Source organism: Juglans microcarpa x Juglans regia, chromosome 6D (assembly GCF_004785595.1).
Source record: "Juglans microcarpa x Juglans regia isolate MS1-56 chromosome 6D, Jm3101_v1.0, whole genome shotgun sequence".
NCBI lineage: Eukaryota > Viridiplantae > Streptophyta > Magnoliopsida > Fagales > Juglandaceae > Juglans > Juglans microcarpa x Juglans regia.
In genome coordinates, this window is record NC_054604.1 from 27901475 (window position 1) to 27970700 (window position 69226).

The 69226-nt window shown below is 36.1% G+C and overlaps 8 protein-coding genes across 15 annotated transcripts; 5 read left to right on the top strand and 3 right to left on the bottom strand.

Moving 5' to 3' along the window:
* Positions 1 to 3541: 3541 nt before the first annotated feature.
* LOC121236147 (granule-bound starch synthase 1, chloroplastic/amyloplastic-like) lies at positions 3542 to 7608 on the top strand. Of its 4 annotated transcripts, none has more exons than XM_041132662.1 (13): positions 3542 to 3693; positions 3887 to 4292; positions 4436 to 4516; positions 4798 to 4887; positions 5412 to 5475; positions 5562 to 5662; positions 5758 to 5867; positions 5976 to 6219; positions 6302 to 6475; positions 6566 to 6757; positions 6888 to 6931; positions 7093 to 7222; positions 7399 to 7608. In XM_041132662.1, the coding sequence occupies exons 2-13, from the start codon at positions 4113 to 4115 to the stop codon at positions 7513 to 7515; spliced, it is 1527 nt and encodes a 508-aa protein (XP_040988596.1). In that variant the 5' UTR covers positions 3542 to 3693; positions 3887 to 4112; the 3' UTR covers positions 7516 to 7608. The 4 variants fall into 4 exon arrangements, with proteins under 4 accessions (XP_040988596.1, XP_040988597.1, XP_040988598.1 ...); XM_041132665.1 differs by lacking the exon at positions 3542 to 3693 and adding an exon at positions 4603 to 4694 and having other exon boundaries at positions 4263 to 4292; XM_041132663.1 differs by having other exon boundaries at positions 3631 to 4292.
* Positions 7609 to 10323: 2715 nt separating this feature from the next.
* Positions 10324 to 13979, top strand: LOC121236017 (glucan endo-1,3-beta-glucosidase 11-like). 2 transcript variants are annotated; one of them, XR_005934639.1, is made up of 4 exons: positions 10324 to 10744; positions 10874 to 11988; positions 13011 to 13255; positions 13789 to 13979. XR_005934639.1 is itself a non-coding variant. In XM_041132506.1 (3 exons), the coding sequence occupies exons 1-3, from the start codon at positions 10690 to 10692 to the stop codon at positions 13083 to 13085; spliced, it is 1245 nt and encodes a 414-aa protein (XP_040988440.1). In that variant the 5' UTR covers positions 10324 to 10689; the 3' UTR covers positions 13086 to 13336. The 2 variants fall into 2 exon arrangements, 1 of the variants encoding a protein (XP_040988440.1); XM_041132506.1 differs by lacking the exon at positions 13789 to 13979 and having other exon boundaries at positions 13011 to 13336.
* A 247-nt stretch (positions 13980 to 14226) lies between these two features.
* On the bottom strand, positions 14227 to 24011 carry LOC121236016 (ubiquitin carboxyl-terminal hydrolase 9-like). The gene is made up of 15 exons (XM_041132505.1): positions 23898 to 24011; positions 23760 to 23804; positions 23479 to 23645; positions 22469 to 22723; positions 21770 to 21914; positions 20495 to 20554; positions 20298 to 20393; positions 18941 to 19336; positions 18670 to 18810; positions 17893 to 18063; positions 16982 to 17239; positions 16721 to 16878; positions 15555 to 16115; positions 15164 to 15434; positions 14227 to 14998 (listed from the first exon to the last, which is right to left on the bottom strand). Exons 3-15 carry the CDS (start codon positions 23628 to 23630, stop codon positions 14834 to 14836), a joined length of 2829 nt encoding a protein of 942 aa, XP_040988439.1. The 5' UTR covers positions 23631 to 23645; positions 23760 to 23804; positions 23898 to 24011; the 3' UTR covers positions 14227 to 14833.
* A 1158-nt stretch (positions 24012 to 25169) lies between these two features.
* On the bottom strand, positions 25170 to 33038 carry LOC121234098 (flocculation protein FLO11). 2 transcript variants are annotated; one of them, XM_041129911.1, is made up of 9 exons: positions 32828 to 33038; positions 31629 to 32556; positions 31061 to 31422; positions 27669 to 28811; positions 27418 to 27576; positions 26934 to 27285; positions 26724 to 26794; positions 26470 to 26592; positions 25170 to 25879 (listed from the first exon to the last, which is right to left on the bottom strand). In XM_041129911.1, exons 2-9 carry the CDS (start codon positions 32530 to 32532, stop codon positions 25529 to 25531), a joined length of 3465 nt encoding a protein of 1154 aa, XP_040985845.1. In that variant the 5' UTR covers positions 32533 to 32556; positions 32828 to 33038; the 3' UTR covers positions 25170 to 25528. The 2 variants fall into 2 exon arrangements, with proteins under 2 accessions (XP_040985845.1, XP_040985844.1); XM_041129910.1 differs by having other exon boundaries at positions 31629 to 32751.
* Positions 33039 to 40112: 7074 nt separating this feature from the next.
* On the top strand, positions 40113 to 41015 carry LOC121235500. Its single transcript, XM_041131847.1, has one exon. It carries the CDS (start codon positions 40113 to 40115, stop codon positions 41013 to 41015), a length of 903 nt encoding a protein of 300 aa, XP_040987781.1.
* Positions 41016 to 41256: 241 nt separating this feature from the next.
* LOC121235501 lies at positions 41257 to 42483 on the top strand. The gene is made up of 3 exons (XM_041131849.1): positions 41257 to 41787; positions 41855 to 41888; positions 41933 to 42483. The coding sequence occupies exons 1-3, from the start codon at positions 41257 to 41259 to the stop codon at positions 42481 to 42483; spliced, it is 1116 nt and encodes a 371-aa protein (XP_040987783.1).
* A 496-nt stretch (positions 42484 to 42979) lies between these two features.
* Positions 42980 to 49651, top strand: LOC121234950 (polyadenylate-binding protein-interacting protein 11-like). 3 transcript variants are annotated; one of them, XM_041131107.1, is made up of 11 exons: positions 42980 to 43246; positions 43408 to 43985; positions 44236 to 44343; positions 44460 to 44504; positions 44588 to 44660; positions 44785 to 44897; positions 44986 to 45045; positions 45137 to 45184; positions 45304 to 45372; positions 49197 to 49258; positions 49351 to 49651. In XM_041131107.1, exons 2-11 carry the CDS (start codon positions 43452 to 43454, stop codon positions 49406 to 49408), a joined length of 1170 nt encoding a protein of 389 aa, XP_040987041.1. In that variant the 5' UTR covers positions 42980 to 43246; positions 43408 to 43451; the 3' UTR covers positions 49409 to 49651. The 3 variants fall into 3 exon arrangements, 2 of the variants coding, with proteins under 2 accessions (XP_040987041.1, XP_040987040.1); XR_005934476.1 differs by lacking the exon at positions 49351 to 49651 and adding an exon at positions 45615 to 45790 and having other exon boundaries at positions 43006 to 43194; XM_041131106.1 differs by having other exon boundaries at positions 43007 to 43194.
* A 428-nt stretch (positions 49652 to 50079) lies between these two features.
* On the bottom strand, positions 50080 to 53139 carry LOC121234949 (alcohol dehydrogenase-like 4). The gene is made up of 10 exons (XM_041131105.1): positions 52894 to 53139; positions 52619 to 52755; positions 52455 to 52504; positions 51982 to 52313; positions 51313 to 51395; positions 51152 to 51227; positions 50937 to 50998; positions 50763 to 50858; positions 50504 to 50665; positions 50080 to 50406 (listed from the first exon to the last, which is right to left on the bottom strand). The coding sequence occupies exons 1-10, from the start codon at positions 52970 to 52972 to the stop codon at positions 50296 to 50298; spliced, it is 1188 nt and encodes a 395-aa protein (XP_040987039.1). The 5' UTR covers positions 52973 to 53139; the 3' UTR covers positions 50080 to 50295.
* Positions 53140 to 69226: the final 16087 nt, after the last annotated feature.

Consider the following 69226-nt stretch of genomic DNA (forward strand, 5'->3'; position numbering starts at 1 on the left):
TGAATAACATTATTGCTACTACCGTTGCAGAGAACACGACAGATTTGTGGCATTGCAAGCTTGGTCATATGAGTCAGAAGGGCATGAAAGAACTTCTATGTAGAGGCAAGCTACCAGAACTGAAGTCAGTTGATCTCAGTATGTGTGAGAGTTGCATTATGGGAAAACAGAAGAAGGTCAGTTTCTTGAAGAGTGGTAAAACACTGAAGTTAGGGATACTAGATTTTGTGCACACTTATGTGTGGGGACCTTTCTTAGTGACATCTCTTGGAGGTTCTCGTTATTATGTCACATTTATTGATGACTATAGCATGAAGGTATGGGTCTATTTTTTGAAGCATAAATCTGATGTATTTAATGTGTTCAAAATTTGGAAGGCCATGGTTGAGACAGAGTCAGATTTGAAATTGAAATGCTTGAGGTCTGATAATGGTGGTGAGTATATTGATGGTGGGTTCAAGGAGTATTGTGCAACTCAGGGTATCAGAATGGAGAAGATCATTCCTGGGACACCACAACAAAATGGAGTTGTTGAACGCATAAACAGAACCATAAATGAGCGTGCTAGAAGCATGAGACTGCACGCTGGGCTACCACCTACTTTCTGGGCAGATGCAGTTAGCACTGCAGTATATTTGATGAACAGAGGGCCATCAGTTCCATTGGATTATGGATTACCTGAGGAGGCTTAGAGAGGGAAAGAGATCAAATTTTCTCATCTTAAAACTTTTTGGTTATCTTTCTTATGTTCTTATTGATTCTGATGCTCGTAGAAAACTTGAGGTTAAGTCAAGGAAATTTTTTTTCATTGGCTACAGAGACAAGGCATTAGGCTATCTTTTTTGGGATAATCAGGGTCGAAAGATTATAAGAAGTAGGAATGTGATTTTCAATGAGAAGATTGTATACAAGGACAAGTCTAGTACAGTTACTGAAGCAGCTCCTCAGGAGTCTGAGTTTGTGAGTTTGGATGACCTACCAGAGGCCACAGTGCAGTGTAGAGAAATGAGTGACGGGGAGAGTGGGTCCAGTACACCCATTTCTATTATTCCGCAGTCAGATCCAGAGCCATCCACTCCTACAGCTGCAGTTCGCAGGTCAGTTAGAACTATGCGTCCTCCACAACGTTTCTGACTCACTTTGAATTATATTCTATTGACAGATGGTGGAGAACTGCAGAGTTATCAAGAAACCTTATAAGATGAAAATTCTAGCAAGTAGAAGCTGGTCATGAAGGATGAGATGAATTCCTTGTTAGGGAATCAGACGTGGTAGTTGACAGAACTTCCATCAGGGAAGAAGGTATTACACAACAAGTGGGTGTACCGGGTGAAAACTAAGCATGATGGCAGTATGAGGTACACGGCCAGACTTCTTGTAAAAGGCTTTCAGCATAAACAAGGCATTGATTACTCTGAGATCTTCTTATCTGTGGTAAAGATCACAACCATCAAGTTAGTTTTGGCTATGGTTGCTACTGAAGATTTATTTCTTGAACAGTTAGATGTGAAGACAGCTTTTCTTCATGAAGATCTTGAAGAAGACATCTACATGCACCAACCTGAAGAGTTTGTGGTATAGGGAAAAGAAGGTTCAGTTTGCAAACTGAAAAAGAACTTGTATGGTCTGAAGCAAGCTCCTAGACAGTGGTACAAGAAATTTGACAACTTCATGTGCAGTGTAGGGTACATCAGATGTCAGGCAGATCACTGCTTCTATGTCAAGCAGTTTGACAATTCTTACATTATTTTGTTGTTATATGTGGATGATATGCTTATTGCAGCGGCTAGTATTGATGAGATCAATAATCTGAAGAAGTAGATGTCAGAGCACTTTGCAATGAAAGATTTGAGAACTGCAAAGCAAATCCTTGACATGAGAATTGTCAAAGATAGAGTCAGAAACACATTGAGACTCTCACAGGCTGAGTATGTGAAAAAGGTACTCAGTAGGTTCAATATGGACAAGGCCAAGATAGTTGGTACACCCTTGGATAGTCACTTCAGACTCAGCAAAGATCAAGCACCAAAGTCAGAAGAGGAACAAGAATATATGAGTAAGGTTCCTGATGCTTTAGCTATTGGTTCACTTATGTATGTTATGGTTTGCACTAAACCAAATATTGCACATGCAGTATGAGTTGTGAGTAGATACATGAGTAACCCTGAAAACAACATTGGAAAGTAATAAAGTGGATTTTGAGGTACCTAAAAGGCTCCTCAGAAACATGCTTGTGTTTCTCAGGAGAGAGCTTAGAGGTGCAGGGCTATGTTGATGCTGATTTAGCTGGAGATACTGATAGCAGAAACAGTACCACAGGGTTTGTTTACACTCTGGGTGGTACTGTAGTTTCATGGGATTCCAATTTATAGAAGACAGTTTCTTGGTCTACTACAAAAGCTGAGTATATTGCAGTTTCAGAAGCTGCAAAGGAGACGGTTTGGTTACAGGACTTCTTGGACGAATTGGGTAAAAAGAATCAGAATGAAACTCTCTAAAGTGACAGTCAGAGTGCCATATTCCTTGCCAAGAACCCAGCGTTTCATTCCAGGACTAAGCACATTCAGATCAGGTATCACTTTATACGATCATTGTTAGATGACAAACAATTGTTACTTGAGAAAATTTGTGAAAGTAAGAACCTTGCAACAAAGGGTGTTACACTTGAGAAACTGAAGTTGTGCGCAACTTCAGTTGGTCTTCTAGCATGAAGACAGGGGCAGTTAGTTGCAGAGGTGGAGGATATCATGTTTGAGGTAGAGGGCGATACTGTGGGTGTACCAGTCTCCAAGTGGGAGAATTATTGAGTATTGTGGAGTCTGGTCCACACCGCTCGAGTGGAGTCTCTAGCCACTAGAACAAAGACAAGTCAGAGAGTTCACTCAAGATAGCTCGACAGACCACTCGAGCAAATGTAAGTCAGAGAGTTCACTCGACACCGCTCTACAAACTGCTCGAGCAGAGAGAAGTCGAAGAGTTCGCTTGAGAGCCGCTCGACACACCGCTTGAGTGATTGCGGGAAACATGTTCGCTCGATGCGGGCTCGACACGCCGCTTGAGCAAACATGACTATTTCTGAAGTTTTTAGGGTTTCCGCCGCATAATGTATTTAAATGAATTGTTTTTTACTTTTGATGTATCAAAGTGAATAGTAGTTGTCTCATATATTGTATTGTGATTCCTCAAGAAATAAAAATCATTTGCAGCTTTCGTGGACGTAGGTAATTTGCCGAACCATGTAAATACTGTATCGTGTGTGATTGCTTGTTTTTCCCGTATTTGCTTTTACTTAATTGTCATCGTTTTTCACAACAATCAGCTGAAGTGTTTTTTCTTTTGTTGTCGTTTTAAAGTCAGAAACTTAGTTGGTTATGAACTTATGATAGAATAGCAGTCTTCTTAAAGTTAAGATTCTAAATTTGTCTTCTTTGTTGAAAGATGCAACCTCTGAATTGACCTGAAAATCCCAACTTTGCCTTGTCTATTACAATAATGTTTTTTGTTTGTTACAAGCAGTTTCTGATTAATCTAATTACTCAATAAAACTATGCTGCAAGGGCTTCTTGTTTACGGTAATGAGAACATTTGGCACGAGTTTTTTAATTGAAAGGCCGATAACTGAATGTGGTTGATTGGCTGTGAGAAGATAGTAGCAAGAATGATTGAATGGAAGTGACCTAATTGCCTAACTGGGTAAGGCCAAGTCCTTTACCAAAGTTGTTTATCTCTATCAACTAGAATCTGACAGTTCGCTGCTGTGAAAGTTATGGGTTATCAGATCTAGATCCCCTGCATCACTATCTAGTTGGATGAAATCATCTGAATTTGATCGTAATTTTCCATTATATGGATTAGCATGTGCCTGAAATTTTTATTTATTATGCAGAAGGTTTCGTGAACTTCTTTGGCTATTCGCTTCAGACCAAGTGCATTATTGATGGCCACTGTGACCACCTCCCACTTTGTATCAAGAACTTCCCATGTCAACTGTCATGGAAGTTCAACATCAGAAACTAAAGCAAACTAGGCACAGATGGGCCTTAGGAGCCAAGCGATGACCCATAATGGGTTAAGATCTTTGAACAAGTCGGATATGCTACAGATGAGAACAGATGCAAAAGCAATTGCCAGGCAAGCAAGAAGCAAAGTTAGGAACACTGAACGATAGGCCTGCTGGGAATATTATATGTGGACAAGGAATGAACTTGATCTTTGTAGGAGCTGAGGTAGGTCCATGGAGCAAAACCGGTGGACTGGGTGATGTTCTTGGAGGTCTGCCACCAGCTATGGCGGTAAGCAGATCAGTTCTCTTTTACCTTTTTTACTCTTATCATTGCTTGATTTGCAGTTGTAACTTGTAGCTTTTCATCTATAAGTGGGGATGTATGGTTGGATGAGTATGTTTGACGAATTATTATGACTAATTAATGTCTAGGCTAAGGGGCACCGAGTTATGACTGTCTCTCCACGCTATGACCAGTACAAAGATGCATGGGACACTAATGTTCTAGTTGAGGTAAATTAGAGTAATGGTTTTGGAGAATCTTCCTATTCAGAGGGATAGGAATTCAAACTGATTTTTTTGTCATATGCAGATAAAAGTTGGGGATAGGATTGAAACTGTTCGCTTCTTTCATTGCTACAAACGAGGTGTTGACCGAGTATTTGTGGATCACCCAATGTTCCTTGAGAAGGTTAAAATTTGTTTGTTTTCTTAGGAACCAAAATCTTGAGTATAAGCCATGCTATTAGAATAGTGGAATACTCGTATGATGTTTGACTTTCTGTAAACTCAAGGTATGGGGCAAAACTGGATCCAAAATCTATGGCCCTAGGGCTGGAATGGATTACCTGGATAACCAACTTCGTTTCGGCTTGTTGTGCCAGGTAACTTATCCTTTGTTCCCCTTATTTAGTTTGCTATTTTCAATCTCAGCCACTGGATTTTGATGAACATTGAAAAACGCATTAAAATTGACTTTTCATACAGCAAAGTGAGCTTGGCATTCCATTGCAGAGTCTGTCCATGACAGAGTCTGATGAGATGTGAAGAGGAGTTAAAACAACAAATGTGAAAAGTTATCCCAACTATCCGTCAACTCTAAACCTATAGACCAAAAAAAAATTGTTTCACAATTTAAACCGAATGAATTTTGTTTGTGTTGCTTGTAATAAACTGGCAAAGAGCTGTTACATGCTATATGTTAGGGTGCTTTTGTACTAGTGATTAATTGCTTGGCATAATGTTTAAGTGCATGACATCTTTAAACCAAGAAATGATTCAGATTAGCCATGTTGGTTCCCGTCTCACCATGCTTTGGCGTGTACGTGTAGTCTGATAGCTGATCAACCTGATAGTTCTCAACTTTGTCATTAAGGATAGCTTGAACTCACCATTTTCTACCTTTCAGGCTGCTCTGGAGGCACCCAGGGTTCTGAACCTAAACAATAGTGAATATTTCTCAGGACCATATGGTGTGGACCCCTTCTTTGTTCCTTAAAACTTAATAGTTTCTGTTGATATATAGCTTCATTGAGGATAATCTTTTCTGCCCTTGCAGGAGAGGATGTTGTCTTCATTGCTAATGATTGGCACACTGCCCTTCTTCCATGCTACCTAAAAACCATGTACAAACCAAGGGGGATTTATAAAAGTGCCAAGGTAAGGTACCCTTGCTTCAAATTGCGTCCTATGGAATTCTTGATAACCTGATATTACATTCTGTGGGAGCTGACACAACTTGATAATAATGGCAGGTTGCTTTCTGCATCCACAACATAGCCTACCAGGGCAGATTTGCCTTTTCAGACTTCTCACTTCTCAATCTGCCTGATCAATTCAAGGGTTCTTTTGACTTCATTGACGGGTAAGTCATTTAATGATTCTCAATTCCAATAAAACACGGATTTTCCAACTGACATGATTTGGTGAATTATTCCTCTTGCTCAGCGTTTTGTTTATTTTTGTTTTGAAGGTATGAAAAGCCAGTGAAGGGAAGGAAAATGAATTGGATGAAGGCCGGAATTTTGGAATCAGACAGGGTCTTAACTGTGAGCCCATACTATGCCCAGGAACTTGTTTCTGGAATTGAAAAAGGTGTGGAGTTGGATAACATCATTCGTAAGACTGGCATCACTGGTATTGTGAATGGGATGGATATTCAAGAGTGGAACCCAGCTTCCGACAAGTACATAGATATTAAATACGATGCCACAACTGTAAGTAACTGATAAAACAACTCAGAGCTCCCTCATACATCTGGCTGTAAAAATCAGAACTTATGGGTATTGTGATTTGCAGATCATGGATGCAAAGCCTCTATTGAAAGCACTTCAAGCAGACGTTGGGTTGCCTGTTGACAGAAATATCCCTCTGATAGGCTTCATTGGAAGACTAGAAGAGCAGAAAGGTTCAGATATTCTTGCAGCAGCTATTCCAAAGTTCATTGGGGAGGATGTTCGAATCGTGGTCCTTGTAAGTTCCCGGCCAATGTTGTTCTCCTAAATTATACGCTGCAACAGGCACGATATTGAGTTTGATAATGGCACCTGTTGTTTTTCTCAGGGAACCGGCAAAAAGCCCATGGAGAAGCAAATTGAACAGCTTGAGATCATGTATCCCAACAAGGCCAGGGGAGTGGCAGAATTCAATGTCCCCTTAGCTCATATGATTATTGCTGGGGCTAATTTTATGCTTGTCCCAAGTAGATTTGAACCATGTGGTCTCATTCAGTTGCATGCTATGCGATATGGAACGGTAGATCATGCTATTGTATTAAAATTATTCTTTATTTATGCGTTTGTATGTTCAGCTAGCACCATGACTTCACTAGACAAGTTTCGCATAGCTTAGTCTGATTATCAGTAATGGTGTAACTTTGCCACAGGTGCCTCTTTGTGCCTCAACTGGTGGACTTGTTGACACTGTCAATGACAAGAAGGTTTTACAGGATTTCAGATGGGGTCTTTCAATGTCGAAGTATGAAAATTAGTTTTCCTGCTTTTCTGTGATATGCAGGGGCATGATTCCTCTATTCCTTTATTATACTTCACATGGAAACTAATGAGTCTATGTTGCTGGGATGCTTTACCGTGTGATGCAGTTGATCCAGCTGATGTGAATGCAATAGCAACAACTGTCAAGAGAGCTCTTGCAACCTATGGTACCCCTGCCTTGAAAGAGATGATCCAGAATTGCATGGCCCAAGATCTTTCATGGAAGGTCAGTATGATATTTGTCCTTCGGGATGCTTGTCCCACTTGTGAAATTACTAGCATTCTGTAGAGAAAATTTTCAATTACACGAGTTAAAGCGCTCCTTGAAGCTGAATAAGTTACAATTCCTCAAGTTCATCAATTTAACTGACATTGTGCATTGGTTTGAATTATGTGATTCAGGGACCAGCCAGACTATGGGAAAAGATGCTGCTGGGCCTGGAGGTTTCTGGCAGTGAACCTGGAATTGAAGGAGAGGAAATTTCTCCTCTTGCCAAAGAAAATGTTGCCGCCCCTTGAGCACCACATCTAATACCTCGTAATTTACTAGTATGGACTTGAATAAGTATACTAACATGTCTGGTAAAGTATTCATAATCTCCATCATATTATCAGTGTGCATTTCACCTCATTCAAGTGCCAATTCGTGAGCAAGAGCAACATGCCTGATGAAGAAGAACTCACTGCTGTCTTGCAATTTTCTTTTGGAGGGTTCCTGGTGTTTTAAAGCTTTGTATAAAAGAGTGTACAAGGCTAACATGTGCTGTTATGAACCAAAGAAGAACAGGTTTTTGGCAGTGATTGCTTAATAAAAGTTTTAAGCAGTAAAGTAAATAAAAGTACTAGTCTTTATTCCAGTTAGTGCCTCCTTTCTCCTGCTGCATGATACAGATCATCTTCATGGCAAGCAAATGCTACCTTTTATATTTCATTCCCCACGATCCTATAACTGACGTGTAAAATGCATGGCTGGCATATGCCCTTTTATGCATCATTATCATTTTGAGAAAAGATAGTGAATAAAATATGAATCCCACTCTTTTTTAAAGCAAATTACGTTGTAATTATACATTTCGATTCTATGTAAAATTACTCTATCATTTTGTACGAGCCAGCCTTTACCCAAATCCTTAATATGCAGTTAGGAGCAAGTTTGAGATAAGTTCCATCATGTCAAAAACATGTAATCTTTTTATTGATTTGCCATGGACGTATCTGCTGCGAAGCTCCAAATCCAATGGTGGAGATGACTCAAACTGTGTTTACCCCCTGACATAGGCAACGGCTGGGACTGGTGTCATCAGAATTACTTAGCAGAGACGAATGATTAAGCAGAGTCGCCGAAAGGCACTCATGTCTCTTTTGCTGTGGAGCATGTATGCCACGTAGTGGTGTGCTGTGCCGTGCTGGTTTTTCTTTCAGAAAGACGGACAGAAAGAGGAAAGAAACATACGAGTCCATCGCACAAAATAAAAAGAAAACGCTGTCACGAGAGTTGAAGATTTTGGGTGGGAGGCACTTGCCTTAATACCCATGTTTTTTGAAAGGAAAAAGTTATCTTGCCTCTTTACTTTGTCTACTTCATTTGACCGGTAGTCAAAAACTTTTTTTTTTTTTTTTTTTTTTTACTTAATGATTAAAAAAGTAATTTTAAGTGTATTAATATATTTTTTTATTTTTTAAAAATATTTCAATATATTAAAAATATGAAAAAAAGGAAAAAAAAAAAAACTTTACACTGGGCAGTACACTCAACAATCAACATGGGACGGTATAGTAGCCACACCCTTTTTTAAATGATTTGTAAAAGTCAGAATAGACCATTTCCGTACCAGTGTTTCTATAAAAAAAGTAAATTTCGTATTAAAAAAACTTTTCTTTATTAATGTAATTCACTTTTTACAAAGATTTTATATAAAATTTATCTATTTAAAACTTATACCTATCATTACTTTTTTTTTATATATATATAAAATCAAGCTAGCATAGATGTTAATTTCATTACGTGATTTTTGTCTCATTCATACAAAAGTTAATTGAGGACTCGTTGAATATTATGCTTTTGAGTTGAATAAAATATTATTAAAATATTATTTTTTAATATTATTATTTTTTAATTTAAAAAAAATTAAATTATTTATTATATTTTATATAAAAATTTAAAAATATTATAATGATGATATGAGATTAGATTGTTTTTATCCAAACGACGTTTCGTTTGGTTCATCAATTCATCTCAACTCATTATTATAAATTTTTCAAATTTCAATACAAAATATAATAAACAATTTAATTGTTTCAAATTTTAAAATAATAATAATATTAAAAAATAATATTTTAACAATATTTTATCATCTCAACTCAACTCAGTTTAATATCCAAACACAACCTTAAGCTTTTTGAGTGAATAAAATTTAAAAAGAAATATTTTTAATTATAATTTTTTTTATAAAATTAAACGCGACTTAAGTGAAATTAGACAATTAGACATTTTAAAAATCAGAACAATATTGTTGATTGCTATTTTTTTTTTTTTTACTCTTAAAAAGAAAGAAAGAAAACGTTGTTAAATTGGCAAAAAGCTTGCTGGTCTGGAAATGGTGACCATGTGAAGTTTGTCGGAGAACAACTCTTGGGTCCACACAAACGTACATCAGAACCGTTGCTCCAGAAAGAATCAACCAGATCACACATACTGCATTTCTGTCGTTGCTTTCTTCAAGATAATGACAAAGGCTACTACGCTCTCACAGCATGCTTATGAACTCCAAAGAAATAAAAAAATAATCATCTAAATACTTTTAAAATCTCCAGTTTATTTTCTATTTCTCTAAATAAATTTAATCACTTGTTTAAGATGGTGCAGTTTGGATAATGAGTTGAAATAAAAATTAAAAATTAAATATAATATTATTTTATAATATTACTATTATTTTGATATTTGAAAATTTTAAATTATTTATTATATTTTATAAAAAAATTTTATAAAATTATAATAATGAGATGAGATGAGACGAGACGAAACATTTCACTATTCAAACAGGGCTAAATCTCACTATAAAATAAAAAATAAAAACAACTTCTTGAAAATTAAAAAAATTAAAATAAGTTTTATAAAAATACTTACTTTCAAATAATTCTTCAAACCTATACCTATCTTCTTTTACAATTTTTCTATAATTTTATTTTTAAGTAGAAGAGATTTTTATAAAATAATGATGTTCTTGATATTATATGTTTTAATCATTTGTTTAAAACATTTTTATAAAAGAAAGTTATAAAGAAAATTCTCTCTCTATCATTTCCCTATAAAATTAGGCCATAAATCAGCCGTTTCAACGAATACCGCCGACTTTCCGCTATCTTGCGGAGACAGCGCTGAGCACTAGACTTTCACTGCTTCACATCACTCTCCCCCCCTCTTGCTGCTGTAGCTTTCAAGTTTAGCGTATCCACACATAATTCGTAGCTGCGAGCCTGCATTTGCTGCTTGCTGTCCGTTTCTCACTCTGCAGCTCTTCTCTTTTTGAAGAGCCGCATTTGCATACTTTTACAGTTGGATCTTATATCTTGCGTAGGAAGCATTTATTTCAGCAACCGTCAGCAAAATTTCATTATCATACTTTTTTCTTTTTCTTTTTTTTGCCAAGTTCATTATCATTCATCTCTTGCTGGAGAGAGATCCCAAATCCCATGGAATCGGGTGCATTTCATTACTGCTCTTCAGTGCTGCTCCTAATCATCTCAGGTACTCTACACGATCCTCTGGTTTCTGAAAAAGGTTGTAGCTTTTGGTTTGATTTGGTAAATTGGGTTGTAAATTTGCTAACATTTTGGTTTTCATCTTCTTGGGGGTGATTCTTTATGTACTATGCAGTAGGCATTTTGTTATTTCCTCTAATGGTTGCTTCAATCGGAATAAACTACGGCCAAATAGCGAACAATCTACCTTCACCAGAGGACGTAGTCCCTCTTGTGAAATCTGTGGGTGCCACTAAGGTGAAGCTCTACGACGCAGATCCAAGAGTGCTCCAAGCATTCGCCAACACCGGCGTGGAATTCATAGTCGGCTTGGGTAATGATTACTTGGCGAAGATGAAGGACCCCGAGAAAGCCCAAGCTTGGGTCAAGACCAACGTCCAGGCCTTCCTCCCGGCAACGAACATCACCTCCATCTTCGTGGGCAACGAAGTTTTAACCTTCAACGACACCACTCTCACAGGCTCTCTTCTTCCAGCGATGCAGAGCGTGCACACGGCGCTCGTGAATCTTGGGTTAGACAAACGGGTGGCTGTGACTACCGCTCACTCCTTGGCCATTCTAGAAACCTCATACCCACCTTCGGCCGGGGCTTTTCGTCCCGATCTAACGGCCTGTATAAACCAACTCTTGACCTTCCACGCCAAGACGGGCTCGCCATTCTTGATCAACGCGTACCCTTTCTTCGCCTACAAGGCGAACCCGAAGCAGGTCTCACTGGACTTCGTTCTCTTCCAGCCGAACTCGGGGATCGTAGACCCTTCCACGAACCTCCGCTACGACAACATGTTGATCGCGCAGATCGACGCCGTGTACGCCGCTCTAGCTTCGGCTGGTTACAAGAAGCTGCCTGTTCACATCTCCGAGACGGGTTGGCCGTCGAGAGGGGACGAGGACGAGGCCGGTGCTACACCGGAGAACGCAAAGAAGTACAACGGGAACCTGTTTAAGCTGATGAAGAAGAAGGGGACGCCGATGAGGCCGAGCTCTGACCTAAATATCTACGTCTTTGCTTTGTTCAACGAGAACATGAAACCCGGACCGACTTCCGAGAGGAATTACGGGCTGTTCAAGCCTGACGGTACTCCGGTGTACTCGCTTGGAATTGCCACAAACGAAGGCGTTAGCAACGCTACGAGTTTCGGGGAACCCACTCCCGAGAGCTCCGGTATGCCAAACACGATGCCGGAGAGTTCTTCCACTGGTTATTTGTCCATTTCCTCTTCTTCTCCGGTAAGTGACCATTCAGTCCAATCATTTTTTTTTTTTTGTTGTATATTTCTTTTTGCTGTTTTTATACTGTTAACATAATTGCTTATAAAAGAAGATATTGTAACATAATTTACTGTGCGAAATGAGGTCAAAATATGGAGAAAATTATATTCATAATCATGGAGTGTCTATATATTATCATAATGAATTATTAATCTTGCACCTTAAATTATTATAAATTTCTCATTTTACCAAAAATAATACCATAATGGATTTCTAATGTTGCACCTTAAATCATTATTAAATTTTCCATTTTACCAAAAATGATCGAAATTTTCAATTACAATTAAACTATTAAATTTGGGTAATTTACACCTTCAATCCAATAGAGGGTTCTTTTTTTTGTTTTCATCACTATGAACTGTTACATGTCAAAAAAGGATACAATTTATCCAAATTGAATAATTTAAGATGTGAATTTGACACTTTAGGTAGTTTTTTTATAGAAATTGAAAAATATTATAATTCTACTGCTAATTATAGAAGTTTAAAAAAATTATAATAAAGATGGATTGGCGAAACCAACCCTAAATGCTCCTCCTTAGTTCTTATAGCTGCCAAACGACAAGATGGGACTGGATAATGTGCATTGTGCACAAGTTCTTTGAATCTTTAGTGGTCCAATTTCCAAATTCAATGGCCTCTGTAAACTCGATAAAGATGTTTAGAGCTATATAATCACACTGGTCCCGGAGTTAGATATTAATGGGGGGACACTGGCCCTAGTAGTTGGAATCTCTAGGAACTGAAACTGACCCTACAGAGAAAACAAACATCAAAGAAAAATCTCTATTTATTTAACATATAATAAAGCATCATTTCGCCATTTAAATTTACCAGAACTGTCTGTATATATATATATATATATATATATTATAAACAAATTTCTTATTTTTTTATGATTTTATCTCTTGGATCATGATCTAATTATTAAGATCTTAGATTATGTTTTGAACTAATACCACTGGAAATGCTGATTTCAGGAGAGATATCATTTGGGAGTTGGGCCAGCATTCTTTTTCATCATGTCTATGGTGATTAGATTGGTACTTTATTAATTTTGGAAAAAGCAAGGGTTCGAAATTTGCCATAGTCTACAAAGCAGGAGGAGAGCCGTTTAAACTTGTTAAAAAAAAAAAAAAAAGCAGTAGAGGGGAGGGAGAAAAGAGAAGAAAAGAAGAATAAAAAGAGGTCAGAGGCAGCTTCGCAGTTAGGAAAAGAACAAAAGGTGTCTCCCCAGAAATCCTTTCCTGTTTCTTCACTTGTACGCGACTAATGTTCTGGGAATCATTTTTTTATATTCATCCAACCAAAGTTCACCACTCTCCATAGTATGTTAAGATTATATAAAAGTAAACTTACAAGTTTTATGATATCCGTTAGATCTACTTTATAATAACTACTTTATAATAAAAGTGATTTTACAATTTGACACGTCACATCAAGTCGCATCGGTACATCGGTTTATGCGTTTATTTTTGTATAATCTTTTTGTGGCTAAAGTATTTCTTATATGTTAATCCTCAATGGGACCCTACACACTATGGCCTCTTTTGTCCCCACTTCAACGTTTTCTTTCAATTGATCAATGCTGGTGGCGTGGGGGTGGTTGTAGTGACAGTGCAGGGTTGGGTTCCTTGAGGATTGAAAATGGATGATAATTAGGTATTTGGTGGAGCCTTTTTGTCTTCTCAAACTTTTTAGTTGGCATTGAACTGTGACTTTCTCTACCCTATTTACCTTTTTTGTTTGTTGTTGCAGGGAGGATATATGTCCGAATCACAATTATTTGCAAGGCATTAAGTTTGGTAGATGGAGGAGTTGGAACATATTCTATTCTTTAGTCTTGGGTTAGATTATTGATTTAACATATGATTGTTGTATCTCCTTCCTTTTCATTGCTGTAGCCTGTGAACGGAGGGGGAATTTTATTATGCCATGATTGATGAGAATCTTTCTTCTTTTTTGAAATCTATGGAGAATATTAGTATAATTTATAGGGAAAAGTTGCATGGTGAGTCGAATTTTTTATGAGAATCTTTCCATCTTTAACAAATTAATGAGAATATTAGTATAATTTATGGTGTGGTTAGTTAGATGCTCCACAGCAATTATCACAAAGCAGACTTTCTTGACCTCCATGAATCCTAGATCTTAACAAAAAATATAACTGGGCAGATACACACTATTTGGCCCCCATTCGAACTAAAATTATAACAAATCTTATTAAAATGAGGATGGGGCAAAAATGCCAGTTTGATTTGTTCCTTCCCTTTTTCGTCTTTGAAACTCAAGCTTAAAGCTTACAAGTACAATCTATCTCCGGATTACATTGAGCCGTACTGTCCAGACATTGCAGCCATGATCATACTTCTAAATACCTTACAGAACTTGAACAGCAGCAGGACAATTTGGAAAAGAGATGGTTTGTGGGGAGAGTTGCCTACATCCACCCCGCATAGAACGGTATAGCCAGAAATCTATCCATACGCAGCCTAATAGCTAAGCCAAAATCCCACCATATCAAAAAATTAACAAGAGACTATCCCTTGCTCCCACAACAAAGGGCAAGAGTGAGCCAACCGCAAACCATATAAGCAGAGCCAATGTTCTGAAACCGCTTCCAATTTTGGGTATGTCGACATTAATCTCAGTGACCCTTTATATCATGCAGTGGGTTCCCAAGTTTGTTCAGGTAAGCAAACGCATCATTCTGTGGACTTGATGCCTAAACAAAAATCAGCTACACCTTGTAAAAGGGAAGCTCAAAAGCAACGGAACAACATAATGAACCCAATAGTTGCCTTCAGAAATCCATGTTAGCCTGCGATGTCTCTCCTTCCTCCGCCCTTGGTCCAGTTTTAACTCTTTGATAGAATAATAGATATGCAGCCGAAGTCTTGATCTCATTTTCATCAACTGGAGCAACATGACCGTCATCAAAATGGTACCATCTATTCTCATCGACCAACTGCACAATTGACAAAGTTGAGGCATAAGAGCCAGTGTGTTTTTTTCTAAATTATACATATAAAAAATCTGAGATTGCACGTATTATGGTATCAATCGAGTATCTTCCACTTAAGATTCGAAAAAAAAAAAAAAAGATCTGGATTATTATTAATCTATCTTTTACCTTGGCATATGCAGTGTAGTGCCCACCACCAAGACCACCGTAATGGTTGCTGATGGCATATAGCTCATACACGTGAGATTTCCCATCTTTGCTTTTCACATATTTGCTCAAGTCAAGATTGCGAATGGGGAAATTCACATAAGTGTCAAGTTTGTTCTTCAGATATCTGCTGTAAGAAAACCGTTTCAAGTGAACGACAAGGATGTCCGGTAACATCCACAAATCAAGTTTTTTTGTCGCTTGTCTATGTTCCTTGCACCTTGGGCAGTACCTGCATTCAAAATTAAAAGATAAGGATAATCATAAATAATACACCATTCGAAATGCATTGGCAGGAAATTCATAACTATATAGTTTAAAAGCAATTAAAAGGATTTATGAAGTATTTTACCACATGTCATCTGGCCCTAGAGGTTCTTCCGTCAAAAATGCCTCCAAGCATGAAAACAAAGAGACAGCTTCCTGCCGGGTTTTCTTAACAGTGAACAGAGTCTTGTGAACCTCTGGGAGATCCTTGAGGTAACTGGAATCATATAATTCATGCTCTTTGTCACTCCAGTCCAGAAAAGCCTTAACAAGTTGACTGGATTTTACAAGAGTATCCTTTTCAATTGGCTTACAGCTCAAACCACTTCCATTAGTTAAAGAGAGCTGCAAGGACATGTCCCTGCTGGATGTTTCCTCTAGTTCTGCGTTGTTGATTGATTGGTCTCCTGGCCCGGATTGAGAATTATAGCTGCCCAACGGTTCATTGGTAGCTTCTGAAACAAAGCCATTTTCCTTGCTGTTATGAGCTTTAGTCAAAGAAGAATATCTTTTTCTCAGAGGTGAGAGCATTCTAGAAACAGCTATACTGATATCAGCTCCATTTAGAGCATCTTCACCCAAATAAGTCACCAGAGGTGTTCCAAAAAGCTTCCTACCCCCACCCTTGAGATTCTCGGATGTGAATCTGCACAGAAAAATAAAAAATATTTTGTTGAAAAAAATTCAAATTGACCCAGATAAAATTTGTAGTGGACTTAAATCAACACGTAGGCAACAACTAGATGATCGGTCCACTAAAGAAAGGCAGTTCCTCTTCTCCCTCGATAGCTTGTGTGGAAGTACTCACATACTATAACAAAATTTTTTTTATCAAAATTGAGTTCGTACCGCATTCATAGCAAATGCCTGATGATTTAGAAATGGACATTCCCATCCATCATCGTAAGATGTAACCGACAACTAAAACCCAATGCACCCGGGTCCTTACGGAAAGACCATGAAGCAAGAAAAATAATTCAAGTCCTTAAATACCTGATCAGGATGGGAATGAATAAATGACGTGGAGAAAATAATCATTATTCTGCACCACAAACCATCCTTGGAACAGAAATTAAAATCAATTTTGTGTTCTTCTCAAATTAAAAGATAATGCCTTGTGATGGGTCAACATAACTCATTCAGCCTAAACCACACAAACCATGGGCTACCCAAGACATGCTGGGACTACATTTAATAAGTAAAATTATCAATCAGATACCAAATAGCCAGAGATTAAGAAAGTAAGCTTACTTTTCCTGCTTTTCCTGCACTCGATGAATAATTTCTAGTTTTATTCTTCCTGTAACCTTCTTGGATAGTCGGTAGGCAACAACATGTTCATCATCCTTTATTGAAACTAATTGTTCCAAAGGGTTCTCAAAATACCGATGGATACCATGTTCGTAAACCTATAAAATCAAAATCAAGCTCCTCAGCCACAAGAATTATCAGAAGTGAAATAGTAATGGTAAAGAAAACAAAAATTTCAGAATCAATGAAAGATATGTTTACCTCTGCAAGAAGAAGGCTTTCATCACCCTTCAAGCAGCATGCAGTACCCAATGCCTGGCTAAGATCTTTACAGTAACCATGTTTAGGCACAGTCACAGTGTAAGGCTTAGGAAGACCGCTTCCATCACCATAAAACATGGTTACTGTCATTGTTCGGGTCACCGTTGAAGGCATTGGCAACGATAAGTACATGAAAGGGTCAAAAGTAATTGAGATTTTGCCACACACTGGGCAAACCAGTGTGGACTTGTATTGACCCTGAGAAAATTTTCAAAATATTTAGAAAGAGAACTGTGTCTATGAAACAAAACTAGTCCTGCAGTTGCACTATTGCTGTTAAAACTTCATCTTGATACAAAGAGAAGATGAACTAAACAGCTACATCCAAATTATTTCCTATACGGATAATAGGTTCATTAATTATTCAAGCCTTAAGAGTTATTTGTTCATTAAAACTGTTTATTGACACTAAACACACCAACTAATGTGAAGCCTGCCACATCAGCTTACATTAAAAATATTGGTATTTAGACTTTTTTTTATGGATATAATGGATCCGACAGTAAATAGTGTGTTACACACCAAGCTACAATTAAAAATATGTAAAGCAGAATAGCCAATACTCAAAAGGTTTCTTTTTAATAAGGTTTTATTTTATATTTTTTCTTTTGTTATATGTTAAATAGTTTAGCATAAAACTATAGAAGATTATGGAAGAACTGTATTCATAAACATGATTGAAGATTCCTACTCGATAAAGAAATATCTAACGGTATAATGGGGCCATTCTTGCGCTGATGATAATAAGCTCAAATGTGGTAGATCAAGCACTATGAAACAAGGTTCTAATGACTTCATCATTGTGATTTAGTGACTTATGAAACAATAGACACATAAAAAGAATTGCTTACTTGGCAAACATCAACAATTACAGAATCATTCCGGGCCTTGTGATAATTCCAGCACTCATCCGCAACTTCCTCATCTGCTCGACCATCTGAATCCTTCGTTTCAATGTAAGGCTTTTGTTTGACGCGATTCAAATCTTCATGTAGCCCATCTAGTAAGAAGGCAAGAAGTTCCTAGAGAGAGGAAATGCCATCATTCAGAAGAAACATAAAGGTAATGTAAAATAGACTGCCCAAACATAAACAACAGGAACTCCAAAATGCTTCTCTGCATTCAATGTGACACAGTCAAATAATAAACAAACCAGAAGCAACAGTTACACACTAAGATACGGTTGACCAGGCCCAAACATGAAACATCTATGTTCTTGGATAATACATAGAATAGAACATATAATTACTAATGGATCAAAATGGAGACAAGCAGCATATCATTTATAGATCAGACTCACAGAACAATGAAGATTGTAGATGGAATGACCTAGTTTTCTTTCTTCTTTTCAAATGATCATAAGATCTAGATTCAAGAAGAGAAATCAAAATCATTTAGAATGCTTGAGACACTAATCACATAACAAAGTGAATATCCTCTATGATGTTTTTCCAAGATTTCCTCAGAAATCAGAATGACTTTCTTTTCCTGACATCAAACAGGCATGAAAAGATAACAGTCTCAGCAAAATATAGCATGGAAATATGAACTGGCAAACATAGCAGAAAGTAGCATTCAACATTTTGCACAATTAACCCTTTTTTTTATAAGTATTTTGCACAACTAACCTGAGAGTCATGCTGATTATAACCACTAAATTGTGGAGCAAATCGAGCCAGTTTCCCCTTAAATGCACGTGGAGCAATTGTTGTTCGCCCGGAGGACCACAATTTTCTCAGTAGCTCACCAAAGGCAATCGCAAGCTCACCCTGCATGGTGACAACTACTTTTATATACTTTGGGTGAATTGAAAGACCAACCATCACAATGACTCATTACTTATCTCAATCCATTGGAAGCACGCATAAGTGGAAGAATAGATAAGAACAAATGACCTACATTCATTCCTAGTGGATTTTCTGTGTTGATCTCGTCAGAATAATCTTGCAAGAAATACTCAAAAAGAGGGGGCGTGTGGACTAAACACTGAATGGCACTATTCATAAAACAAGTATTTCCGAGATTCTGCAGTCCTGCCAGTCCCCCTCGATCTCCTTTTTTCACAGAGTTATAACTATCATATCTATCATCTATATCAGTGCATCCTGTAGTCAAAGCACCCCGATTCAAATTAAAACTATAACCGGTTGAATGACCATTCGACATAGTTGGCCCCCCAGCAATTGTCAAAGATGATCTTGAAGGTTCTAGAGGTACCAAAGCTAACTCATTCCCTGTTGAATCCATGCCAAATTGAGAAGAGCAATGTCCATCAGCTTGTACCTCCAGAAAGATCTGTGGAGAAAAAGGACGCATCAACAATGCAGCTATGATCACCAAATATCCAAATTTGGGGATCATCTTAAAAAACACATATATACAACAACTAATATGCATACTGTCAACAGTAGGACAGAAAATTTCTACTAGATAAATGGCATATTATGAACAAAAAGTCTATTAGCATTTCCTGAATTTTCTTTACAGAATCACATTCATCACCTTTTCCCATCTTTTTGCATGCAAAGACAAATAATCTATAGTCACATTATAATGTTAAACCAATGAGCTCAAACTAAAACAGAAATCTTCCCCCAGTAAAAACCAAATGGAGAATTTAAATTGTGTTCAAAAGCCATTAGGTGCTTCGCATAACTTTTAACTGAAAGAAAATGTTTCTCTACCTTGTGCCATGTCTCTTCTTCCTATGCAACTAAAGTTCAGAATGAAACAGGAAACAAACAGCTTGCCTAAAAGTGACAGCAATCCAAACAATGCTCCCCACTTTCTTAAAAAGAAAAGTTGAGGTTCAGACAGAAGACACTAAGGCCTCGTTTGCATTCAAAACTCACCTCAACTCATCTCATCTCATCATTACAACTTTTTCAAATTCCCACACAAAATATAATAAATAATTCAACTTTTTCAAATCCCAAAACAACTTTCCCAAATTCTCACACAAAATATAATAAATAATTCAACTTTTATTCTACTATTCACAAACCATCTCAACTCATCTCTGAATCCAAACCACTCTTAAAAAACTAGCACAATAGTCAACAAAACTAGTCACTAGCATCCGAGCAAGTATCAATTATCATCATTTGATAAAGCAATAAAATTATTTTTTTATAAGTGTAAAGCAATAAAATTGATATAGAAATATCCACTGAAACTCCATGCCAAAAAACAAAAACTACAATGCTTTATTTAGGGTCCATCATGTATAAGATGAATACATTGCCAGAATACCCACATGCTGATTGATCTGCAAGTTTGATTCCTCCAGGGTTTGGTTCGAAATATTTAGTGCTGTATGTTTCTGCTTATCGAAGTAGTCCCAAATACGAGCCTGTTAAGCAATAAGCAACAAGGATGGACAAAAAGCTTAACTTTATATCACCTCAAAGAAAAGAATTGAAAGACCAATGATAAAAACCAAAAGAGAAGCACCTTTCCATATTCTATTCCTCTAGGTGCACACACTGTCTCATAAAGCTCACGTATAGAAGCCTGAAAAAAAAGAGTTAAAAATAGTATGGTTCATATGCGCTCAATGACAATATGAAGGGGTCACATTGACCATAAGAGACATAAAAGAACATAATTCAAAGAATAGAAAACCCCTAAAGGATCCTATAAACCAAATGCTGTCCATTAAGCATTAAACATCCCTTCAGCCACAGTTCCTGGCAGGCCATCAAGTTCATGTCAATGTGGATCTCAAAGTTACCATAATAAATACTTAAAAGAAAAGTTACCATAATAAACCAATGAAGCAGCTTATGTAGACAGCATAATTGACAAACATAGACTTGAGAGGAGGGCAATCATAAATTGGTCATCATATGATTACATGAAAATAAATTTGACAGTATTTTTGCCAGACAAAACAGCCAAAAATGAGAAAAGCCCAGTTTAAGAGGGAGGAAAAACAAAAGCTATGTTGTTCTTAAGCTTGAACAAAGTAACAGTACACTGTTTTGACAACATGGAACCTCACAAATAAAAGGCTAAAATGGGAGAACCATCAAAACATTACATTCATGGAGACTCATATCTGCGTTGTAGAAATTACAGCCTATAATGCCAACAAAGCAGCCAACTGACATACATCGTTAGAATTAAAAGTAAGAAGAAATTACAAGAATATATCATCTAGAGAGAATTTTGTGCAAACCTGTTTAAGTAAATAATAAAAGGTTTATTACCCTCTAACACATGTTTTGCAATGTGTAATATATACTATCAAAATTAACACAATGCAAACTCCAAATTACCAAAAAGCTTTAGGGCTTGTTTGGGAAGTGAGATCATCTAATCTCATCTCAAAACTTCTCATAATTTCCTTTCCAAACATTACTCAAATACAAACACTTTTCAATTTCAAATCTTCAATTTTTTTATCTAATCATTACCTAATCATTATAACTTTCCCAAACTTCCAAACAAAAAAAAATACTACTTTTTCAAATTTCAAAACAAAAATAATATTTTATCAATATTTTAACTTTATAATATTTTTATTCAACTTTTTATCTCTCATTTCACAAAACCCAATAAAGCATCTTAACTTAAACCATTTCACTACTATTCACAGTTGAAGGGTACAATATGTAAATTTTGACAGTTTTTGACAGTTAAGGATGCGCATTGCAAAACATATAGTACTTAGAGCATGAGAATTTTGTTTTCCCCGTAATTTAAGAAAAAAAACAAAACTAGTACCTTTTTGCTTAAACTTATAACTGATTCGCTATTGTCTCTTGAATCAACCAAATTAAGACGGAGTGGGTAAACCTCCACATTAAATTGATGCTGCTTGACACCTTGTAAAATCAACTTCCTCGGTAATGCTGGTCCTCCTTTGTACCTTACAAAGTGAAAGATTGAGAAAATTGTTAACCACTAAGCACCGTACAAATATGGTACATCCTTTCTTTAATATGGCGTTCAACTCATACCTGCATTTTGAAAATACAGGACTCCAACCATAAGACAGAGTTCTATAATCCCAACGAAATACTTCCAACAATAATAACTAACATGATTAGCAGTTGGATGTCAAACCTAATAACAACCACTGGCACATTGGCACGTCGACATTACAAAAAGCATGCCAAGTGATGCATTGCACCACAAGTATATGTAGTTCTTATTGATGTTATATGTCTATGTATGACTCCTTTTCATTTATTTGATAAGTTGACATTTTCTACAAAGAGCACAAACGGAGGCACAGTCCATGTAACGTGTATGTAAGTGACTCCTTCGTTGAATTAAAACCAAGTTATTCCTCAAACTAACTACATCGTATATTTTCTTCAAATCAACAAACAGCCTTCATATTTGATAAAGTTGGGCAGAATCAAACGGCAATGGTATTTATTTAAGAAAATAGTTTAAACTAATGTATATAAAACTTACCAATCAGAAAGCTTTTCCCAAGCTTCTTGAGGAACTAAAACATAGTCCACCCCTTCATGCAATCCTCTACAAACCTCTAAATCATTGCTCTCACAATCATTATTGTCTAGAACTATATCAGAATTATCGATTGGTCCAGGTCTATCCGCCATTTTCAAAGGAACCACATTCGATTGTTGAGAATCAGAAAACTGCTTATCAGTTGAACATTCACCATTGCCTTGTCCAACGTACCTCTGCCAGCTTGTAAACCACCTAGAGAAAAATGCATACCAATTACAATCACAAGCATGAGTCTTTTATTATTAAAACAAGAGAATCAAATCCAATAATCAACTTAACAAGTATTATTAGTCAAGCCAACCCAATTGTTTGAAAGATAGAAAGAAAGAAATTATCTTTGAGTAAATTGACTAGGCATAGCAAATTGCTTGGAATAATTGACGACCAGTTCAGCTGCAATATGGTAAATTGGGATATATAGAACTCATATGACATATTAAAGGTGGGAATGCATTGGAGCATTGCCTAAGTATCTGTACTAGCACAAAATACCCGACAATGGACAAAATACCTAATGTTAAAATTAGCCCTCAGACAGTGTAGCCACCAAAAAATGTCCTTACCACATTGTGCAAAACCCAAACTCCTTTTGTTAACCATGTAAACCCTTCAATGTTCTGCCCTAATTCCTAGAAGAACGATATGCATCCAACAAGCTAAGGACCAAAAACTAGCAAAAGGACCACATTTAATACTCTGCTACAGCTCAAAACAATCAGAAGATCCCATCTTCTCTTGATAAGACCAAAACTCATAAGGAAAAGAAGACAAAAATGGCATATCGCAATGATCATTACTGCTCTTGACCATGATAAGCCCAGAACAACATTTTCATAGTTTCTTCATACAACATCAAAACATTAATTGCCATGTAAAAATTCCAACTGGGTATGTACGAAAAGAACAAAAACTGATTTTGTAATAAAAGGACAAAAACTAAAAAGTACCGGTTGGAAATGACGTAATAGAGGTTGCCTTCTTTCAAATTAGACTCCGATTTATTCATCAAATCCGTTACGATTCGATTCTCCTCCTCGGGAGGGTGCGGCAAGCAGCTTGCCCCATTATCCATCATAAAACTCGAATCAGGAATCGTCATGATCAATCACACAACCTGCAAATTGAAGATTAGATGAAGATCCCAAAATCCACGCCTCATTCACAATAACAACTTAAAATTTTGAGGTTTCGGTCCAAGAGATGTTTGGAATTGAGGAATAGGACGAACCTCGAGTTTCAAGAATTGGCAGGAGAAAGAGATCGAACTGCTGGACTAAAAAGGAAAAAAAAAATCCAAATCAATTAAAATAAAAATTAATTGAAGAATTATCGGTCAGGAAAAGAGGAATTTAGTGTATTGAGAAACCCTAGATTGCAGGACTATGTGGGGGAAATGATCTGGGAGAGACCAGGACATGAAACTTGTGTGAGAGAATCTTTTACAGATGTCCTTTATTTTTTATATATATACGCACATATTTCTTCGAGTATAAAACTTTTTCTTTCTTTCCTTAATGCCATGGGTCATTTATTATGACTATTTGACCGTTTATTTTCTTGTCAAAAAATTTCTGAATTTTATAGATAAAAAGAAAAAATAAATGATCCAAAACTAATGTACAAAGACGACAATACAAGAATAAAAATGCTTGGTCCATAGACCCTGTCCACCTATCAGAACTCTTATAAATTACAACTTTAATTTTATTAATGAGCAATATCACCTTTTATTTTAAATTTATTATCTTCGCCTATATGATATATTTTAAATATTTTCTATATCCACTATTAAATAATATTTATTTAAAATAGATAATATCAATTTATTTAAGGGTGACGAAATTGAAAGAAAATATAATTTTTTTTTTTTATCATTTCTCTTTATTTATTTAAAATTAAGAAACTTGTCGGTATCTTTTAGAGAGAGATTATATTGTATTCTCAAACTTCTCTTAAAATTAAATCATGATAAGTTTATAGCGTAGGAAGTGTCTTCTGACTTCTCACGTCAGTTTGCAAATGAAGGATTTGTTTGGATAGAAAAATGATCATATCTTATCTCATTATTACAATTTTTTTAAATTCTTATATAAAATATAATAAACCATTTAACTTTTTTAAATCTTAAAATAATAAAAATAATATTAAAAAATAATATTCTAACAATATTTTATTAAACTCATCTAAAACTATCTCATCTCATTTCACAATTCCAAAATCACTGAATTGATATTTAGTAGTGGTCGCATCATACTAAGAAGAATCCTGGGAAAAGCATATTATTTCCTTATTTCCTAGTTTATAAGTCACGCCGCAAAAGTAAGCATGGAGATAGTTTGGCAACTTGACACCTTAGCTCATGGTTCCAGCTTATTGAAAGTTTCATTGCTAGGTTCCAAGCTATTAATGGCTCAATCTTTTGGCCTCTTTAGATGCATTATTTTTATAATACAAAATGGCAGCTTCTTCTTCTTCTTCTTCTTCTTCTTCTTGACCTTTCTGTCAAAAGTTTCATGACCTTCTCGCAACACCAATTAGCCTTTGATTGAAAGGAGAATTTATTGAGATATCTATGGAGCAAGTTCTATCTGTCTAAATTTCAGAAACTACCTGAAACAAAAAATGCTTCCGACAAATGGTCACAAAATTACCAAGTTATGTACACAAATATAACAATAATTCACATTAGACTTGGCACCAAGCACCCACCCCACTATAAGACTGGTAACAAGAGTCTGGGAACAACGGCAGAGTGGTTGAGTGCATTGATCTGACATGAACTCATTCATGGGCCTCAATTATCCTTTGGGGACCATACGACAGAGGTGGCCCAGAATAGCCAACTGTGTTGCTATAAATATACATGGAAGATGCTGGAATCTAGCCAACAAGCTATTCTCACCATTAAACATGGTTGTGGCCTCTTCACCCTTGAAAACAAAACATAAACCAAAAGTTCAACAATCCAGAATTCCTTTGCTAAGCAACAATCTACAACTAAATGGTTCCTGTCTCTTCTAAACTAGCAGAGGCCTCACTTCCAGCTGGACATGCACCACCTCCCGGAATCTCATCCTCACTAAATATACTCTCCTCACTGGAATCAGAAAATCCAACATCATCATCAGAGAGCAAATCAGCCTTCCTTGTCTTTCTCACATCCTTTATTCCCCTTCCTTGGAGAGCCAATCGCCTGCGCTTTCGCGCTTTCCGCTTGCCCTTGGGAAACTCCTCTCTCTGAGTATCAAGGCTCTTGCCTTCTACCTCCTTCGCCATTCTGCTTTTTCCATATTCATTATCCTCTGAGTCATCGGCATCAGATTTACGCCTTTTCCGACTTGAATTTGTCTGGTACCAAAAAAAAGTCCAACTTCAGATTTAGTTAAAAGATACTGCCTATAAAATCCAATGGCTATAAAATCATCAAGTTCCAGCAAAAGTGTAAAACTCTTTAAGAGAGCATAAGCCTACGGAATCCTACTTTTAAATAGAGGGTACGGGAATCAAAATCACTAACTATAGTCCAATGAACTTTTAAAACTAGTTGTAGTTAAAAACTGCTTACACCAAATTTTCCATCCTCAATCCCTGGTTTTCCCCACCTCCAATGTTTGTCCTATCACTTTTTTGAGATTAACCTCATAATCATATCCTAAAAGTTTGGATCCCAATTTTACATTTAAACTAGTAGCTCCAACAGTGGCATCAATGGCATACTTAAGTTAAACACTGTCGTTGTGCAGACAGGAAACTAAGGCCTAGTTTGTATTCGTAAGTCATCTCAAGTCATTTCAACTCATCTCAACTCATCTCACTACTATTCATTATTATTCATCAACTTTAACTCACAAATCTCACTACTATTCACAACTCATCTGAACTCATCTTCGAATCCAAACGATATCTAAATATTTTTTGCAAGAACTTCACATCCATACCTTGGGACCACGATCAACCAACCGAGCCCATTCATGGCGGTTCCTCAAGCAATCAAGAACAGCTTGAGAATGGCTTGAGTATGCATACCGCTCTCCATTATGCTTCCTCAAGTTATGCCAATGCTGTGAAGCAAATAGTGGAAAACAATGAGAATCATATTTGTTTTTAATTAAAAAAATGCAAAACAATATGTGAGTGTGCATGCGCACAAACGTGCGGTGTAGAAAAATAGCCAGTGACAGAAGTGACACACTGGCAGGACGGCGTTACAGAGTTCCTTATAAGTCATGCGCCTGCCTTTGCTCATAATCTCATTGATCAAGCCTACATATAGATAAAAAGAACATTACTAAAAAACAATCCATGTGAAAAGTAATAGGACGCGGTACTTTTCATTTTAAACTGCTTCTGTTGCAATAGAAAATTCAAAGACTCTACATAAAGCTAATGCCCAGACAGGTACCTGGCAAAGTGCGATGCACTGGACCCCCAACAGCCCCTGTATCATCATCAGAGGTATTCCTAGGTGAATCACGTGCAGATGACAAATTCAGTTCATTAGCCTCAGTGGAGGAAGATGGGTCACTGTTTGTAGTTGTAGCAGAAGCAGGAGCAATATTCTTCTTGACAGAATGGAAGGATGTTGGGGATCCATTGTCATCCCTCTTGGTGGAAGCATCCACCATATGCATTATGTCTTGTCTCCTCTGATCAGGAGAAGATGGCAGTCTGTCCATCTTTTTAGCTTCATCATCATGGTCATGAGAACGGCGGAATGCATCTTTGGATGTATCCTTGTATTTTCTTCTAGAAACCTATGCAATGCATCAACAATGAGATCAGTCACCTGAGCCTGTTAACAATTTAAGGGCACTGAAAACTTCAACAAAGACAAACGGATAGTGCCATCTATTTTCAAGACATTTCGGAAACACCACACATCTTACCAAACCATGATCCTTTCCTCCAGAATTAGATGAACGTTTCATTAACATGCTTGTTGCACTTGGAGAAGCCAACTGAGGTAAGCTACCTGCATTGCGCATACGTGGCACGCGAGGTACCCTAGGAGAACTGTTTAGCTCTTGATGCAAAAGTAAGGCAAGCTGCCAAGAACAAAATGAAAATAAATAAATAAATACAGATTGCATCCAACGCAACGTCCAGGGATTTTGTTAGAAAATTGGAGTACTCATACCTCTTCATCGCTGAGGGTTGCAGGAGAATTTGAAGGAGGATGCACAGAAGGCCCATGACTCTGATTCATCTTAGATGGCAGTTGGTAATTTGTCTGGTTAGACTTGTCAGTTCTCTGTGGTAAACCTGAAGCCGGAATCTTATTTTGTGAATGTAAAGACTTTGGCGGTGGCAGTGATCCGGCAGATTCACCAGACTCGGGGGTAGGCACAATATTCTGGGCTGATAATGACTTAGAAGATGAATTATGGACATAATCTTTAGAATCTGATACACTTCGTTTTGCAACAGGATCATGAGAAATCCTGCTTGAATGTGATGCTTTTGAAGAAGAATTTTCAGAATATTTTGGACGCTCCTTTACTGTGTTCCTAGGCAAGTCATCCCTTTCTTCATCCTTGACCACATCATTTGAAGCACAATCCTTCTTACAGCCGACATTGCAGTCAGATGTTACTCGTTGCATGGTGACAATATTTAGATTCTGAGTATCCGCAGGTTTAGTGTCATCAACAGGGGATGATTTGGAAGTCACAATGGTGGATGAAGTGGAAGAAGTTTTTGCAACACATACTACCATTTTATGCTGGCTGGTTAGTGCTGGAGTGTTTGAGATAGTTCCACCAGATATTGAACGCTCTTCAGCAAACCCCAATGCATGTTTAGCTTCAGAAGAAATCTTTTCAACTGCCAAGGAACCTTCTAAGCCTTCCAATTCTCGTTTAGGCTGACAAGGACCACCAGATGATTCATTAAATTTATCTATATGATAATAACTGACTGCTTCTGAAGTTCTTTCAGCATCTTGTTTTTGGTCAGTGGATTGCAAACTGCTTATCACTACATCATTCAATTTAGAATTTCCAGACATCTGGTCAGAAGATATCCCTGTCTCTTTTGCATCACCTGGAAGAGAAGACCGAGTTTTCAAGAGCCCCCTAGAATTGGCATCATCTTCTTCATTCTTCACCTCAACATTTGGTTCATCCGAGCTCGGTGGAAAATCACCATTAAAATCTTGAGGAACCAGATTGTCCTTAACTTTTGGCGCAGTGCTAGCCAGAGCTTCAATAGGAGACTTCACAACACTTCTAGCAGAACCTTCTACACTGTTTTCTACGTTATCATTTGCCTCACTACCTCCCTATTTTAAGAAACAAAAATGTCACCCAACCACAATTGGTTTAGTTTAGAAGCATATAATATGGCATGCACACTCATAAATGCACAAGCACGCATACATGCACAAACACAAACTAACTATATCCTTATCAGTGTTACACAACCCAGCAAGTTGTCGCAAAGTACCTATCTCAACATAACAGTCCAGTTGTCTCCAACTCAAAAGAAAAAAAAAAACACACACACATTTTATAGAAAAATACGAAGTATTTCACTGGTACTTTTCCCAATCAAGCTACATGAGGTTTCATAGGCAGCTACACACATTTTTTTTTTTTTTTTTTTGAGAAGTAGCTACACACACATTTGATGGAAGATTAGCATGAAAAACCTCCAGCACTATACTGGCTATACACAACTGCCATGTCCACCATTATAAACAAATAAGATTAGAAAAAAAGCATGTCTGTGTAACAAATATTTTGAGAAAATATTTGGGGTGCTACTTATCAAAAAAAAAAAAAAAAAGATCTGAGGTGCTTTTGTGTTTGTGTGTTTGAGTGATGAGGAGTGTAAGAAAGATGTTTGGAAAGAAAAACTTTTGAGATGCGTGTTCTTTGTGTTTGTAAAAGTGATGGGGTCCACTTAAAGTTTAAAGTATTTTTTTGGGGTGGGGTGGAGAATTGGTGGGGTCCACTAATGGCTAGATGAAAATTATTTAGTTTAAAAAAGGTTTTTAATGGAAGTTGATGAAAATGATTTTGGTTTTTGGCAAGCACAATCTTTCTATTCTACTTTTTGAAGTACATGAAAGACCAATTTTACCACAGGATTCCTGTAGATATCAGGAACCTATAACTAGTAAATTAGAAGCTAAAACCATGGACCTCTCACTGTAAAATTTTGGATCATAAATTGTGGTCGAAAATATGGCAAGTCCACATACCGGTATCCAATTTTCGGATCCTTTTCAGGCCAGTCCCATATCCTAGGATTTGAGTAGTGGAAGAATCACAGACCTAGAAAAAAAAAAACCCGCACTCGACACCAAACATCAGTCCATGTGGCTTAGCTCTCTGTTATAAGAGAAACCATCCCGACAATACTCACTAATACAAGGTATTGTATTCAGAACCCGTTAGTTAGTTGAAAAAAAAATCATTAGGATCCATTAAGGCCCGGTTTGGATTCAAGAATCACTCCAACTCATCTCATTTCATCATTACAACTTTCTTAAATTTTCACACAAAATATAATAAACAATTCAACTTTTTCAAATATCAAAAAAATAATAATATTAAAAAATAATATTCTAACAATATTTTATTCAACTTTCAACTTTCATCTAAAAACATCTCCTCATCTCACTATCCAAACCTCACCCTAGTTGTTTATGTCACAACAATAATGAAGGCACAATTTTGAAGAATGAGAGAATGCAAATGCAGTGAGGCTTGTCAGCCAGCTTGAAAAATGCCAAAGATTCTAGTCTTAAGAGTACACAGGTTAAGTTATAACTAGCTTAGCCAATTAAAATCTTTGGTTATGATGTTTTCAAGGCTGATGGCTTCTTTCAATACAGTAGTGAGCCAAAATTTTGGTTCATAAGTACTGAACTTATTTTGTTAAGTTAGATTTGAATATCTATGTCTTATGAATGGTGTCATATTCATTACTCTGGGTTAAAAATCAATGGCAGTCGCATAAACATAGTCTTTACATGTTTATCTAACAATAATCACTGAATCCGTTCACCTTGGCCTGTGATTGACCTTCCCTCCACTAAATTGCATAAACGCCCCAGACATGCTTGCCCACCCTAGACAAGATTGCCCATGTCTTCCCCACACTACCGTCATTTATTCAAACTTCAAAGCCTGCCTTTTGTTTTGACCATATAAACTCCAACCTATAAACTAGACATCGAATCAGCTTTTTTTTTTAAAAACTCTTCCAGACCATTAACATTATTCCAAACCTGGCCATTAAGGAAGGTTGCGGTTTAATCTAATTTGAACCCTCCATCAGGAAACCTTCAAGACAACTACTTGACATTACAGAATTTTAGAGCATTGCCCACATTCTGAACAGTTGGGTTCCGGATGATTACCCAATGATGGTTAAACAGTAAGGCAGTTGACAATAGCAATATAGAGCAATTTCAAAGCCACCTTGCTTTGCAAATATTATGTGCAGTCTCAAGACCACCATAAGTACAAGATGAGAAATTATTAATTAACATAGCATATGTGTGAGCAGCAGTAAACATACCTCTTCTTTTACAGGAATACCACCAGCATCATTGCTTTCCAACGGTGATGCAACACCATCAACAGCGTTTGAAGAGGTCCCAACTGCTGTAAGTAGTTGATGGCCATCTCTTTCTTCATTGAGACCAACTCCCAAGCCGCACTTGGGCAAGACTGACGGTAGGCCTTCTGAAGAGTGCTTGATAGCAGCTACGTTGTTCTTGAGCTCTTGTGCATTATTTTCTACTGCAAGATAAGCATCTGGTAGAAGTTCCTGCACACTAGCATCCTTCAGGTTCTTGTTCTTAATGTCATTTTTTATGAACTTCAGACCTCTGTCTTCATAAAATTCCACTTGTTTTGCATCACTTGTGGGTGTAAACACTAGCAATAGAAATGAAAAAAAAAAAAGAAAAAAGAAAAAACTGGAGTCAGTATGCCCATGTCAACCACTGCACAATGCAGCACACCATCAATAGTGTTGTCTTAATATCTTTTAAGAAGATTGAAAAAATAAAGCTGTGTGTTGGCATATACAAGCATGCATGCAAACATACATTTCCAAAGCATTGCATGGTACATCAAATCACCTGTTTTAGAAGAATATGAAGCTCTCTTCCTTGCATCTGCCTCTTTATCACTAGATCTAGCCTTCTTCTTCCCACTCCGATCTTTGGATGCACCCCAATCTTCTTTCTTCCGCTTACCTGATTGCACAACAGCATGACGAAGCAAGCTCCTCTCCTTCTTCACACCATTTTGTGCACGTCTAGCATCTAATTCTTCACTCTCCCACGTTATCATCTCCTTCAAAGGCACCTTTCCACCGCCTTCTTCTTCACTCCTGCCTCTCATGCTGACCAAAGCTGCCATTGGGGCAGCCAAAACTTTCTCCTTAGACAAGGAGAACAAAACCCCAGCCCCCTTATCAATCGGGTTCTCATTCTCATCTTCAATTCTAGAATCACCCTCTTTCTTCTCATCCCAACAAGGGAACTCCCTATACTGAAGATTAAACTTCTTGGGCACATACCCAGTGCACTTCCACAGCTCTGGTGTAAACACCGACGACAACCCACCAAATAAACCAGGCTCGCCACCTGGTATCCCTTGAACATGTACCCTCTCCTCTATTGGTATATCTGTCCAAAGCCTAAAAGGACGCCGAGGGGGCGGCCCATTGGATGGATGTGCACTCTTCTCCATTCTCACGGTCTTGGTAGGGAGCTCAACTAACAGCTGCGCAACCTCGGTCTCCTCACTATCATTCCTATTAATACTGTTCTTTACTTTACATTTATCACACACAAATATATCATCTCCCTTCACGTACCGCGAGCACCGCGTGTGCACCCACACACCGCACTCATCACAGTTGACCATCTCTTCGCCATCGTCGAAGTTCACACCGCACAGGCAGTCCACGGTCCAAGATTCATCGACCCAGTCGTCCGGAGGGTCCGTGCTCTGATAACGGTGCGACCGGCCCTTCATAGCCAAACTCCACTGCACAATTCTCTATTACCACAAAAACCGAAATCTCCCTTTAATTTTCCGAATCATAAAAGCCCTAAACCAGAACCTAAAGCCAATTTCCCCGACTCTTGCCAAATTACAGTAATCGTCTGATAACACGGATACCCTAATGCCACTTCAGTTTCCCAACAATATAAAACCCCCAAACACAAATCCAAATCCTCGATTTCCGTCGCCCTAGAATGAAGTTTCAGGATAAACATAACCGAAGCAAAAAGAAAAAAATCAAGTTGGAGAGATTCCGAGTGAGTACCTGCTGGAAACCATAAATTCCTGGTTCAAGTTGGAAAATGTTGAAGCAGACTGTTGATTTCTTGGAATACCGAGAGAGAGAGAGAGAGGTTGTCGCCAACTATTGTTTCTATCCACACGGGAAGGGACGAAGATGGCTTCTCGCGCACGGATCGGCGGAACCGAAAGAGATTTTTTGAGAAACTCGGATTTTGTTGGCTAGTTATGGCGTCCGTCTCGGGTTTTGACTCGCTGTGTGCACTATGGCTCGGCTTCAGACAAGCCGGCCCACCATACGTTAAAGCCTGCTACAAAATAAGAGGACTGTCAGACCCAACTTGACCTTCATGGTCCCTTCTTGTTCTCTCTCCTAATTTCTGATTTGTTTTTTTTTTTCTATCTTTCTTGACATTTTCCTTTTGGAACAAAGCGTTCAAAATATCAACGTAGAGAAATTAAATTACCTTCAACATATATCTCCCTATAAAAAAAAATTAAAAATTTACATAAAATAATGAAAAATTCCCTTGGAGGATAATTGTAGCGTTTCGCTCTAAGCTTAGATCTATTAAGGGCAAAGTTACAAACTCATGATGTTGAGATTTTTGCGGGGCTTAATACATTCCGACAAATATTAATCACCCAAGAAGTTGTAATCATAAACCATAATATTATATCTAGCCACAATAAGAATATTTAGATTGATGTGATTTTAGATGATCTGTAAATAATAATAAAAAATAATAATTTATGAATAATAATAAAATAATCTAAAACTACTTCACTTACCAAACATAACCTAAATACTAATGCAAAAGAGCAACAAGTGGAAGCTAGGCTAGGAATACAAAGCCCACAAACATAACTTGTGGAATGAGCAAATTAGAGTTGTGTTACTTACCATTCGATTTATAAAAGACATCACTTTTTTATATTAGTTGATGTGAACATATTGACAACGTGTTGGATGAATCGATAAGTTAAGTTTACAGGTAGATTTTCTTAATACAAATTCAACATCTGCAATTTTAAATCAGTTACTAGAAACCATCAACACCCACCCACAATACCCAATTCTACGTATTCATCCAAGTCCGGTAAACAAACAACAATGCATGACAGATGAACCAAAAATACACCAAATTAAACAAAACAACAAACCTCAAAATGCACCACACCAATGCTCTCATCTGCTGCAAAGAGTTTGATGACCATATAACATATGACCCGATTCTTAAAATAAAAAATATGGGTTCGAAAATCTCCACCCCTTTTATTAAAAAAAAGAAAAACATTATTAAACAGTTTAAGGGCACGCTTCTTTGATTTGTTTATTTTAAGTATAGTTGGTCACAAGATCATTGAGATCATCTATCTATTTATAGATCAATGCTACACAACCTCTCTAACCTCTACACACCACATTTTTTTAAATTTTTTAATATTTTTTATAATTTTTTTTAGTTTATTTTTTTAAAACTAATTCAATTCTTCTATTCATTATTCATATATTAAATATTTAATAAAAAATTAAAAATTAAAAAAAAATACGACGTGTAGAAGTTGTGTGAATAGTACAAAGTTGTATAGATTTTTTTCATATTTATAATAGCCATTGTCTCACAACGTTTCCAAGAGCCCTAAAAACCAATCAAATAAGATAAATTAATGCCTCCAGCCAAAGCATGGAAAAAAAAATGCAGCTGAATTGCCCATAAAAGTTTCCTAATTATATTTAGCATTATTGGTAAGGGATTCAATGTTATTTTATTTTATATTTCAAAATTGAGATCTCACTGTCCACAAACAATATCGATTTTATAATTTTTACATAATATATCTCTCTCTTAATTAAAGAAAATATTAGAAACCATTGATTAAAACAATTATTCTAAAGAAATATTTTGATTGAGAATAAAAACAAATCTTTTAAAAAAATTTAAAATATATTTTTTTTTAAATCAAAACATGTTAGCCTTTCCCTAGTTTGTACGTGCTGTTATTATATTCATGAAGAAAGATTATTTTACTCCACGTTACTGGCAGTGGCAGTGGCAGTGGCAGTGAAAACGTTGCAAACAAAGCCAACCACTGCCTTTCCTTTTTCCACTTTTTACTTTTTGAGTTATTATTAGTTGTTAATTGCTTTTCATCGATGTTATAACCATCATTTATCAATCACTTTCAATTTATTTTATAATTTTAAATTTCACACTTTTTTTTTTCTAATAAATAAATAATTTCATTTCAAATACTCAAAACTACAATAGGTGGAGTTGAGACTCTATAATCACTTCATAAATTTCAAACTAAAGCACTTCTAATGGTTTTGTAAAATTTATTTTTATGTAAAATTTGAAAAAAAAAAACAGATCATGTATTTTCAAATTTATTTCCTATTTTGTTATAATGTTCAGCTACATATAACGTGAACTGTACATAAATGTAAAAATATTTTATTATTTTTTTCTCCTTTCATTTACTTTGTCTCCCACAATAGTTTCTCTCTCTTTATATTTTTTTTCCAACAAACTATTAAATAAAATAATATGAAGAAAAATAGATAAATAGATGTATGATATATTGTAAAAGTCAGTAAGTAAAATAAAAAAAAAAAGATTTTGATTATGTGTTTTAAAAGATATGATACATAAACCATTGAGAGTGAAATCCTATCATTTAAAATATATCACCAAAACTCACTTTTTTCTATTTTACATAATAATTTTTACAATATATCATATATCAGTTTATCTATTTTTTTTTCATATCATTTAAATATTATTTTTTTAATATTTTTATTCATTTCAAATATTTTTTTTAACTATCAATAATATACTCATATATTTTGATATTTGTAATATCTCTTCATATACAATATCATATAATTATATTCTATTTTAAATTAATCCAAATTTATGAGTTAAACCAAAATATAAATTAACTCAAAAAATAAAAATAAGAGATTATATAATGAAAATAAAAAGCATCAAACTGTGATTGATGGAAGACGAACAGACCCCAACTGTGAGGAAGGGAAGACGCACGAAATAAACAGATGGTCTGAAAGGGGCTAAAATGAAATAAAGTGAATTTCATAGTGGAGAAGAAAGTACACAAATGAGAGAGAAATGATTTTAAAATGATATACAATTGCAAACAGTGCAAGCTAAATATAGCGATAATACTGTAGCAAACTAGAAATTACAGAAGAAATACATCATTCATTGGATGGCACTTTTAGACTAATTTGTTCAAATTTTACAGAATTATGGGTTTTACAAAACCTATTGGGAGTGCTCTTAGAGCATTGATATTGGATTAGCTATTTTATTCTTCAAATTTTGAAGAATATGTAACTTTTTCACTTTTAGCTAATTATTTAAAACTTAAAGTCTACATTGGATTAGTCATCACTCTATATAATAATATAATAATAAAATTTTATTATTTATTATTTTTATAATTAATTTTTATTTTATAATTAATTCTATTTTCATAACCTCCTATAATCTCCAACAATCATATTCATTATCATTTTCACAATCCAATAAATAAAATTTCATCACACGATATCAATATTATCAAAATAATTTCATCGATCTTCAATGCAATCAAGCCAATTCTCACAAATATCATCACCAACTAATGCAAAATAAGAGTAATGAATAGGGTGGTAACCAACATATAAAACTATGAACATCACACCCATATTTGTGATCCAAAATAACAAAAAACCACAAAATAATCATGGGCTACAACCCCATTATTAGATTCCTAGGTTGTTTTTACTTTTTGTAACTATTTTTTTTCCCTATTAGAAAATTTCTTCACAATTATGTTCTTAATAAATGCATCTGCTCGAGCAACTTTCTCGGTCTCTATACTGCATCTTCCCAATTAGTTTTTTCTTTTGTTCATCTTCTTAGATTTTCATAGTTTTGACTAATATTTTTTTTTTTTCTGATCTCGCTCAAAGCTGACACAAACACAAACGAGACAAGCAAAGAAACTACCAAGCGAACATGAAATCAAACAAACATTCAGACTAGCGAGACCAAAGAAACTACCCGAGACTAACAAAATCAAACTCAAACATCAACAAAATCAAACCCAAATATCAACAAAATAAAATACAAACAACTTCATCAAAAGTAGAATCAAGGCTGGAGTTTCGAATCAAACCCAAACAACATCAATAAAATCAAACCCAAACAATAAAAATCAAGAGTAAAATCAAAACTAGGGTTTTGAATCTTACCGTGTGCTTGTCGTGGTGGAGAAAAGCTACCGCGGTACCGTGGTGGAGAGTATCGTCGCAGGAGAGAATGGTTGCAGGAGAGAATGGTTACGGAAAAAGAAAAAAAACTAGAAGAACAGAAAGAAGGAAGAGACGCAGGAGAGGGAAGAAGAGAATAAGAGAACGGAGGAAGAGACGCTAGAGAGAAATAGGGAAGAAGAGAAGAAGAAATGCGGGCAGGAGAGAAGAGGGAAGAAGAAAGAGAGAGAAATCGCGGGAGAGAGCCGAAATTAATAAACAATTATTTGGAGGTGAAACAATAATTTTCATCTTTGAAAAAAAATATGAAATTATTGTAGATAATATTTAAGATGAAAAGTATTTGACTAATTCAATGTGAGCCAACTATTGATAAAATTAGTTAAATTTAGAGATGAAATGTTATTTGAAGAAACCAATATAGATGCTCTTAGGTGCTAAACAATAATAATAATAAAAAGAGTACAAAGATTTAGAAAAAGGAGAATTAAGAACTAACAGAGTAGTCCAAATCTCATATTTTCTTGACCTATAAATTGCAATATAATTCAAGCGAACAAAAAAGTAGTTTTTGTTGACAAATCTCATAGAGAATCTTATCCAAGATTTCCATTATAGCTTGAAAATTTGTCGTAGATGAAGTTGCACCAGTTTTAGATCAATTGTTGTGGTTGAAGGTGATTTATGTCTCATACTCCATAAATTTAGATAGGTGAGTATCTCAAATTTGGATTTTAAAGAAAACAGTAAGGTAGGTGGCAATAAAAAGTAGACTCAATCACAATCTCACTTCACAAAGACCAAAGAAATATGAATAATTGTATCGACGCATCGAGCTCATGCGCTACTTTAGGCGGTGCGAATAACAACTCGTCCATTGTTTTGCAACACCATTGCTTGCCCTTTGTAGATCGGCAATCGAGGAGGTAGATCAACCATTCGCTATTCCAAATAAGAAAATAATTATTTGAAACATAAATATTTTTTTGTTGCAAGTTGATAGATAGACTTCTATACCTTTATATTATGGTGCATTATATATACATAAAAATATTAATATTTCCAAATAAGATCTCAACTATTCATTTATTTAATTTATCACAAAATGGTAAAAATAAAAAGAATCATAAAAAATTTAAAACTAATTTTTATAGAACAATCATCATTTTCAACAAGCAGCTGAGTGAAGAGGAGTCAGTGGCGGGTAAGAGGCACAAGTTGATTCATGAGGCAGTTAATATGGAGATTTCATTGATTCAGTGGCTGCTGAGCAGCCCTGCCAATCACCATGAAACTTCTAAGTTGGAATTGCCGAGGGCTTGGGAACCTTCGGACAGTTCGTAAGCTTCACCTTTTGGTGAAAGATAAGGTCCTAGTGGTAGTTTTTCTGTCAGAAACTAAATGTAGGAGGGAAAAGCTTGAGAAAATCCATAATAGAATTGGCTTTGATTGTAGTTTTGTGGTGGATTGTGTTGGTAGAAGTGGGGGGCTAGCAATGTTTTGGAAACAAGAAGTAAATGCTGAGTTGTTTTCCTATTCAAATAGCCACATTTCTCTGATTCTTACTAAGGAGGTTGGCACGCAGAAATGCATGCTGTCTGGTTTCTATGGCAGCCCTTTGGTGGAAAAAAGGAAAGAAAGTTGGCAGTTACTTAGAAGGCTTAAACCTTTGGAACAGATGGCATGGTTGTGCATGGGAGATTTTAATGAAATTCTCACTAATGATGAGAAGTTTGGAGCTGCTAATAGACCATTCTCTCAGATGGAGAGTTTCAGAGAGGCCCTCTATGACTGTGAGTTAACTGATCTGGAGTATAAGGGATCCAAGTATACCTGGAGCAATAAGAGAGAAGGGGGAGAATTCATCATAGAAAGACTAGACAGGGTCTTAGGCAATGGTGATCTGCAAATGTCCTACAGTAACTGTCTTGGCCAAGTCTTACATGTGATGCACTCTGATCACAATCCTTTATTTTATCTCTTGTGAGAGTGAAGATGAGCAGCAAAGAATACCTGTCAAGATTTTCAGATATGAAGCCATTTGGTCCAAGAAGCAAGAGTGCAAAGAGTTAATTAAAAGGGCATGGGGTGCCTCAATCACAGGTTGTAACTCTATGAACTCTCTAAAACTTGGCCTAGCTAGTTGTAGAAGCCAACTGACAAATTGGTCCAAAACCATGAGAGGGGACCATAGGAAGCAATTAAGCCTCAAAAGGGATATGATTCAGGAATTATAGAATATCAATCAATGGGACTTTAATGCGACGATTAAGGGGCTCCAAGCAGAGGTTGATGTTATATTGGAGGATGAGGACTTAAAGTGGAGACAAAGAGCCAAGGAGAAATGGCTGAAGGAAGGGGACTGAAACTCGAAGTATTTCCATAAGTGTGCCTCTCATAGAAGACAACTAAACACAATAAAGAGGATTTCTAATGAAAGGGGTCAGTGTGCTAATAATTAGGAAGACATTTGTAAGCTCTTTCAAGAGTTTTACCAAGATCTATTCTCTTCTTCTTTTCCTAGTAGCTCTGATGAGATTCTGAGGGATTTTGAACCTGTTATTAGTGATGAGATGAACTGGCAGCTTCAAAAGGAATGCACTTATGAAGAGGTGAAAGCTGCTGTATTTGAAATGAACCCTCTAAGCTCTCCTGGGCCAGATGGCTTCTCGGCAGGCTTCTACCAAGAGCATTGGAATGTGGTTGGTCAAGGTGTGGTCTCTACAGTGAAAGGAGTTATTTCTGCTGGTAAAGGTTTTGAAGCTATTAATGAAACATACATTGTCCTTATTCCAAAGAAGAAAAATCCTAGTCTTGTCTCTGAATTTAGACCCATTAGCTTGTGTAATGTAGTCTACAAGATAGTTTCCAAGTACTAGCCAACAGACTTAAATCACTCCTTCCCTATATTATTTCTAATGCTCAAAGTGCCTTTGTTCTAGGTTGTTTGATTTCAGACAATGTTATTGTGGCTTATGAAGCCATGCACTCTATGTAAAACATAATGAGAGGCAAAAAGGAAGGGTACATGGCACTTAAATTAGATATGAGCAAGGCCTATGACAGAGTTGAATGGGGTTTCCTTGAAGCAGTGTTGAAAAGAATGGAGTTTGGGGGACAGTGGATAAACCTGATTATGAAGTGTGTTAGCACAGTGAAATATTCCATTTTGATTCATGGTTCTTTTCAGCAAACTTTATATCCCTCTAGAGGTATAAGGCAAGGAGACCCTATTTTCCCTTACTTTTTCATTCTTTGCTCAGAAGTGTTGGGTCAAATGTTGGATAAGACTGAGAAAAGAGGTTTTATTTCTGGCTTTCCCTTTGCTAGAGGATCTTTACTGGTTAACCACCTCTTTTTTGCAGATGATAGTTTGCTTTTTTGTAAGGCTAATCCTTTGGAGTGGATCAAACTTTTCAAATTACTCAACTCTTATGAAGCTGCTTCAGGTCAAAAACTCAATATTGACAAATCTGCTATTTTCTTTAGCAAGAACACTAGAGTTGATGCAGAACTAGCTATTCTCTCTACTACAAGAATGAAGGAAGCTAAGTCCTTTGAGAAATACTTGGGTCTCCCATCTTATGTGGAAAAACAGAAAATGACAGCTTTTAGACCCATCCTGGACAGTATTCGAAATAGGATGCAAAGTTGGAAAGTAAAATTTCTCTCTAAGGCAGGTAAAGAAGTGTTGTTGAAATCAGTGGTGCAGGCTATCCCAACATATTGCATGAGTATCTTCAAGCTTTCCAGAACAATTTTGATGGCCATCAACAAACTTATGCAGAAATTCTGGTGGGGCAGTAGAGGAGACAGGATCAAAACCCATTGGATTTCTTGGAAATTGCTTCGTAAGTCTAAACTGGAAGGAGGACTTGGCTACAGAGATTTTGAAGATTTTAATGTGGCTCTCCTAGCTAAAGAGGGCTAGAGAATTTTGCAACAACCTCATTCACTTGCTGTCGGGGTACTTAAAGCTAAGTATTTTTTTTAAATCCAACTTCCTTCAAGCAAAGGTGGGTAGCAATGCTTCTTATCTCTGGAGAAGTTTCATGATAGCAAATACAGTTTTGCAAGAAGGCTTATTATGGAGAATTGGCAATAGAGAATCTGTGAACATATGGTCTCATAAGTGGATCCCTTGTCCATCCACTTTTAAAATTCAATCTCCTATGCAAGTTCAATATGTTGGGTGGAAGGTTAGCTCCCTCATTGATAAGCCTACTTGTTCTTGGAACCAGGTTCTGTTGAGGGAAATGGTGAATACTGAAGAAGGTGATGTTATTAGTAGAATTCCTATAAGTGTTAGTAATGCTCCAGATAAATTGGTGTGTAGATGTTCTAGCGATGATAAGTTCTCTGTAAAGAGTGCTTATCACCTGCTTCGTGTTATGGAGGCAATTGCATATGGGGAGTCCTCGAAGAGATTACTAAGGAAAGACTTATGGGCTATGATATGGAAGCTAAATACTACTAATGCTGTCAAAATGATGATATGGAGAGCATGCCACGAGTCATTACCCACCAACCAGATTTTGTTTAAAAGAAAGATTGTTGAATCTCCTTTGTGCCCTGTGTGTAGAATGGAACCTGAGTCAGCTTCTCATATTTTATGGCGTTGCAAATCAACTCAAGATGTGTGGAGATTTAGCTTCAAAAGACTGCAGAAGGTGGTAGTGTTGGATTCATCCTTTAAGGATTTGGTGAGTTTTTTTATTTACTGCTCTAGATGAAGATGAAATGGCTATATTTGCTATAATTGTTTACCAGTTATGGAAAAGAAGGAACGCTGTTGTATTTGAAGGCAAGTTCTTGGATCTAAATGTTTTATTGCAAATGGCTATTCAGCAGAACATGGATTTCAAGGCTGCTATCAGAAAATTGATCAGGGCAGAGTGGTTGAAAGTCAGATTGTTTCCCAGTGGAGGGCTCCCCCTCTTCATGTCTTTAAAGTCAATTGTGATGCATCAGTTGATAAAGTCAACTGCAGAGTTGGGGTAGGGGTCATTGTACGTGACTGGACTGGGAAAGTTATAGGCTCACTTCGATCTCAACGTGATCTTTTCCCTGATGCATATCTAGCTGAGGCTTTTGCTACTCTTAAAGCTGTTATTCTTGGTAAACAGTTGGGTTTGCAAAGCATTATTCTGGAGGGTGATGCCCAAAAGGTGGTGAATGATATTAAAGGGGCAGTAGATCATTGGACTCCTACTGGTTTGATGATTTCTGATATTAGATTGTTGCTGCAACACTTCCAACATTGGTCTGTTTCTTTTATTCCTAGGAAATGTAATGGGCTGGCACATTGTCTTGCAAATGATGCATTAAAACTCTATGAGAATAGCATTATTTTGGAGGGTGTTCCTCCTTGTATCCGTTCTATGTTGCATACTATATGAATAAATGAAATTATTCATTTCAAAAAAAAAAAAAATCATCATTTTCATCTATCAACTTTCCAAATTCTAATATAAATACATTTAATTTTTTTTGTCGAGACAACTTTATATTATAACTTTCAACTTTTACAAAATTTAATATAAAGTAAATTTAAAAAAAAAGTATTAAAACTCCTAAAAGAAATCAAGAAAAATTTTAGGTTAGCAGCTCAAAGCCTCAAAGCACAGAATTGTCGCAAAAGGAAAATGTTGACTGACAGCTCTAGCTCTGCACGTGCGAATCGTGTCTATCCAAACGGGTGCGGACTGGCACTAACTTTGTGCGTGACAATGGAAAGTTTTTTATTTTTTATTTTTGTTGAAGTTATGGAAAGTATTTTTTTTTTTATATACATATGTTTTTTATGCTGATTAATGTGATAATCGTAATCTGCCATTATAATTTATATTTTTTTTAAAAAAAATATTGAGGGTAGGAATATACGTACTGCACGTGTAACGTTATGGTCGTCGGAAATAGTATACTGTACACACCGTTGTCCACCCACACTCTCTCTCTCTGATTCTCAGTTCCTCTCTCCCCGTGTCTCGGACTCTCTCTGAAGGCACAGCAGCAAATCGCAGCAGTAATCTCAGTTGAACAAAATTCTCGGCATTCTTAAGTAGGACGATGTGAAGCAGATCCACATCTCCATCCGAAGAAGCTCTTCGGTCTCTCTCTCTCTCTCGATCTCTCCGAAACCTTACAAAACATAAAAACATTGTAAGAAATGTCGGAAATTAAAACTAAAAATGAAAAAATTATTTCGTCCATTTCCTTTTACGGTGTTAGCTTTGTTACTTTTTCCATTTCCGGTTATTTTTTGTTTTTTTTGGACCACATTTTTTACTCTTTTTTTAATGTATTTTTATCTTTCGGTTAAGATTTTTTGATCGAGGATCAAAGGACTGCTCGTCGTGAGTGGATCATGGCCGCTGTTGAGAATGCTGGGGTGGCGTTGGGGCTGAGCGTGGGCTCCTCGAGCCGAAGCTTCGATTCTCCACAAGAATCAGGTGGTGCAGCTTCGGCACCTTCGCCATCATTCAATGGTCACGATCAGACCAACCACAGCCACGTTCGACACCTTAGCGACTCCCACAGCTCACACAACAACAGCGACGGCCCGATTCTGATGCCCCATCACGATCAGCCGCTCTACATTACGGCCCCGGCGCACGTTAACGGAGGCCACATGCCCCAGCAGAGCTTCGATGTGAAGATCGGGGCCCCCCGATCCAACGGCGGGGATTTGGAGAGGAATGGGGACGCTATGGCCGGCGGCGGAGAGAGCCTCAACCGGGACATGAGGGAGTTGCAGGAGCTGTTCTCGAAGCTGAACCCCATGGCCAAGGAGTTTGTGCCTCTATCGCTGGTGGGTTTGAATGGTGGGTTCTACGCTAATAACTTGGAAATGCAAGGCAACAACAGGAATGGATTTGTTAACGGCAACGCCGGCCGACGGGTATGTGTATGTATCATTTCCCTTTATTTTTCTTCTCGACCCTTCGTTTGGTGCCCGAGAAAAAGAAGGAAAAAGAACATAAAAATGATAGCTTTCAGGTTTCTAGCAGTATTTTGGCTTTTGAAGCATGATAATTTTGTGCTAGGGCCGAGTTCATTGGAGGGTGTTGTTTTCACAGGTTCAAAGGCTAATAGGGTTTAGGATTCTGGGTTTTAGGATTTAAATGTTTCTTGGTGGATGTTTGTCTCAGAGGAAAAATTATAATCAAGGGAAACGGAGGCTGAACACCAGGACAAGTTTGGCTCAGCGAGAGGAGTCCATTCGGAGGACTGTGTATGTGTCTGACATTGATCAACAGGTATGACATAATAGGCGTTCGGGGCTGTCAATTCTTATCTGTAGTTCATGGTTTATGTCTGTGTCAAGTGTCTGTCAGTGAGTAGAACATTTATGTTTTGGGTTTTTGGGACATAGGTCACTGAAGAACAGCTTGCAGCTCTGTTTGTCAACTGTGGACAGGTAATGGAACTTTCTCTACTTGCGGTTTTAGCATATGGTGGCTGAGATTTTGGTCTTTGAACAAGTGCTTTTTATGTGTGAAGGTTGTTGACTGTCGTATATGTGGTGACCCCAATTCTGTTCTTCGTTTTGCCTTTGTTGAGTTTACTGATGAAGGTAATGTGAAGTTATATGATGCAAGGTTATAAAAAAAAGTTACATGGTGCGCAGTTATAGAGTTTTTGGGGGTGGTGAAGATATATGATGGTTAGTTGATCAGTAGTTCTGTTTTTTTATGCAGAAGGTGCAATGGCTGCTTTAAATCTGTCAGGGACAATGCTTGGATTCTACCCTGTGAGAGTGCTGCCTTCTAAAACAGCTATTGCACCAGTTAACCCGACTTTTTTGCCTAGGGTGAGGGAGCCCTATTATCAACATTTCATTTTTCATCATCCACAATTGCTTGATTATGTATTGATTTGACTAGTTATTTTGATTCCAGACTGAAGATGAACGTGAGATGTGTGCAAGAACTATATATTGTACAAATATTGACAAAAAGGTGGTCTTTTTTAGTATTTTATTGTTAAATATTGTCCATGGTGAGGCCTGCAAAAGCCTTATTAGATAATTCTCTGGCATGTTTTGAACAGGTTTCTCAAGCTGATGTTAAACTCTTTTTTGAATCAGTATGCGGAGAGGTTTGTGATCATCCCTAACATAACTGAAACTTCTATTTCTTCTTGATCTTATGATGATCATTTGTAAGGAATGCACTAGTGAGGATAACATTTATTTCTTTAATTATTTTTTTATGCAGGTTTATCGCTTGAGGCTACTAGGGGACTATAACCATTCCACTCGCATTGCTTTTGTTGAGTTTGTTATGGTAATTACTTATTTTTCTTGATTAGTGCATGCTGAAACTTCTTGCTTTCCATATGTATTTTTGTCTATAAAAGGGTCAAAACTTGTAAAGCTAGGGGGCTTAAACATGTATTTGAAAATGAATGGTGGGTTTTCAAATGACCAGCGCTTCAAAAGAAAATTCTAGTGACTTAGCTTTAGTTCTAGATCTATAGTATGGCCCAAATGCTGTAAATGGTTTGCAAGAATCTCTTCTATGGACAGTAAGGGTTTTGGTGTTGAGTTACCTGTCAAGTTGCAGCCTGGTGGTCAAAGAACAAGCTTGGGATAGTTGTAGACTCAGACATCCTGTGTGCAATTCTGCATTAGGAGGTCCCCTGGATTACCTGATACATGATTGTGACCAATAGGCTTGTGTATCAGGGGCTTACTCCCTATGGGTGGGTTCGATGGTCCCTTTCTTCATGAGGTTACATGTCATTAAAAAAGGGTTATGTATTGAGTTATTGGATGAGCCTTCATGATTACTCTCAATAGCATAGTTTGCTATCCTCTTTAACCATTGAGCCCCTTGAATTAATCTTGATTGTGTTAAGATTGGAATGAGATGGTTTAAACTATGTTCATGGGTCGTTTTTGTTTGTTCTGTAAACATTATGTTGATTTTGAGTTATTATCATGAAACCTCTTCTTTTATTGTAGCTGCCAATAATAATGTTTATCAACAGTGTCTTATTAAGTAAAATCAAGGTTATGTAGAAATTGGTGATATTTTTGGTTATATCCCATCTAGTGGTGGATCCAGAAATTCATTTTAGGGGGAGGTGGTGAACTAGTGTTATAATAAAAAAATATTTTTAGATATTTGTTTCACAATATATATTGTACTATATACACAATACAAAAGGGCATTATAAACATAAGTAACAATACAAAAATATTTTTATTGTTATATATCAATTTAGGAATATATGGTGTGCGTTTATGGAAATAAATGATCACAAATTACAAGCAAGGGTTCTTAGATCCCTCTTTAACAAAAAGGAAACAATGGGGACACTCTTAATATGTTCAGTGCACCCAGGACTTTTTTGTCCTTTTTATAAAAAAGAAAAATGAAGAAGAATCATGCATACAAAATGGAACAAGGGGAAAAGATTTTGCCTTCCCCCTTCCCCCCCAACATTTGCCTCTGATTCTATCAATGTGTTAATAGGTGGTCTGTACTGGTTATTTTTGCCATACGATTAAGGGTCATGCTCTCTTGGACCTCATCGTGATTTTATCAACAATCATTTAACTTAAAGGATACCCCTTGGCCCTCTAGGTTGTAAATTTGTAATTGTGATGATCTTATGCTAAATTTTTAATACTTGAAGAATTGGTAGATTGTTCTCCTAGAGTTTGAACAATGGGGATACCTCTTTTATTCAATTGAGTGTCCCCCCTTCAGCAGATTTTCATTGTATTGTGTTAAATTATGCTTCTTCAATATAATTTTCTATTTTTTGCTGGTTTGATTTATAAGGTTTTGGCTTCCCTTGTTTTGAGGAAAAATTTCATTCTAGTTGGTCTGAAGATTCTGAAGGATGGTGTGAGAGTGTATTCATAGTTCTTTTTGCACCCATATTTATTCTTGCCAAAAATGATTGTTTATATGGCTGTCAAGAGATAAATAGTAAATAAGTATCATAATTACTATAAAATGTCACGTTGGTTCAACACATCTAAGTGGGATAAAGGTGTGGATTTGATTAGACCAAGAAGTCATGCTTCGTGGGTCATAAAAATGAGAAGTGTTTTTTTAGCCAACTATAGTGGTGAAGAAATTCGGAGCAAGAATAGTCAGTTTGATTAAATTGGTGGACTGACAAGAAAAATAATTGGTGCTCTGAGTCCAGAAATAAGGTAGGCAGAGGGTAAAATGTGATGGTCTGTGCAATATTGAAGAATCTTGATCAAAGAAGAAAAAAAATCTTGACCCATTCCTTGATATGCAAACAATATAGATTTGGCCTACATCTTCATTGAGTTTCATATATGAGTTGACACAATATGAGCCATTTTGGCTAACATAAGTTCAGCAGCTTTCACATTCTGTGCCTTGCTTATCTGCTCACTTTGTTTCCCAACAAAATACTGCTAATGTCAGGATGGATCCCTATTGTGGTACACTCGTCCAATGCCATTTTTTAAATTACATCAATACTACATTAACCAAATGTTAAATTACATCAATACTACATTAACCAAATGAACACACTATTTTTTCACTTAACTTGAACGTTCTTATTCACTGCATTATTTTATTAACCTTTCTTAACCTGAATTATTAAATGTCTTCCTGATATATACATGGCAAACATGATCTATTGCACTGACATTTTGGAGCCCTATTTAAAAAGACCAAATGCCTTAAGAGAGTTGCCATGGGAGAGCAGATAATGGGTTTCAGGTTGGGCTTTTTTACTCTATATAATTTCTGTTGATGGGTTCATAGACTATATAATCGTAAAGAGAGGTACAGCTTTGTAGTGTATTATTTGGGCCCAAGGTTGCTTTATAATGCCCTATTGGTTACAGTCTATGAATTATGCCATCCACAATTTGGTGAAAACATTTTTTTTTTTTTCAAAAGATACCTTCTATTTTATGAAATTTTACTTTTAGATTAATTAAAAGCTTTGTTTGAAACTTTAGAGAGATGTTTGCAAGACTTTTCCCCATTCCTTTTTGTTCAAATGTCTGATGTTCATAGCACTACGTCTGTTCTTTGTTAGAGGGATGTGATACTTGAGAGTTATTTAGCTTTGTAAAGAACAATTGAAGATTTCAGATTATTACCAAATCCCCGGAAGTGTTATATAACCTTGTGCTATTGTTGGATTTATGAGAATTTTGATCAAATTATAACTGGTGATCAATTCATTAGATTTGGAAATTAGTGTTTATTTTTAGAAGTTCCATTACTACCTACAAGGCAGCTCTGTGCTGAGCATGCTGACATGATACTTGGTCTCAAGAGACCTGTTAGTAGTTGGTTTTATCTTAGCACTGGTGCTTTCTGGATGAATGGAAGTCAAAGGGTTGCTTATGCAACGCTTATTCATAGTCTGGTTCAATCAAAAGCCCATAGTGAATTAAATTATGCCTGTTAATTCAGTATTATAGGCTTCCTTTAATTTATTAGATCATTTACTACTTCAATTACGTCCTGCCTATAAATCGAGAGTTGATATTTTTGTTGTGCAACAAACTTTCTGGCACTTCTTGAAGTGGTTCAGTCCCATTTGGGGGTGGAGTTATATTTAATAAGTTAACTTCCACGTCTGGTCCCTCTTAAAGTGGGTCTTGGAGTTATTTACCAATAAAACTAGGTTTAACAGTTCTGGTGGAAAAATATAGTCACATGTTTGCATTGATATGTACACATGCATGTCTTAGGCAGACTAGATTATGTTATGATTTGCGGTTGATGAGAATAAAGTGGTTAGGATCACATTGTAAGGTCATGTTGTTTGGTGGTTTTGTGATTGGCTGCCCTCTATCACTGATGATCATAAAATTGATTATTTTAAGTGGGGTTTACGTGGTTTGACTTGAAAGCTATGAGAAGTACTACAGCCACAAAAGGATTACATAAAAGTATTTCTAAAGACTGACATGACTTATATGATATGTTAGATTTAATTTACAATAAAAGTAGCTTTACAATTTAATGTGCCACATCATGTCATGTCGGGTTTTGTTTTGTATGATTTCTTTGTAGGTAAAGTATTTCTCGAAAGCTATATTGGTGGCTTTATTGAATGTCAATATAAACATAAGATATTTTTCTACTTGCAGGCTGAAAGTGCAATTGCCGCTCTAAACTGTAGTGGTGTGGTTCTGGGTTCCCTGCCGATAAGGTCTTGCTTGCTCTTTCATTTCCCCAACCATATTTTTTTAGTTTTAATTTGAAATATTTTGTATAATAATTTTTGGTGTTGTGTACAATCAGGGTAAGCCCATCAAAGACGCCCGTCCGTCCTCGTGCTCCTCGTCTTCCCATACATTAAACACCTCCGGCTCTCCCAACTGATTCACTGTTCTGGTTTATATATATATATATATATATTCAAATACACACACACACATCCCATGTAAAGATGTTTTCCATCTCTGGTCTGTCTATTCCTCTGCTTCGATGGTGTGCCATCTTTTGTTATCATAGGGTTCATGCTTTTGTCTATCCTAGCATATGTAGAGTTGGACAGGACCTCGGAGGCCTTGGAAGATTTTATATATACTGCTCATTACTATGGATTGGGATACTCCCTAGATTAAACACTACACATAATTTTCCGACTCGCAAACATCTTACTTAATGGTGTCTTTCTGACACCATTTGAAAAGAAAAACAAGTCTTTTGTGACACTAATAAAGTGGTCCTTTTGTTCTGCAAAGTTGCAGTTTCTCCTAGAGAGGTGTTTCAAAGATAGCATGACAATCATATGGCTGCCTTGCTGTGCACACGTGCACACATAGAGCTAGGCCCGTGCCGTGGGCACGCACATGCACATTTTACCTACCAAGTTTTATGCTGCTTAAACACAAGGATTGAATACGTCTATTGACGGTATCATCCGCAACCTGTTTATTATAATATATAAAGCAGAATACTGACTAATTTACTAGCTGCGAATTGTCTTCGTGTCATATTTACTTGCCGGATTTTGAGAACTTTGGATTTTATGTGACCACTTTGTGTTATTATTACTGCATATAACGAAAATAAACAGAACATACTTTCAAATAATACATCCATATCATATCAGACCATCAAAAGGAATGAGCTGACATTAGTTCTAATTTGAAATAGTAGCCTCTTCGCAAAATCTGCTGCATTCATGTAGCTATGTGACATAGGAGCTTATTGGCATTCATGTCAGCGTGTAAGAAAGGCTTAAAGGTGTAGCAGGCATCTCAATGATCTCCCATCGACGAGCAGCTGGAATGCATCGTTTATCTTCTCAAATGGAAGCTCACGCGTGATAAACTCATCCAAATTCACCACCTGAAATTAACCCAAACATGAGAGACTGACATGTTTGGAATTACTGGGAAAAATATCATATGCCAGAGACTTCAGCAGAAGTGTTAAAGTTACCGACCCCCTTCATGCATTGTTGAGCAAAATGAGGCAGTTGGGTCTTCCCTTTGAAGCCTCCAAAGACCGATGCGATTATACTGCGACCAGCAAACAACTCCATTGGATGTAGAGGAAGCATTCTTGGGGTTGGATGGATTCCCAACACTACTGTCAATCCCCAGCCCTGCTCATTAACAACAGCCCAACAGCAAAAGACAGACAAATTCAAAAACGCAGAATTTTTGTTGCTGTTGAATGAAACAAGAAGAAATATTACAAACCTCATGAGAAGACAAGAAAGCCTCCCGTATAACATCCAAATTTCCTGCACACTCAAAGCTGTAGTCCACGCCTCCTCCTGCCATTTCCCTGATAATCTGCCACAACAAAGTAGTGTCATGAATATATATTATGTATATGAAAAATTTCTGTGATGATGGTGATTAATCACAAACCTCATGCACTGGCTTCTCCTGATCCCTTGGATTTATGGTGTCGGTGATTCCCATTGCTCGGCCTACACATCAGAAAAAGTCAGCACTGATCATTCCCTGTACATATGATTGCTCTTCCAACGAAGCATAAACAAACATATACAGAGCACGTTGCCTCCAGAATGCAACAGAGAGAGAGAGCCAAGAAGGCAAGAAATAATTAAGCATGAGACTACCTTTGATGAATTTGTTGGGGTTGACATCAACACCAATTATCTTAGATGCTCCTCGTGATCGTGCCCCTTCTGCAACCTACACGTACCATATTTTTAATTGCATATTAGTTTATTACTCGATCTGGTAATAGAAATGTGTCTAAAAAAATCAATTAACTTACTGCAAGTCCCACTGCGCCCAAGCCAAAGACTGCCACACTTGATCCTGCCTTTACATCGGCTGTATTCCATGCAGCTCCAACTCCTTGATCAGGTTCCACGCATTTCACGTGTCCAAACAGAGCAACAGTCAGGGATATCAACACCTGATTTGGCATCATGCACTACTTTCCAAAAAGCATGAAAGTTGGGGAAAGCAATTGGTGCTGGACTTTTGACTTGGATTATTAATAATCAAGGCCCTTGTTTGAACTTTGAATTGCATGTGACATGCCATCAGCTTATTACTATTTTAATATTAATGTGTATATGTATATTAATTATTTGACGTATTTTTTGTCACTTCATATCCCAAAAGTCCATATAATTTAAAATTCGTTATTTTCCTCAAAGTCGGCATTATTATTATTTTAAGAGTCATAGGCAATATTGCAGTAAAGTAGTCGAGCATCATGGGTACTATTTTTGCAGTAAAACTTTCACCCTCGAATCAATAGGTATTTTTTACATTTTTCTTCATAAAATCAACAATACTATCGTCTAGCTAGTAGCTATGGTGGATGAAAAGTATGTTTATTTTTATTATTATTATTATTTTTTAAATTTTTTTATTTTATTTTTATTTTTATCCCCTACTTCGAAATATTAGTGGTCGGGGGCCAGCATCTTACCGGTAGAAACGCCGCAGCTGAGCAAGGTCATCTTCTTAAGGGGAGCCGCTGGGTCAACCTTGACGACGCATGCGGACTCGAGCACCGTGTACTCGCTGAAAGTGGAGGTGTTGAGGAAATGGAATATGGGTTTCCCGTCTTTAAGCGTCGAAAACCTGCTCTTTCCGTCGCTCACCATCACGGTCTTGAAAGGGTTCACCCCAGATCTCTCGCACATATTCGTTTTCTCGCGCTTGCAGTAGATGCAGTCTCCACACTCTCCGTTGAATATAGGAACGACATGGTCCCCTTCTTTCATGTCTCTAACGCCTTCACCCACGCTCTCAACAATTCTGCATGCAAGCGCCGGCCAGGCTTTGTCAATAAAGCTCATTTCTCCAATTTCTAATCCATAACAATAATATAAATGTAGCAACTAGCATATATATGTATACATATATATATATATATATATATATATATATTTCAGTTACCCGGAAGCTTCATGGCCCAGAATACGAGGGTATGCTCGCTGAGCTTCATTCTTCATAATACAGAGTGAGATGGATAATCACTCATCAGAGAAATCTCATAAACAGGTCAAATTTATGAACAAAAAGATGTTTTTGTGATTCACGTTTGGGATATATATACATACCTCGCCTTGCCAAGCGCTGAGATCGGTATGACAGATTGAAGTGAAGAGGATCTTGATTCGAACCTCCATTTTTTGAGGAGGATCTACTCGTACTTGTTCCACCACAAAAGGCTCTCCCGGGCCATAAACAACAGCAGCTTCACCACCCACGCACGCACGGAAAATGCAAAATCAACGTTCATGTGTTGCAGATCATAATTTATAAGATAAACATGAATGATGGTGGTGTATGCGTGAGAAAGTGTGTACAGCTAGGCGGTATTCAAGACTCTTACCCCTGCAAGTTATGACCTTTCTGGCTGTCTCACTTGAATTGAACCAAGTGTTCGTAGGCTTTCCTTCGGAGTTTTCCATTTTTCCTGTGTTCAATGGTCGGATGATTCAAACCAGTATTTGGAAATTTAAGGCTGAACACCTTTTTTGTGACTACGGTTCTTATTTCTGACTTATATCTATATATGTATATATAGTTCTCATTAATTTGATCGTGTACCGACAGTACCCCAATTCTTGTCTCCCTCTTTAATACCAATAAATATCACAAAAGATCACGACGACGCCAGTTGTGCTTGTGCTTCATAGGTGTAATAAGTCTGCTTGGACCCCATTTTGTATGTTTTTTACTATCGAACCGGTATAGATCGATTTCGATATCGGATCTATTCATTATCAAAATTTTTTTAGTATCGATTCAATCCAATCCCATTTTATGGATTATCTATATTAATAATAATGTGATATTTACATATATTAAACTATTAGTCTATTTATATTATATTATAAGTATATTATTTTATAATAATTAACATATACTAGTATATTATTGAATTTAGTTATTGTCTATATAAGTTCTAAACTTTTTATATGAATATATATGATCAAATGTTTAAAAATCAGTTTACAAAAAAAAAAAAATATATATATATATATTATAATTTATTATGCCAAAAATATATTTATTATTGATATAATATATATCAAATGTAAGTTTATATTAATATTTGTGTTTAAAATTAAAATTTTATGTTATATTAATTTTATATTATAAGATTAAATTTATATGTTATATTAAAAATTATAAGATTAATTTTATGTTATATTACATGTTATATTCATTTTATTTTATAAGATTAATAGACTTGAATAATAAAATTAGAATTTCATGTTATATTAATTAACAATTTAGCATATAATATATAAAATATAATATAATATAATATAAAAAATTATAAATATATATATTATTTTGGTTCGATTTAAACTAGTATTGTATTATTTTAAGATCGATTTTGATTCTTAAAAATCAATATCACACTGAACTACTACCGATCCAGTTTAACTGATTTCTTTTCTTTTTTTTTTTTTTGACGCTCCTAGTGCTTCTGAACTACAGTAGGACGGTCCACGTCCATGGGCCACGCTGCTTTTTAGTAATTTATCCTCCTAATAAATATACTCCATCACGATCAAGATATCTACGAGTCTCTCTATTTCAGCTAAACCCCGTTAACATTTGGTGTAGGATTTAATGATAAAAAAGGAAAAAAAAAAAGAAAAAAAATCTCTGATACCTTTACAGAGAGAGCATCACAAACGCATCATTATTGTGACTTTTTTTCTATAAACCATTTAATCTATATGTCGTATTGTATCCAAAGTTAACAATAATATACACATAGTAGTGCCAAAATGTACAGAAATGCCAACGAATTAGCTGCAGATCATCACGCTCTCCTTATAATTTTGTCACAAGATCAAAGCAATATAGTCCCAGGCTGTTGCTCCCTTCGATCTCCATTCATGAATCCCTCCCTACTCACTGTTTTCTATAATTATAGAAAGATCTTGTCATATGAAAGATGGCACATGCCAGCAAAATGAAATATACGTAAAAAATAGGGCAGTTGATAAAATTGACTTTGAATATTTCTAGGTGGTACAGGGTTATTACCTATTTATTACTTATTTATTATTTATAATATATTTATTATTTTATTATTTTTTAAATATTTTTAATCATTAAAAAAAATTAAAAAAATATATAATTTTATTAATAGTCACTTTCTTAACTATTAAGTAAGATAAAAAATTAAAAAAATTAAATAAAAATATAAGAAATAAATAATAGAAGGATAAAATATTCCTATCATTTTTCATATTTGTATTATCTTTTCGATATCTGGTCCTATAATTTAGGTGACGGAAACAAATGGTGTTAAATGACGTCCCCGTTCTAGGCTCATGCTTAAAGGTTTGAAAAGTCTCAAGTCAATGTCAGTCTGTCAGACTTCCCTTTAAGGGGAAAGAGCTAGGAAGGAAGGCCATTAATCAATTTCAACGGATACTATTCGATCGTAATGATGCTATTACGACAATATTCCATCAAATCCGCGTGCAAACAAGTGGCCACATGGGCCATGGCATGGCAGAGTTAAGCCAACTCTCTCTCTCTATATATATATATATATGTGTGTGTGTGTGTGAAGTCAAGGCTGAAAATAGAATACAACATATTTATTGACCACAATGTCTCTTGATCTCATGCGGGCCAGAATTTATTCACACCCCCTGAATTTCTAGAGAATCCTAAGACCACGGTATAAACAAGGAAATTGATCATAGCTTGGGGTAAAAGAAGAGAAACGAGAAAAAAAAAATCTTGTATTTGAATGTGTCAGTCATCTGAAATTTGAGTTGACTGAAAAATCTCAACATGCATACTATCAATTAAGTTTGTTTCTTTACCCAACAAACTAAAAAAAGAGAAAAGAAAAAAAAAAAACACAGCAACGCACACATACATGTATACGTATGTATGTAGTAATGGAGAAATTGTGATTAACAATCATATATATATATCAGATTAATGTGAACCCTAAATTAAAAGTGTAGATAATTTGATGTTGAACGTGATATTTGCAGAGTTAAGATGATGATTCAAAGTTTCAAACTCTTCATTTCACGACCTCTTTTACCACTTTTAATTAAAACTCTCAGATGGGCCAAAACAGTACTAGGACTGGTCCGGCATGCATATTCAACTGTATACGAAACCAATAGAAGAACTTAAGCACAAACAAATACGAAACACGGAAACAGGGATCCTCCATGCCTAGCTGCTTGCTGGCACACTTTATTGGTCCACAACTGCAGGTACAAGTTTATTATATCTTTTTAAGGGGTTTACTTTCATTTTCTTTCTGTTTTCCGAACGGCCGCCTTCTGTGACCAGCCATTAAATAAAAAATGATAAGCTGACAACATATTCGTAATTTTTATTGAACAGGTAGGTTTCATGTCTTCTAAAATCTGCAAGATTGGGATGTTTGAGTTTGACTGACCGGCGTTAGTGGAGACTTGCAAGTTAATGCGAATTGAAATCCGATGGGAGACCACTCTGTGCGAAGGTTTCATGTTCAGGAAGTAATTGAAGAGTCAAGTTGACAATTTGATCCATGACTACTGGCGTTGGAGACTCGGGAGTTTTCATGTGAACTTATTTACGATGTGAGACAAGTCGAGTTTCATCTTCCTTAAGTAATTCAAGTGTCAACTTGTCAATTCGATCCACTCACAAAATTAGTCAAGCCGGCCATCCAAAGACGCAATGAGAGAGAAAAATAAAATAAAAATTGATTAATTCTAGTTCTAGGTTTTTTTTTTTTTGATAAATCTCTTCTTTCATTGATACCATTTCATGTTATATGGATTGAGACATTATTTTGGAGTTTCCTCCGATACAGTCAGATACATATAATGCATCTTTCCTAAACCATTAGCTATAGAATTACCCTTTCAGTGAACATGGCAAATTGTGCATGCTTCAGAGTTGCTCATTTTCTCTTGAGTATAAAAAATAAGCATCCCAAGATAACTCCCTTTCTGCTTGTTCAACTTGAGATCATTAATAATTGTTTTTGAGTCTCCTTCTAGGATCACCTTTCTCATACCCAATTCAAGGCCAAAGTTGATTTTTGTGTAGGCTGCAATTGCCTCTGCTAATAGAGGGTCATGTATTGATGCTTGTTTTTTCCTCAAGGTTGCTAAAATGTTTCATTCTTCATCTCTCACAATAACACCTATTCCTATTATACATTGTCTTTTATCAACTGCTACATCCCAGTTGATTTTGCAAAAGCCTTGAGGAGGATTTTCCCAGGTTACTGACCTTCTATTGTTTGCTGCATTGTTCTCCTCTTGTCTCGATTGTACAGAATTTATATTCAACCTCATCTGATTTACTCTGTGCAGCACTATTTTAGGATCTATGACAATATTCTTGAACACAAACTCATTCATTCTCCACCATAGACTCCAAAGTGTTAATGACAGTTCCTTCATTTCTTCCATGTCGAGCTTGTTGAACATATATTGCACCAGCTCCTTTACATTCTTATAGCAGCATATACTCTTCTGAATTTTCCTGGAACATTGGCTCAAGATGTCATTGGTTGATACACATTTCTAGAGGATAAGTTCAATAGTTTCTGGCTCCTTGAGACACATAGGGCAATGGGGGTCATTTAGGATCTTCCTTTTGTGCAAATTGACTTTGGTGGGCAGAATATTTCTGCATGCTCTACAAAGAAAATTCTTTGCTGCTGGAGGTATGTCGAGTTTTCATATTTTGGTCCAGCCTTCTTTGTATTCATTGTTGAAGGAATTTTGTCCTTTAATTTTGTCCTGCATCTCCCCTAGTAAATGGTATGCACTCCTTAGTGTGAAGTTCCTATCTGCATTACTTCTCCATATCAGTTTATCTTGCTGATTGCTTTGACTGATTGGAATTTGTCTGATAAGCTCTTCTTCTTCTTTGTTGAAAACTGCTTGAATTAAATAAATGTTCAATTCCTTGGTTTCTGGCTGAATGAGTATCTCCACTTTGGCCTCAGTCCCCAATATGTTTCTACCATTTTGGGGTTTGTAAGATGAAGGTTGATGCAACCATGAGTCATACCAGATTCTTACTGATTTTCCATTGCCTATTCTCTAGCTAATTCCCTCTTTAAGTAAATCTCTAGCAACTAGTATACTCCTCCATATGAATGAAGGATTGCTTTCCATTTTAGCAGATAAAAAATCAAATCTAGGGAAATATTTAAGTTGTAAAACTCGAGAAGCAAGAGAATTTGGATATGTGAGAATCCTCCAGCCTTGCTTTGCTAACAAAGCAATATTAAAATTTTCAAACTCTTTGAAACCAAGCCCTCCTTTATCTTTGGATTTCCCCATTTGATCCCACCTTAACCAATTCAATTTCCTTTCTTGGTTTGCTTGACCCCACCAATATCCCCTCATCATCTTGTTCGTTTGTTTCAACAAAGTTTTAGGAAGTTTAAAAACTCCCATCGCATAAGAGGGAATGACTTGAATAACAACTTTCAACATGACCTTTCTTCCTGCTTGTGATATAAATTTTTGTTTCAAGTTTCCCATTTTTGCACTGATTTTGTCAAGAATTGCTTTGAACTCTTTATTCCTTGATCTGCTTATCAATGCTAGAAGCCCAAAGTATTTCTCATAAGAATTTGTTGTTCTGACCCCTGCTATGCTAGTGATGTTGTCCCTCATTGATGATTGACCTTTTTACTGAAAAATATAGCAGACTTGTCTTTGTTTAATTTCTGACCTGTTGCTGCCTCGTATTGACCTATAAGCTCCATCATTCTCCTCCATTCCAGATTTGTAGCTTGACAGAAAATTAAGCAATTATCTGCAAAGAACATATGATTGATATGTATTTTCCTTTTGCCTATTGGGAGGCTATTTAGCAGCTTTGTTCTTTCAGCTTTATTGAGCATTTGAGTTAGTGCCTTTGAACATATGATGAATAGATAGGGTGATAGAAGATCACCCTGTCTAATACCTCTAGATGGTATGAAATCTGGTTGTGGGATTCCATTGATTAACAATGAGTATGACACTGTCGATACACATTTGATGATCAGATCAATCCATCTTCTGTTGAACCCCATGTTTTCCATTGTAATTTTGATAAAAGACCACTCAAATTTGTCATATACTTTACTCATATCCATCTTTAGAGCCATATAACCTTTAGACCCTTTCATTCTACACTTCATTGAATGCAATGCTTCAAATGCTACAATTACATTATTTGCTATATAAGTTTTCATTATACAAATGCACTATGATTTGGTGAAATGATGCTTGGTAGTATTTTCTTCATTCTGTTAGCAAGAACCTTTGCCATCACCTTATACATCACATTGCACATGCAAGCTTATTGGTCTGAATTCAGAAACTGTTGAGGGATTTCTTACCTTTGGGATTAAGACTATGTGAGTTTCATTGATGGAACTGTCCCAGCTGTTGATATTGAGAGCTTTTATAACTGTTGCACACAAATCTTTACCTAGAGTTTCCCAATGTTGTTGAAAAAAATCAGTTGAGAAGCCATCTAGTCCTGGAGAACTCATAGGATGCTTGCTCAAGACAACCTCTTGTATTTCTGAATAGTCAAAATTTCTGAGCAATTTATTATTCATTTCCTCTGTGATCAGAAGTGGCATGGATTCAACACATTGAGCTCGTTCCATTGGATTAGAAGTAGCATACAGATCTGTGAAGAACTTCTGAAAAGTTTGCTCTATCACTTTTGGTGAGGTAAAAAGATGGCCTTCTCCATCATTGATTCTGTAATTGTGTTAGTCTTGCTCCTCTGACTAACACATTTATGAAAATAACTTGTGTTTCTTTCCCCCTCTTTAAGCCATCTTTGTTTTGATATTTGCTTCCACCTCACTTCCTTTTGTTCCATACTTAAATTAATTTGCCTTTGAACCTGTCTGATTACTTGCTGATTTGATCCTTGGTTCCAGTCTTGTAACTGTGATACTTGTCCCATCATGCTTGTAATTGCTTCTGTTGATTCTTTCTTTTGTTTCTTATTCCAGCTGAGTAACTGTGCTTTGCAATCTTTCAACTTGTTTGAGAAGCCTGCTATTGAGCTATCATTTCTGTCCTGATCCTTCCATTTAGCTAAAATCAGTTCTTTACATTCATTGCTTAGACCCTAGCTGTATTCATATCTGAACAATCTTTATCTTCTTCTTGTAGGCTGCAGCTGATTACTCAATGTTGCTAGGATAGGATTGTGATCTGAGGAGCATGTTGCTAGTGCATTGACTGAAATTTCTTGAAACATATTCATTCATTCAGTGTTAGCATATACTCTGTCTAATCTTTCCTTGGTGAAATCTAAACCTTCTCTTCTATTAGACTATGTATACTTAAGGCCACCATATCACTCAAATTAGTATCTTGCAAAACTTGTTTGAACCCTTGCACTTGAGTAAAAGTTCTTTGTAGACCTCCCCATTTTTCATTTTGGTGAAGTGTCTTGTTGAAATCTCCCAAACACAACCATAGCCTATGATTTGAAGGTTGTAAAATTCTGAGTAATTGCCAACTGCCTTCTCTTTTTGTTGTAACTGGGTTGCCATAGAATCCTGTTAGAGTCCAATCCTTCCTAGTTTCAACATCAATCACATTAATAGAAATGTGAAAATTGGTATAGGGTTCAACTTCTATATCACAAGCTAATTTCCACATCATTGCCAACCCTCCACTACATCCTTTGGCATTGACTGTAAAACTTCTATCATATCCTATTCAATTTCTGATTTTTTCAATCCTCTCACTCGAGCACTTTGTTTCCATGAGGAAGAGAACTTCTAGGCACTTTTGCTTCATTAAAAAATGAAGCTCTCGAATTGTTCGAGGGTTCCCAAGCCCTTGGCAGTTCCATGCTATGCACCTCATTGATGTTGGCCACCTTTAATTCCTGAGTTTTGCTCCTTTCAGGATTGAGCCATTCTTTCAGTTTTTTGTTTGATATTTTCTGGCTATCACTGTCTATCATTTCCTTATCTATTTTCCTTCCTATTGTTTGAACTCTATTAGTGATTTCACTGTCCATCTCATCTGTCATTGGTAAATTTATGATTCTAGCCCTTCTTTTCCATCCCAGTGGCATCTGTATCACCTCCACAGTCTGCACTAGTAATGTATCTGATACCTCTTCCTCTATCTGCATATGACTTGTGTTAGCAGCCTTCTGAGTTTCTTGAAGACTTAGGTTAGGATTGCTAATTGTGTACTGCTTCCCATCCTGAGCCTCATTACTCTAGTTTCCCTCGATTGAAGATTTATCCATCTGTTTTTCACTATGACCATCCCATTCAACTATTTTTTTTTTTTCCTTTATCATAAGCTCCTTTAAATAAGTTATTATTGCCAAGTTGCTGCTTTTGACTAGCTTCTAAAGGATCATCTTCTTGATTTACTTGAGTACCTTGGAAGTACTTCCTTTTTACTAAGACCCTCCTCATGGCCTTGATTAAGTATCTGAGTCCTGTTTTCTCTCCCCCCTTGTCTCTTGTTTCCATTATCAAATAAATTGAAAGCTGTGGCCCTTAACCATTGGCCATATTGAGATTGTTTAGCTCCTGAGTTATAAATTTTTGTTTTCTCATCTGCACAAACTCTGCCAACATGTTTGATTATCCTACAATTAAAACAGAATAAAGACAACCTTTCATATTTGAATTCCACCCAGCTCAGTTTGCCTTCAATACTAACTAACTTTCCATGGGCGATAGGTTTAGTGATATCCATGTTGATCCTTATTCTAAGAAATTTTCCGCAACCTATTCCTTCCCCATTCACAACTACAGTTGAAACTTCCCCTATATTGGAGCCAATCTTCTATGCTCCTTTATAGGTCATTGCTATTAAAGATAGACCATATAATTGAATCCAAAATGGTTCTTGATAAAAATTCACCTCATTAGGGGGAGTGTTTCTGTCAATAGTTTGGATACAAATGAAGTGTTTATCAAAGGTTCAAGGTCTACCATTTATGACTCGTTCAATATCTACACTTCTTTGAAATTCAACCAAGAACCTGTGATGACCCACCTCACTGAAGCTGATCGAACCCTCAGGATTCCAAACTTTGGTCAGAGTTGCTTTAAAAGCCTCTTTGTTGAAACTCTTGTCCATCAGAATTAGAAGAAGCAGACACCTCTGAGCTCTAGCAACTGCTCGTTTAGTCTCTTCTACTGTCAGTTCCACCTATTCTTTCTGAATATTTGTGAGTTTAAATCCTTCCCAAAGCTTTGTTAATTCTTCTGCCATGCCTCACTGTGTACAACAATCGATTTCTTCTATGAAATTCTAGTAACCTTCCTCCATCGCCTCATCCTTCTAAGAAGGAAAATACTACACCTTACCCAAAACGGAAAGGATTGCTATTTTCACTTTATTATTCTAGTTCTAGGTTTAGGGTGGATAAGCAAGTGGTAAAGGCTTTGGACTTGAGGGTATGCTCCCCTAAATCTAAGATTCAAATCCAATGAGTGTAAATAATCTCTAGGGATTGTTGAATTGAGGGATTTTTTTTTCCCTTGAATTACTTGAAATGCACTTGTGGAAACCTCATTACCAAGGGCCTGTGCACCCTCGAGTTAGTCAGGGCGTTGTTCCCTGACACCCGATGCCATTTTGGGGTAGATAAACTTCACATAATCTCTTTGAAGAAAATGAGAATATAGTTTGAAAATGTTGTTTTTTTTTTTTTAGTGAGTACCTATCAGGTGTGTTACATTTTTTTTTTAAAGGAATAGTGCGGATTTGCATACCTACCTTAAAATTGAATAAATTATTTTCCATAAAAAGTGGGTGACAAAAAATACATCCTCGAAAATTAGCTCTATCCCAAACATTTATTGCAAATGGCCTATTTGTTTAAAGTTTGAAAACACTTTCTAAGCATTAGGGTTTATGTTCAATTTCTTCTCCTTCCTTCACACTGATCATTTGATTTTGAATTGATTCAAGTGTGTAGGGTGGGGGTGGTCTGCATGTCTGGGCTTTGTTTCACTTCTTGCTATGCTTCCAGCTTCGCTCTTTTGCCTTCTAAGCCCCAAGCCTGAATAGTCTCTGTAGTAATTAGGCTGATATTGGATTCTATATTGTAAGACCACTTTCCAAAACCAGGCCAGTTAAGAGAGATTTGAATAGTGAATTAAGATGAGATAAGTTAAGATGAAAGTTAAAAATTAAATAAAATATTATTACAATATTACTTTTTAATATTATTATTATTTTAGAATTTGAAAAAGTTGAATTATTTATTATATTTTGAGTGAGAATTTAAAAAAATTGTAATGATTAGATTAGATGAGATGAAATGATTTTTGTATTCAAACCTAGTCGGAGTCTCCATGCTAAACCTTGCCATTCATACTTCACTGCCTCCTACCGCTTTTTTTAAGATTAGTCCAACCTGTCGATACAAAATTATATTTCTTTTTAAAATTTTAATTTTTTCTTGAATGAAAGATAATAGAATTGAATATATGTTATCTATTTCATGCTTGTGTCCATTAAAATATATCAATTAAATTATGGCTAAAAAATCAATAATATAAGCTATACATGTATTACATTATCACCCAGTAGAAGAATCTTTCGTTACTCGAAATCAATAAGATACCAGTTGCATGTACTGAAAGATGATTTTTTTTTTCTTTTTAAATTTTGCACCAATTAAAAAGGTTATCTTTCAGTGTATAAAATAAAATATATTGATTAAAATTTCATGTTTAGGAGTCGGAGTCATTATCAAAAAACAGGTGCTCTAGCTCTTTTAAAATTTTTCTGACACACAAATACTTGCAAGCGCACAGGCATGAACACACACACGACATACAGTACTATACACACAAAAAAGAATTATATTAAAATAAACTAATAAACTGACATAATTTACGGAAAACTAAATTCTATAGGCTGAACTCACATTTTTAATCATATGGCCAGAGAGCAAGATACCGCGAATGGTCGATACAAAATTATATTTCTTTTTAAGATTGTAAAACCAGAAATAATAAAATAACAACAGCTGTATCAAAATTTTCCACCAGATTCTGCAAATTTAGTTTACAAAATATAGAAGATGGGAAAATTAACAAAACTTACCAAGATTAGAAGATTACAAGACAGAGAGACCAAGATCAGAAAAAATAAATACAGAGCTCTAGGGCCCCTATTGGTTCTGTAGTTGGACCAAATTCAATGTTTTTATTAGCCATAGTGGGAGAGATAAAAAGGGTTTTGTAGCCCAGTCCTTTCGATTTGATATCCATCCAACGGTCAGAAATCCTCCCACAAACAAAAGTTACTCCTAAATCATATTCTTCACAAAATAAAATGACTAAACTAGTAACGAGTAGAAATTTCCAGAACATAGAATTAGTAACCACAGAGAGGGATATATTTTGGCCGTTCTATTTCATATTTTCACTTAAAAACTACTAACGGCTAGGAATTTCAAAACTTAAAAGCCCGTTGAGAAATATATTAACGTCTACAATATTCAAAAGAATCAAAACGAAGGATACACGGGTTAGAATTCTCGTTTCTTCTTCATTTCGTAATTTTTTTTTACAATGTTCCTCCGTATTCCGTAATTGCAAAACACTGTGCCTGTAGAGAGAAAGAAACACAACAAATCAATTAGAGAGAGAGAGAGAGAGAGAGAGAGAGAGAGAGAGAGAGGTATTTAAGTTCGATGGGCTGGCGATGACTCACTGTAGATTGAAGGAGGAGAAATGTGCAACAGTTTTCTCCAAGTGTTTTCGTCGTCGACTCATCTATGTTGTCGAGCTATAGATGCGTTGTTTGCTAAAACTCTCAATGAAAACAACAAGAGATGGCCACTGGAGTTGTCGTCTCCCCGCAACTGCAAGAGGTACTTCAGATTCCTTTTTTAGTTCTCAATTCATCTATATTATTGTTTACTTTTTGATCTATTAGTTTTATATGAAATTTACATTGATTTTGATTTCTTTCGCATCAATGGATTGAATCTGCAAACGGATTTTATTTTATGGTATGATTTAGTTTTTTTTATCCATTAGCTAAAGAACTCTTGAGAAATTCTATCTCACAGGTGAGATAGAGAAAAGGTTTCCATTCCTTATATACATGCAATTACATGATATATGAAGCCTATAGTAAGGCTCTGTACAACAAGCTAAATTTACGTATAAAACAGAGTATACATGGCTGGACTTCCAAACATTGTCTTCCCTTGTCTTGCAATTGTCCCGGTGCATGGATTGCAGAGTGATATGATCCTCTGTTTTGCTATTGCTAGAGTCACGATATCCAATGGTGAGATAGCGTTGTCATTACCTAGACCTGAGATATTTGGATTTTGATTTCCATAGGATAGATCTGATTGAATCTAAAGCAGAGTTTTCTTTTGGAATTAATCTGGATTATCGATTCGTAAGTTTTTTTTAATCAATTTTGATAGAACCATATAGATTTATTTATTTTTATTCTTTTTTAGTCAAACATAACTCTTAATTTGCTCATTCGATCTTCTCAACTCTCTTATTTCATCGCAACAATTTCCATAAAAGTCTTTGTAATTAATTACTATTCTGCCAGATTCAAATACGCCAACAGGTGGTTCCCGCCTCCCTCCTTCCCTTTGTGATAATGTTTTTTCTAATTTTTTTGGTTAATTCAATAGGATTGTACTGTACTAGTAATGTAGTGGCATTTTAACATAGGCTGTTTTTGTTTGTTATTTGAATTTTCTTTTTGCACCGAAAAGAAAAAAGAGAGGATATGTGCACACGGTCATCAGGTGTTTTTTGTATTTTGAATCAGTGAGAAGCACGAAGCTAAAGTGGAAATGTATGCTATGTAGTAAATTTAACTTTCTTTTTGAATTCATTCAAATGTTCCACAAACCCCGAAGGAGTTTTTACAGGAAAATCGACTAATTTTTCTGAGTGTTGAAGCATTTGCTGCAGTCATGAATGCTTAACAAAAAATGGTATGAGTTTTTCGGTTGATTGTTGCATCCTATTTTGTGGATTAATTGATCGTCTATTTTGTAACATTATTTTGCTCTTTTTATTTTTATTTTTTTTATTTTTTATTTTCCAACCAAATCTTGGTGTTCTTATGTTTGTGTTGTTATTCTTTAGTGATTTTTTTTTTTTTGCATTGCAATTTTTGTGTGGATAATTGACAAAAGTGTTGAAGTATATGCTTTGCTGTGGGAAAAAGGATCCGAATGCATTTATTGATTACTTCAATAGTGTAGTATCACTTTTGTGTGATTGATATAGCACGAAAACGACATAGAATACATTTTGCCGACACAATTCTTTCACAACCTTTTGTTACAACCAAAGGATGCACGTAAGTTTAAACATTTTTGACAAAATACATATGGATTGAGACCGTACCCTCATTTCTTCTTCTCCTTCTCCTCCTCCTCCTGTTCCACCACCTTGCGCTTATTCTCTTTCTCCTCCTCCTCCTTTTACCTTCTTCTCCTCCTCATCCTCCTCCACCTTCTACTTCTTCAACTCTTACTCCCTCTTCTCGTCTTCCTCTACTTCATGTACAAGTTCTACAAGAATGCAAATGTATTGTTTCTTAGTTTTTAGTAGTACTTTCTCATTTTCTTTCTCTATTTGTCTTTATGTATGTTATTTATTTGGTTGAAGCTACATCTAAGAGGAAGTCTTTAGTTGCATTTAGGCTTTAGAGAGATTTTTTTCGTTACATGTACTATTTTGCAAGGCGATTGTTACAATATCTATAACAATGAACATATTTTTTGGCCATTAGAAATCATGTTTGTATATATATTTTGGCCTTTGTACCATTATATAAAAGTGTTCATGAATTTTGATGGAGTGGTCGTCTCCAACATTCTGATGGCTTTAACAAGGTATAAGTTTTTTTAATCATTGTTTATTTTTGTTATAATGTTCATTTTTAGTATAACGAACTCTTTGTTTCAGTAATTATGTCTTTTGCTAGAGAATATTTATACTTATTTTATTAACCTAAAAATTCTAATTTTTTTCTTCATTAATTTCATCTTCTCTCATTCTCTGCCATAGTTGTCGACGTCATCGTCTTCATTTTCATCACCATCATCATCATCATCATCATCTTGTTCTTCTCCTTTGCCCCTCTCCTTCTGATTCTTCTTGTCCTCGTCCTCCTTGTCTTCTTCCTCGTCCTACTCCTATTCCTACTCCCTTCACCCTCTTCTCCTTCTGTGGGGGTTTGTTGAGGTGTGTTGGTGGGCGTGGCGTGTGTACATTTAGTAATGGGTGCATGTGGTTGTGGCGATGGGTGTGCATGCATGTGCATGCATGTGCAGGAGTGTGTGTTCGTGTGAATTTGTGTGGGTGGGTGACTGTGCATGTGTGTGCGCATGGTTGTGTGTGTGGTATTCCATTGAAATTGTATGTAGGAAGAACTCAGATTCGACATGTACAAGTTCAACAAGCATGTAAAGGTATTATTTCTTACATTTAAACAGTGCATTCATATATTCTGTCTCTATTTGTTTTTATGTGTGTTATTTATTTGGTTGAAGGTGAATTTAGGAGGAACTTGAATTAGTTGTATTTCGGCTCTAGAGGTACTTTTTTCAATACATGTACTACTTTGCCATGCAAACTTTTTTTTTTTTTTTTTTTTGTATACAAACACTATGACATGTCATTGCACATAGACTATCTCAATAAAAATTTTTTTTATATAGTCAATGATAATAAATTAGTTGAAAATTACATTATTAATAATTAGCTAATTGATATTATATATTAGTTAATTGATAGAATATTAACAAGTGTTAATAACATATTTAAAATTTATATTATTAATGATGATAGGTTAGATGAAAATTACATAATAAGTTGTACAATTATTATAAAATAATATATAAAATATATTTTTTATTTTTATTTTTCATTCGGTCCGGTCTGGGGTGGAAAAACCCTGGACTGAGACTAGACTGAAACTCTGAAATATGGACCGAGACCGATTGATCTCAGTCTCGGTTCGGACTGATTGTTTTTCACCCCTATATAAGAAGGTGCATTAATTTAACTGGAGTTAATCGCTTCTAACATTTTGATGGCTTTAATAAGGTATAATTATTATTATTTTTTTATAAATGCTTATTTTTGTTATAATGTTATTTTTAGTATAACGTACTTCTGTTTAAGTAATTATTCATGTTACTAGGGAATATTTATGTTCTTAAAACTAAAAATTCTAACTTTTTCCTTCAATTTTCTCATCTTCTCTCATTCTCCACAATCATCGTCATCATCGTCTTCATCATCATCATCATCATCTTCTTCTACTTCTCCTTTTTCTTTTTCTCATCCTCGTCCTAGTCCTCCTTCTACTGCTACTGCTACTCCAACTCGTACTTCTACTCCTAATCCAACTCCTATTATCTAGCACTTCTCCTTTTGCGGTGGGCGGGTGTGTGTGTATTTGGTTGTGGGTGTGCGTGCATGTGTAAGGGTGTGTGTGTTCTTGTGCGGGTGGCTGGGTGAGTGTGTGTGCGTGGCTCTGTGTGTGTGTGGTATTTGATCGAAACTATATGTAGGAGGAGCTCAGCTTGGATATGTACAAATTCAACAAGCATGCAAATGTATCGTTTCTTACTTTTTAGGAGTGATTTTTAACTTTCTTTCTCTATTTGTTTTTATGTGTGTTATTTATTTGGTTGAAGCTATATCTTGGAGGAACTCTGATTAGGTTTATTGGGGCTCTAGAGATGTTTTTTTCAATACAGGCGCAGCTTTGCCTCACAATTATTATTTTTGTTTGTTTTGTGCATTTCAGACAATATCTATGAGAAAGAACATATTTTTTGGCCCTAGTATATATTTTGGCCTTAATATAAGAAGGTGCATGAATTTTAAAATAGCAAAGCGTCCAACATTCCGATGGTTTCAATAAGGTATATATATGTATATTTTTTTTAATGAATGCTTATTTTTGTGATCATGGTCATGTTTAGTATAACATACTCTTTGGTTAAGTAATTATTATTCTATTTACTAGGGAATAATTATATTTATGCTCTTACCCTAAAAATTTGATTTTTTTTTTGCTCATTTTTCTCATCTTCACAGATTCTCTACCATCGTTGTCACTGTTGTTGTCGTCTTCATCTTCATCTTCTTCTCCTACTTCCTCTCATTCTGCTTCTTCTCGTCCTCGTCCTCGTCGTCCTCTTCATCTTCTTCGTCCTCGTCCTACTCCTACTCTTTCTCCTACTCCTTTTCCTTGTCCTACTCCTACTCCTACTCCTAGTCCAACTCCTACTCTTTCTCCTACTCCTCCACCTCCTCCTCCTTCTACTCCTAGTCCAACTCCTACTCCCTTCACCATCAGCTCCTTTTGCGGGGAGCAAGTGTGGTGTGTGGGTGGGTGGGCGTGTGTACATTTGGTTGTGGGTGCATGTGGTTGTGGGGCATGGGTGTGCGTGCAAGTGTAATGGTGTGTATTCATGTGTGTTTGGGCGGGTGGGTAGGTGTGCAAGCGTGTTTGCATGTTGTGTGTGTGTGTGTTTGTTATTCGATTGAAATCCATGTAGTAAGCGGAACTTTGCTTGGACATGTAAAAAGTTCAACAAGATACAAAGATATTGTTTCTTACTTTTTACCAGTGCATTCACATTTTCTCTATCTCTATTAGCCTTTATGTGTCTTATTTATTGGGTTGAAGCTGTTT

Bases quoted from the DNA above. Each gene is read 5' to 3' on its own strand.
- LOC121236147 (XM_041132662.1), top strand. From the start codon at position 4,113: ATGCAAAAGCAATTGCCAGGCAAGCAAGAAGCAAAGTTAGGAACACTG. The intron at 5,663-5,757 runs GTAAGGTACCCT...TAATAATGGCAG, and splicing joins GGATTTATAAAAGTGCCAAG to GTTGCTTTCTGCATCCACAA. The intron at 6,932-7,092 runs TGACAAGAAGGT...GGATGCTTTACC, and splicing joins GGACTTGTTGACACTGTCAA to GTGTGATGCAGTTGATCCAG.
- LOC121236017 (XM_041132506.1), top strand. From the start codon at position 10,690: ATGGAATCGGGTGCATTTCATTACTGCTCTTCAGTGCTGCTCCTAATC. The intron at 10,745-10,873 runs GTACTCTACACG...TGTACTATGCAG, and splicing joins GCTGCTCCTAATCATCTCAG to TAGGCATTTTGTTATTTCCT. The intron at 11,989-13,010 runs GTAAGTGACCAT...TGCTGATTTCAG, and splicing joins CCATTTCCTCTTCTTCTCCG to GAGAGATATCATTTGGGAGT.
- LOC121236016 (XM_041132505.1), bottom strand. From the start codon at position 23,630: ATGACGATTCCTGATTCGAGTTTTATGATGGATAATGGGGCAAGCTGC. The intron at 18,064-18,669 runs GTTAGTTGTGCA...TCCTCTCTCTAG, and splicing joins ATAATCAGCATGACTCTCAG to GAACTTCTTGCCTTCTTACT. The intron at 17,240-17,892 runs GTAAGCAATTCT...AAATTTTCTCAG, and splicing joins TAATTGTTGATGTTTGCCAA to GGTCAATACAAGTCCACACT.
- LOC121234098 (XM_041129911.1), bottom strand. From the start codon at position 32,532: ATGAAGGGCCGGTCGCACCGTTATCAGAGCACGGACCCTCCGGACGAC. The intron at 27,577-27,668 runs GTATGAGTACTC...TGTTCTTGGCAG, and splicing joins CAACCCTCAGCGATGAAGAG to CTTGCCTTACTTTTGCATCA. The intron at 26,795-26,933 runs GTACCTGTCTGG...ATCTATATGTAG, and splicing joins AGTGCATCGCACTTTGCCAG to GCTTGATCAATGAGATTATG.
- LOC121235500 (XM_041131847.1), top strand. From the start codon at position 40,113: ATGGCACTTAAATTAGATATGAGCAAGGCCTATGACAGAGTTGAATGG.
- LOC121235501 (XM_041131849.1), top strand. From the start codon at position 41,257: ATGCAAGTTCAATATGTTGGGTGGAAGGTTAGCTCCCTCATTGATAAG. The intron at 41,788-41,854 runs GTGAGTTTTTTT...ATTGTTTACCAG, and splicing joins ATTCATCCTTTAAGGATTTG to TTATGGAAAAGAAGGAACGC. The intron at 41,889-41,932 runs GCAAGTTCTTGG...ATGGCTATTCAG, and splicing joins GAACGCTGTTGTATTTGAAG to CAGAACATGGATTTCAAGGC.
- LOC121234950 (XM_041131107.1), top strand. From the start codon at position 43,452: ATGGCCGCTGTTGAGAATGCTGGGGTGGCGTTGGGGCTGAGCGTGGGC. The intron at 45,185-45,303 runs GTTTGTGATCAT...TTTTTTATGCAG, and splicing joins TTGAATCAGTATGCGGAGAG to GTTTATCGCTTGAGGCTACT. The intron at 49,259-49,350 runs GTCTTGCTTGCT...GTGTACAATCAG, and splicing joins CTGGGTTCCCTGCCGATAAG to GGTAAGCCCATCAAAGACGC.
- LOC121234949 (XM_041131105.1), bottom strand. From the start codon at position 52,972: ATGGAAAACTCCGAAGGAAAGCCTACGAACACTTGGTTCAATTCAAGT. The intron at 52,314-52,454 runs GTAACTGAAATA...GCTTGCATGCAG, and splicing joins CTGGGCCATGAAGCTTCCGG to AATTGTTGAGAGCGTGGGTG. The intron at 50,407-50,503 runs GTCGGTAACTTT...GGTTAATTTCAG, and splicing joins CTCAACAATGCATGAAGGGG to GTGGTGAATTTGGATGAGTT.